General features: G+C 35.1%; 1 protein-coding gene across 1 annotated transcript; it reads right to left on the bottom strand.

Moving 5' to 3' along the window:
• Window positions 1-40,216: 40,216 nt before the first annotated feature.
• LOC131070222 (disease resistance protein Roq1-like) lies at window positions 40,217-40,780 on the bottom strand. The gene has a single exon (XM_058005724.2). The coding sequence runs from the start codon at window positions 40,778-40,780 to the stop codon at window positions 40,217-40,219; it is 564 nt and encodes a 187-aa protein (XP_057861707.2).
• Window positions 40,781-72,089: the final 31,309 nt, after the last annotated feature.

Raw genomic sequence — 72,089 nt, 5'->3', positions numbered from 1 at the left:
CACATAAATACATGAAAAATATTTTTTAATTTTTATTTTACATATTTTTTTATAAATCAATATTTTAAACATATCTCTCACCATTTATAACTAGCAGTTGCAGGGGGGTGCCTACAATAGAACACCGATAGGTGAAAATTAGTTAGTTGTGATTTGAAAAAAACAAAGTGAACATAACATAAAGTATGTAAAGAGTAGGTCTGTAAAATCATCATACAAAATTGTGAAAGGAGATATTTTTGGAGAAAAAAAGAAGTGAAAATTTTATTATATGAAAATGTCAAATTGTACATAACCCAGCCAATGTTTTTAGTTGGTCCCAAAATTTGAATTTAACCACCCACCAACCCCCATGCTGCGGAAGGCAACATGATGTACAGTACCATAGAGAAATTTAAAGGTGTTATTACAATGGTAGCTTGTATGACAATAGTTATTGCTATACAAAATTATAAAAGTAGACAATTTTAGACTGTATAAAACCCAACCAATTTGATGTGTTGGTCCCAAAAAATCAAAATTATCCACCCTCCAACCCCCATGTTGGTATTGCCAGCATGTTATACAACCATTTAAGGTATTTATTTGTGAATTACATAATCCAAATTATCTAATATGTTGGTCCCAAAGCTGAATGAAAGCATTGAGGAGTTTCTGCAATGAGAAAGGCATTTTGATGTAGAAGTGGAGAAAGCCTTGTAATCTCAATGTTGTATTGTATTGTATTGGCATTGTGTTGATCATGCATTTTGTTGTTGGACAGTGTTGTAGACTATATCAAAGTCATCGTTGTGTACCTGTCAGCATTAAAATTGTATTAGAACATTGTAGGTGCATTAAATAATTGAAAGTGGAAAAAGTTGGAGATGAAAAAGAATAGGAAAGGAAGGCACTCAGAGTTGTTGAAAGTGAGGTGGACGATATGTCTGATGAAACTTTGTTGTGGTTGTTAAATTTTCAAAGAAGATGATAAGTGCAAGCAAAAGTTAGCATTACTAAATTGGATAGTCAAACAGATTGAGATAGCCTTGTATCTTGTGTGGTTTAAAACGATCTTTTTTTTATGGCCTACAAGGATGAGAACAAGAGAGAAGTATTAGCAAGACATGAGCTACTGTAATTATAGGAAGTAAACAATAGAAAGAGGGTAACAACAAGCAAGGAGAACAGTGTGAAGTGTGAGTGGAGGTGTTATGCAAACCTGTATTGTTTGAATGTGAACAACAATGAGAAAGACAAGTATGTAAAATTGTAGAAGCAGTGGAGAACGAAAGATAAGCATACTTGAAAAACTTTCTTGTTGCAATGAAACCTTTTACATTTGTTGATGACCCTGCAAGATGCAAGTGTTATGACATGTGGAAATGCATGAAATAAGATATACGATATAAAAAAGTGTATAGACGTTGCGCTTGCAATACCTGTGTTGGACGTTTTTGCAAGTGTTTTGTCTTTATGATCTCAGAAAGCTTAAGCAAATGAGCTTCTTCGTTCTTTCTGGAAATGGTTGATGGACCATATTGCAATTTGCAGTACCTCTCGTAAGTGAAGGCTGGGTGAATTTAGAGATCTTCAATTGATTTTACTCGAGATAGTGTTGTGAATGCGAGACCTTGTTTTTCTGTTTTTCCAATGTTAATTATTGCAAAGTCTATTGTGAGTCCTTGCGATTTGTGGATAGTAATACCCCAAGACATTGTTAGTGGGATCTGTGTGCGATTTCCTCTAGTAATTGGTGGAATGGAAACATATTTTGTATTGGCAGCATCCCATGGTGGTCCAGTGTAATGTTGGAAGAGGACAACAACATATTTTAGTAAATCCGGTTGTTTAGAACCTACATCGTAGACAATCATTTTGATTTGTCCCAAATAACCATTGACAAGACCAATTTCAATCCATAAATTTGCAATGAGCATGACTTGCTGGTCTATAGAAAGAAGAATTTCAAACGGGAGATGCTCATCTTGGTCACTTTGTTTGTCTTTGTGTGTTGCTATGATTGTTGGTGCACGTGCAATGGGTAAGTGCAATTGCTTTAACATTTTAATATTGTGTGAGTTTGAAGCTACATTGGTTGCAAACAAATGTTTTTTTTGGGTCAAAATGCCTGTTTTGGTTGAGAGTCAGGGCATGTGTTGAGCGCATCTGCAAAGTTTCCCAGTCTGATTGCACTGGTGTTGCCTTGCGTACATTTAGCAAAATTTTGTGGAATTGCATCTATGATGGGGAGAGCCCTTGTTGGCGGAAAGAAATATCTAAGGTGATTACATCAATGAAGGAGTGCCATAAAGCAAGTGTTGTTGAGTGGGATGCATACAATGATTTGTCCATAACTGGGGGCAACTGGCCGAGGTCGTTGACCAACACAACTAAGATGTCTGCGAATGGTTCATGTTGTCTAGTGGGAAATGCTTGTCGCAATCTGTTATCAACTTTGATGAGTAATTGTGGGCCAAGGAAACTCATTTCATCAATCAAAATGTACCGTAAATTCTTGCATTTGTCTTGAAACATTAATAAGGAATTCCCTGTTAAAGGACTGTATTCTTGAATAGGTATGCAGAGGGCATCATGGATTGTTGTTGCTTGAACGTTATATGCAGACAAAACTTGTTGGTGCAAGCACAAGCAATGGGTGTACTTTTGGATTTAAACTAATATTTAGCTTATTTTTTGTGAGGTCAATAAGAAATGATTTCCCAGTACCTGTTGTGCCTTGGATGATCAAGCGTAATGGTGAGGCATTCAAATTTTGTGCAACGTGAGAGGTTATAATATCAAGTGCAAGTTGTTGATTTGTTGCAAGTTCAAAAGTATTGGGGTGAATTGAGTGAATATTGCCAAGGGTGGCGACCGACTGACTTTTTTCGGTTGAAATGAATTGAGGAATTATGCTATGAAGGAATTCATTAGGCAGGGATGCACTCCAATTAAAGTGGAGGTCATAATCACGCCTGCCAAGCATTTGAAGGGTAGTCACATCAAAGTTGTTTGAAGCACCCAATTGTGAGAGGACCTTCCACTCGTAAAGTTTTTGATCAGTAGATTGTGGAATATATTCTAAGTGTGGGTCTTCGTCATTTTAAGGAGTGGAATGTTCTTGGATACCATTAACATGCCATCGGATGTAATGAGTGCTATGAAGTTGTTTCCAATTCAGTATAAATTCATCAGCTAATGTTCCTATGTGTAGAGGATTGTTGCGGAAAGACATGTACAAAAAAAATTCACTCCAACAAAAAGATTCAAATGTACTATCATCTTCTACAAAAAAGGATTTGAACTGGGGGAAGACATTACAATGGCTTTTAGTTTTCTTTTTTGCCATTTACCTTTTTTGTGATGTTGGTTGTATGTATATTGTTGGGCTAAATGAAGCAAAGTAACGTTAGATAACTCAGTTGGTCTTTTCATGTAGGAAAAAATGAAAGAAATGGAAGGCTGAGAAGGTTCATCATAGTTTGTTATACGTTAGAAATTTTTTTTGCTAACATTGAGGGTGACAAATTGATGTTTGCAAGAGATCAAGGGGATTTTGAGCAACATATGACAAGTTTCCTGAACACTAATGTCCCTATCAACAATAATGCACATCATAAATCTTTGATATGCTAAGATAATTGTATCTTTTGTATTTTTTGATGCAACAATTCGTTTGATCATGTCAGTATAGCTCTCTAATTTGCGTTCAGTTTTTGATGTGTATTTAGAAATATATTGGAGCACTACCAATTTTGAGCAGACAGGCTAGCAATCAACATTTGCCCTCTATATGGCTAGCATGGTTGGGTTGTGAACATTGAGACAACTGTCATTCCTTGTTGGTTGATAACATGGGCTATTATTATGGTCTATTGTCAATGTTGAATTTTGTTGTACAACCCAAGGTGCTTTGTAATGATATTCGAGAGTTGTGTTCTTCTTTTTCAAGCAAGTAAACTCTAAACACTTTGTATGACACTGAACAATATTCACTAATTCAACATAGTGTGGAAGGATCAAATCTTAAAATGACATTTGTGTTTGATAGGCATGGATCTGAAACATCAGGTGTATATTGCCTATTTGATCGCTCAATTTCACTGCATGGATTCCATGTTGTGATCTATTGGTCAAAGAAGGTTTTAGTTGATTGAATGGTTTCATGATTTGTCCAATCAAGGTTGTCCATATTAGGTGCATTTGGAAACCATAGAATTCCATGTACATGTGTGGACCCTTGGTGTTGCCATTCATACCTGTACCAATGGTCGGTTGCATGCAACAAATTGACAATTACTTCATCACGAAATATCTGGAATCTTAGATTCAAGTATAAAGTAGTTATGTGTGGGTTATTGACAAGATTCTCAATACATTGTTTTCTAGTGGGTTGTAAAATATTTGGAGGACTATTTGAGAACATTTATGCAGGTCGGGACATTTTGTATTAGCTGAGCTTAACGTGAAGAAAAGCATCGGTGGTCCCAATTGTTCTATCATTGTTGTGAGGTCCCTACGATATTTTCTCCAAAATGCATGTGTGTCACATAAGGAAGCAGCATAGCGGATGATGTGGTTAGGAAATTCATTTGAAGGTGTGTTTTGCAAGTGCTCCCTCAGTTCTTGAACATTGCCTCGAAGAGAATCTTCCAAATTTGTCTTTATGAAAACAACAACCGATTGTTGGGAGCGGTGCCTCATTATAAGATTGTAGATATAATATCTGAATCCCACATGTTGACCGAATCTTTGATCATGATATTTAATTAATTCCTAAGCATATTCATGCAAATGTACATGTTTTGCTCTATCTTGAAGTGGCAAAGCCAATCCATTAGGAAACAATATTGGAAATACCATTGGAAGTAAACCTTTTGTATTGTATTCTTTGATAGGCGAGGAACTGATTTGTGGCCAAGGTATCACATTGTTCTCGATAGTATGTTGATGTAGTATTGTCCTAATTACATCTAGTTCAAGCATTGAGGATGGAAGCCATGGAATAAATGAGGAAGTGTTTTCCACTGCATCTTCGTTATGGTCAGTGGAGGCTGCATCGTCATTGTTCTATATAGGTTGTTCTTGAGGAGTCTGAACTCTATGTAATAAATCTGAACCATTAGTACTTGTTTCAGGGAACAACTCTAGTGCAGAAATATCAATGAGCACATCTTTGTAATATTGGTCATGCTAAATTTTGTAATTCAATGCATCCATGACGTGATACCTTTTAACGTAACAGTAATAACTTAGCCCTCCCAAATTAGTTCTATGGACAATAAGGATTTCTAAATCGTGTATTTTTTGTGGCAATGAAATAGCAATTTCTGAAATGTCATGTGGGAAGTTAATTGTGTGGCTTGTATATTTATATTGGCCTCCCCTTGCATGAGTAACTTACAAAATAGGAGCAACCCTTGCTATGATCATTTCTTCTACTTGGGAAAAACGCTTTAAAATAAAAGGTTTCTCACCTGGGTCCATATTGTTTGATGAAAATAAATGGTGAATGCCTCTCTCAGTAGAACACCTCATGCAAATAACAACATGCTCTGCACGTTTAATAATCATGCCCACATAGCTTTCTTTACAAACAAAACATGTTTGTGGGAATCCCAACTTCTCAATCTTTTTTTGGAAGTTAGACAACGTGTGTTGAAACATAGGAGTGTGGAGGATGAGTTCAGGAGCAATGGGAGGTGTTTGGGGAACATTGATTGGCTGAGGTTGATCGGTTGCATTCCCAACAATGTTTGGAAGCCAGTATCGGGTGCTTGTTGCATGCACCATTTCATTTGTCATTTGTTGGAGATATCCACTCTAATCTTTGCATAGTAAATTCTATTTGTTTCCTCCCACTTGACTTTGACAACATCACCTTGTTGTGTGGAAGGTTGAAAGGATATCTAGTAGTTGTAAGAGAACAAAAGTGTATTAGAAGTATAATAATTAAAGAGGGCAGGGATGCAAGCATGTATGACAACACATATACAGTTATAGTGTTTTGATAACACAAATACAATTATAGTGTTTTATATTAATGGAATTGCAAGAAAATCAACGCACATAGATAGACATATAATATATATATATCTATAGTTACATATTTCTATATAGATAAATACGTTTGTATATATGCGCACATGTATATACATATGTATGTAAATATGTATATAATTGTATTGCGACATATATATATATATATATATATATATATATATATGCGTGTATGTGTATATAAAAGTATATAAGCACACATATATGTATTTATGTGGACATATTTAGGTGTATACAAATGTATTTGCTTGCACCATAATTTAATTTGAGTGAGTTGGTTTGTTGTTTAGTGGCGGTGGTGACATGTGTGTCGTGCACGCATCTTGAGGAAAGTAGCAATCCGTAAGTGGAAGCCTTCTATTTTGTTTTTCATTTCTTACAATGTTTTTTGTCTGCAAGTTTTCGTTTCATTAGGGTTCCATTTGGCATTCGTTGAGTGCACACTTTGGCTACAAGACCATTTGTTGAAGGCATTAGAAGAGCTCTAGGTGTGGTTTTTTTACTGTGCACAAACATAATGTTTATGTAATGGTAACCTAGTCTGTAATATATATATATATATATATATATATATATATATATATATATATATATATATATATATATATATATATATATATATATATATATATATATATATATATATATATATATATATATATATATATATATATATATATATATATATATATATATATATGTATGTATGTATGTATATGAATGAAAATATGTGTATAATTGTATAGACAAATATGCACATATATTTAACTAGATGTATATGTATATATAATTATATAACTATGTATATATATTTATTTGGACATACATGTATATATATACATATCTATATATGTTAATTTATATATAGAAATGTACATGTCTATGTTTATATACAAATCTATATATACATATATACATAAATATGTATGTGTATATTAGTTTTCATGTGTAGATTATTTTTTGATATTTTCTATGTGTATGAACATTCAGTACTTATATATGGAGGAAATCGCAAGGAAATCAAATTTATTCTACAAGGAAAGTAACCAACATAAATGAGTATGTATTCGAAGACATTGAAGTTTGGCAGAGGCTGGGGCCTTGTATTGTGCAATGCAGTGAGGAGTGCTGCAACAGATGTTAACCACCTTGTATATTTGCAAGTATATTTACATATATATATTTATCTATATGCAGAGATGCACATTCTTAGTGTTCAATGTGTGAGCACAAACATATATATGTACATGGGTGCATCTATATAAAAACATGCAAGCATAGATGCACATTCTTGTAATTCTTGTTGGAGACATTGAAAGAAAGAAGTTACTTATTTAATAAAGAAGCGGAAGCCTTTTTATATTAGAATATGTAACTCTACATAAACAAATTAATTTAAACTGTAATATGAAGTGCAAAACTAAATTTCAAAAGTTGAAAACAAAGTCAAATGAAGAGAAAGTTTAAAGTGTAGTGTAAGCATCGGAGAAGGAAAGCATTTGCAAAGAAATAAGATATAAAAGAAAGAATAGACTTTGTTATATCTTGTTTTGCAATACATTTATATTTGCAACAATAGAATAAAGACATCATGCAAAGGATAATGGACAAACATTTGGCCAACAGGTTATAAAAGCAGTATATTTTTCTTCATCATTGCATAGAGTGAAACACAATGGAAAACATACTGACATAGAAGGAAGCATTTACACATGTAAGATATATATATATATATATATATAGGTACACCACCATTTAGAGAAAGAAACCATACATATATCCACATACAACATGGAGACATATAAACAAAGGTGCAGACAATGTAGGAATGAAAGGAATAGTGACAAGCTTATACGAACATACAAAGGTACACCTAACTATAGAATTATGTGTAGATATAAGCTTGTTTAGTTAAACACCTATTTTCTCTACACTACTATACCTTCATATGTGTATGTGCACATATGAAACCCTTCTTGTACAAAGGGAAGCCTTTAGCAAGGCATCAAAATAAAAAATATATGCACATATACACATGGAGGCATATAAATAAACTTGTAGATATTTTAGGAATGAAAGGAATACCAACAAGCGTATACAAACGCAAAATGTTATAAGTAACTATACAAGTGTGTGTACATATAAGCTTGTGGGCTTGAAGACCTATTTTGTCTACACCCCTATGCCTACATATGCGTATGTGCACATATTAAACGTTTGTTGCAGTAAGGCAAGCCTTTAGCAAGATATGGAATTTATAAAAGGACACAAACCGTTATAAAGAAGAATCACACATATATGTAGCTACACATATGCAAACAAACAAACAAGTCCATCATTAGAATAAGAATGATTCCAACACTTGGAATGCCTATGATTGTATGTGTACATACGTGTAACTGCACATAGAAAAGATTTTAGTGAATGCATTTGTATATATGTATCTTAGGTGAATGAAAAGACCCCTAAAGTGCAACTAACTATTAACAAACGTCATCAAAACTAAAAATGTTAGGCATTGTCATCAATGCCTTCAAAATTTTAGAAACGTATTGGTTATCTATCATTATAATGATTGTCATAGAATTGTCTATAATGTAGCAGGATTGTATGCATATAAAACATGTAAAAATGCAAAAGAGGAAACATGATAAGTCTTATATGAGAGCAAAGTATTTTAAATAGCCAAGAGGTTTAGTATAGAGCTAAGGTTGTGCGAAGAGGCGAGCAATCTCTGCAAGTAAAGCATTGCACTCAGCTTTATAATCAACCTCGCAGACCTTGTTAATTGCAATCTTCAACTTAGGCTGAGAATTGCATGTGTTGATAGAAATTAATAGAGTGAACATGTAGCAATGCGAAATAACTGTATTAATGAAAGCAAAAGGTGTTTCTGTTGTGCTGACGTCATTTTGGAGCATGCAAAGCTATTTTGCAGTTCTTTTTTATCAAATTTGTTCCTACCTCATCAAAAGCAGTTGCCCAAAGAGTTCATGTTGCATCTTGTAGTTTCATTGGTAAAAGCTAACTGTAATTGCATTTTGCCATGCTCATTTGACATCTAGGACAAAACCATGAATCATCAGCCTGTTGAGTGCATTTTTTTCTGGCAAGGTTTACCATTAACTTTCAATGGACAAGTTGTGTAATAGAAGTCATCATCTGTTACATTCACAAATCTAAGAACAACAACTATAGTGGTTTGAATTGTTTCTGGTCTAGCACTCATGCATTCACGAATCGATGCAATAGTCATCCTATTGTATCTTCCATCAATATGAGTAAAGCCCAAAGAGAAATCATGAGGATGCAATGGAAGAGGTCCTCTTAGCGTGAGGGGTCCTACCTCTAGGAAAGGAGGATTAATATGTAGTGTTGTTGCAGATGTCATATTGACAACCTTCCCATTAAAGTACCCTACACGGCCATTGTGTACAACAAGGATAAGAACAACATTGAGTGTTAACATATTTTTTAAGTCATGGACTCTTTGTTCTGATACTACCCCTCATAGATTGACATCAATTGTGGAACTGGACAAATCATTAATTTTAACAATTCGCTTCTTAGTTTGATTGCCATCCTTTCTATGGATTGTGATGACATCTCCATCATAGAAAACGACACCGATGATGTCAACCAATGTATTATTAGTCAATTGAACCACTTCACTAATTGGGGTGAAAGGGGAGCGTCTCTGAGCAGAATCAACAAGTGGGGTGCAACATTTCAATATTGAAGCATCAGATAAGAAGATCTCTAGATGACTGTTTAATTTATTGTATTTTGTGTTCGCCTCCTTTATGGAGCCCCTTGAAATGACATAGTGAGCACCCACCTCAACACGATCACAATGTACTTGAGCTATTTGATCGAAGCATGTGACCCTAACCTCACAACCCTCGGTGTCAACAATGTCAAAGCTGAAGACTTGCCCATTCTTGGTAGGTGTACTATATGGATGTATTTGGCGTTTGTCGGTGAATTTTCCCTTGATTGTCCATTTGTTTTGGTAGGGATTTAAACTTTTGATATGGCTTATGTTATTAGAGGTTGCGCTTTGTGGAGATGGTAGTGTACCACCAAACTGAAGGGAACATTTAGAGGATGAAGGTGTTTCTTGGCCCAATAATTTTGGTTGTTGTTCTTTGAATAGGTATGCAGGTTTACCAAAGAATTGACAGTTACTTTGTTTGACCTCTAGACTAAGTATTATAATAGTCCTGTAAAATGAAAATAGTTTTGTTTAAGTTTGTGAAGTTTGTTGCAACAAATGATTCAATATCAAAGAAGGATATTATTATAAACATAGTATCTTTCCTACCTTGTGTTCCATACATATCTGCATGTATAACTTGTCAAGAGAACCATAGAACCTATTTTTAGAGTGTCTGAATGTATCAAATCTACATACTTCGGTGACAGAATTGCCAGCTACATGGATGTGCCATCAGACAACACAAATTTTTATCTGTGCGTGTCATCTTTGACACCTTGCATTTTCTAGAATGACAAAACCTGAAGCAATGCTGAAGGAAGGTCATCTCCAACATTGATAGATTGAATTGCACATGGGGTGGGGGCACACTCTTGGGCAAGTGACTACAAAAAGATAATATCAACACTAAAGACTTAACATGAAGGGGCAGTAAGAAATATATATGACCATCCCTTCACATACATTTGAGTTTTTTGGAATGCATGCAATTAAAGAATCTTGAACCATTGAATGCGGCAATGGTATAGAAAAGCATCAATTAAAGAATGCATAACTATATTTTTATCTGCTAGAAAATAGAGAGCATGTATAAATGAAAGACATGCAATAAATTAAATATGTATTACGAATGAGGGATATTATGAAAGTAATGACCACAAAGTTGGGGTTCTGAAAAGGCTGAACGTATCAGCTTACCGAAGAGTCCATTGCAGACTACTGTGAAGATTTAGAGGGAGTTGATGGAGACGACATATTGAAATGAGATCTTTAAAATTGAGAGGAAGGCTCTTCTTAATATTTCGTAAGCAAATGTTTTAATTTTTCTAAAAATTTGAATATTGCATAGGTTGTTTTGAAACAAAGCTATTCACGGATAAAGACATGTGCAAAAATCAATATCTTAGTGATATGGACATAATTTTGTGTGTTTTTAATTAACCACACAAAAGAAGGCATTTCATTTGCAGAGAAGCCAGATGCAAATCGTAAGAGAAGGACGACTTACCTGACTTTTAGCGGAAAAATGATTTCAATTTCACTGTGAGGAAAGGAGTGTTGTTGTCTGGACTGGTATGTTGCCTTGCAGAATAAAGTTGATTTTGACCCTATTAGCAAACGCATTGTAAGGAGGTTGCAAATTTCCTTATTAGAAAATATAGAATGACATAATGGGTTGAGAAAAGAAGCATAAATAAATGTGTGATAAGGAGGGAGTGGTTGTAATTCTAAAGATAACTTATTAACAAGCTAACAAATATCATCAATGCTAGGTGAAGATCGATGGCATAAGATTTGAAACTAAGGGGTACGTAGAAGACATTGTGTTTGCTTCATTAGGGTTATGTTTGGCATTTGCTGATTGCCAAATGCATTAGAGCGGGTAGAGGCAAGCTATTTTGACTGGCTACACAAGTTTTCTTAGTGTAATTTTAACACAATTTGAAATTTTTTCAATGTAAGGGCCTCTATAATTTTCAGCACTCATATTTATCCATTTATGTGTTCATATTTAGCACTTCATATATGTGTTAATATATGTGTTTTCATATTTTTTTATATTACATTCGTATCCTTTTATATAGAGTACAATACTGTGTATTCGTATTTCTCTATAAACAAAGAAAATGTCAACATTCGTTGTAAAACATACAATGGACTAAAAGGAAACCCAAAACAAAGTAAAGTAAACCAAAAGAGAAACAACACAGTGCCGTGTGGATATTTCTTTTATGTTAATTGTAATAGGTACACCGAGACAAAAAAATTCACAGTATCGATTTATGAGTTCTACATATAAGAATGGAGTACGAAAAGTATGAAGATCACTTCAAATATCAAAATATTATCAAAATAAGAACTAAACCCATGAGACAGTGGCTAAACAACTCTAATTAGTATCTACCCATGCAACCCAACCATCTTGATTATCATTCCAACTAAAGATCTTATCTCCTAGTTCAAAAACACCTATTGGATCAATTAACTGTTCAATAGTGGGTATAGGAAGAGGTCGAAGACTGAGTTCATTAATACTATCATCATCATCCCTCATACTCGGAATGGTGGAAACAGGAGTGGTAGCAATAGGAGGAGGGGTTCTGGGCTGTTTGACCATTCTACGTTCCAACTGATCAAGCACCCCTTCTGAGGTTCTCCTTTATCCTCTTGCTCTCTTCCAAAAGCTTCCTCATGACAGTGTTAATGTCCTCTCTTTCTTGGATCCCTCTATTCATTGTAAAATTTTGTTCTATTATTTGTGTCACTATTCTATGGGAACCAACAAGTGAAAATGCATCATTAACATAATTCTCAAATATCATTAAAACAACATGTTACCTTGCATATTAGTAAACACATACTCAATATTCTAGTTTTGTTTTGGGTTGATCGTCCCTTTCTACCTCGAAAAAGGTAAGAATAGAGGAGAAAAAGGCAGCCAATGCCAAAATAAAGCAGAGCATTGTTGAAGAATGCAAGAAGGACAAATTCACTTCCCACGACAACCACCAAACTAAACCCTAATCAACTAAAAACTTGCAGAGCAAAAACAATTCACAGGAAAATGAGGACCGAAAAACAAAAGAGAAGAAAATTATAGAAACCGATTTGATTTAATAAATTACAAATTGGGTTAACATTACAAGAATAGGAAAATTGCAGATGATCCTTTCATTTAATAAATTACAAATTGGGTTAACATTAGAGAAATAAACCTCTTGTAGGTGGTCTAAATAACACACCTCAACCAACTTATTGCATTCAACAAATGCACTCAAAGCCAAAGCTTGCAGTCATGAATTTTAGTGTGTTTTAATTTGTGGGAAAACCTCAACAGAAAAATCGTAGACAATTGAACTCAACCAACGCCAAAAGAAGCCCTAATAAAGAAAGGAAAACAAACAAAAATTGCAAAGGCCCGTTAGATTGAAAAAATTACAAACTATGTTAACATTACACTAAGAAAACCTTCGCACTGATTGAACGCCAAAAAACCCTAATGAAAAAACAGACAGGAAAATTGCAGAGGACTGTTAAATCAAAAAAATTACAAATTGTCTTAACATTAGAGTAACAAAACCTTTCTACGCGGTGAAAATACCTCACCTCAACCCACTCTAATGAATTCAACGACTTGCAGACGCCAAAAAAATACAAATTTTGTTAACATTATAGTAAAAGAACCTTTGTAGGTCGTCAAAATAACTCACCTCCGCATGGTCTAATGCATTCAACACTCAGCGAACACCAAACAAAACCCTAATCAAGCCAAAACTTGTAGAGGTTGCACTTAGCCAACGCCAAATGAAACCCTAATAAACAAAGCAACAACAAACGAAAATTGCAGAGGGCCGTTAGATTGAAAAAATTACAAACTGTGTTAACATTACACTAAGAAAACCTTTGCACTGACCGAACGACGAAAAACCCTAATAAAAAAACAGATAGGAAAATTGCAGAGGACCCTTAAATAAAAAAATTAAACCTTTTTAGGCGGTGAAAAATGTGTTAACATTACAGTAAAAAAACCTTTGTAGGTGGTCAAAATAACTTACCTCCACGCGGTCTAATGCATTCAACACTCAACGAACACCAAACAAAACCCTAATCAAGCGAAAACTTGCAGAGGTTTGCACCGAGCCAACACCCAAGAACCCTAATCAACAAAAAAACCATAATCAAAACACCAAAAAACATGACATTAAACAAACAAAAACCTTTGTACGCGGTCAAAATAGGTCACCTGCAACTGCTCTAATGCATTCACCAAATGCACTTGTAGCCCAAGCCCGCACTCAACGAATGCCAAAAGGGCCAAAACTTGCAAACGGATGCACACACTCACCAAATGCACTGATCGAACGACAAATGGAACCCTAAACAAACCAAAACTTGTAGACCCAAAACATTCGAAATGATAATGGGAAATGAAAACCAAACAAAGCACAACCCATCACTTACCGTTTGCCACTTCCCCGAGATTCGTGTAAGGGACACACGTGAAAATCTAAGCCAAACAACCAAAAAGCCACCTGCCGCTCGCTGGGAAAAGTGACTGGTCACTGGAAAGCAACAGTCGCCGAATTGTCTTACACTTAGGCGGGCAAAAAAACCCCACTAAAAGCCTATCGGCATAATAAAAGATAAGAACGATACTTGTGACTTGTGAGAGAACACAATGTATTTTAATTTATTTTCAAAATTAATATATTATTTTGTTATAAATTTGGCATTTTATTTAAAATTAAGGTAGACAATAAGGAAACTGTAATGATAAAATCCTGGTTCACAGCTGAGCAAGTAATTCAATTACCTATTTAATCTCCTGGAACAAAAATTTTCATCCAAAACTAAAACACCATCGCAAGTGAGCAGATGCTGGTCTAAACAAAATGAAAAATTTCAAATTTACTTCATGACAATATGTTGACTGTAAATTCCAGGAGGAGGGAGCATACCCAAATGGCAGCAGACAATTGAAATGCAAGAGAATGAAAAGCCGGCTCTTCCTCCGCGCCTCATTGCAGTCAAAAAATTTTCTTGTGAGGTTCATCACTTCCACCACTGTGACATGGAAAACTTACCCCAGAACCCCCAAACCGAAAATAATCAGCTTTACAGGAGAAATAGAAGAAGAAGAAGAAGCAAAGCCAAGGGTGGAGCTACACAAGAGCCGTGGGTAACACATCCTTACCAATCTCAGCGTTGTGAAATCCATAGTACGTAAAGCAGGTGTGAAGAAGACAGACATCGTTTTGGAAATTGGGTCAGGCACTGGAAACCTAACCCTTGAGCTTCTTCAGGCGGCCCGAAAAGTTATCGCCGTGGAGATTGATCCTCGGATGATCGAAACCCTGAACAAGCGCATTCATGGCACCGAGATGGCCCAAAGATTACAGGTCAGTTCCCTTTTACTTTTCTCTAAACCCTAAACCCCAAATCTTTGATGAGTGCTTTCAGAGGCTTATTTTTATTGAAAATTGTATATCACGTTGTTGCTGTTATTAAAACGGCTGAATTTTGATTTTCAAAGTTTTTGGATCTTCGTGAGCTGTAGCAGCTTGCGATTTTTCAAAATACAGGGATGGTCTTTAATTTTGAAATTTTATCAAACTGTGAAACAGGTTTTAAGTTATGGATCTCTTGCAATTACAATCCAATGTGTTTTTGCTCACTAGTAGTTATCTATATAAAGAGTTTCATGCTGTGTCTTTGGCATGGACTTGGCAGGACCATTTTGTTAGACTCAGAATCCGTTAAATATGGTAAAGAAACTTAATGAAAATAACCCACTAATTGACTAAAATCACCAAAAACGAGTCCATGCTGTAAATCCTGTTTTTCTCTTATGGGTGCTGCAAAATAGGTATTCAGATGTTTAAATGGGGAGGAGTGGGTAATTCTGCAGCTTTGAGGTTTTTCTTTTTTGTTAGTGAGTTGCAAGTTTTCTAGGACTCACTTGGTTTGAAAGTCGGTGAATGTATAACAATGTTTTCACTAAGTTGACCATGATGTGGTATACACAATTTTAAGCTTTCTCTGAACATGACAGGCTGTAGAAGCAATAATCATTAATAGTTGTTTCCAAATTTTAATTTTATTTCAGGTACTTATTTATTAGCATAATTTTTTCTAATTAACAGATCGTGCAAGGGGACATACTGAAAACAGAGCTGCCTCCCTTTGATATATGCGTGGCAAACATTCCTTACCAGATCTCTTCACCTCTCATTTTCAAGCTTCTGTTGGTAGCACCCAACTTTAGAAATGCTACCCTGATGCTCCAGAAGGAGTTCGCCAGCCGCCTTCCTGCAAAGCCAGGGGATGCTCAATTCAACCGCCTGGCAGTAAATGTCAGTCTTCTGGCTAAGTTAGAGCTCCTGATGCATGTGAGCAAGAAGCACTTTACACCCTGCCCTAAGGTGGACTCGTCGGTTGTGAGAATTGAACCCAAAACTTGTCCTCCCGCATTGAATTTGGGTGAGTGGGATGGATTTACACGGTTGTGCTTTGTGAGAAAGAATAAGACCTTGGGTGCCATCTTCAGGCAAAAAAGCACTGTTTTGCACCTAATGAAAAAAGCTAGCCTGTGGGTTGACAAACATAAAACGCCAAATGACCAGGACAACCAGGAAAGCCCTGCAAACCATAGAAATACTACTTCAGCTATATCTTTGCTTGGGGAGCTGTGCGATGACATAAGTGAGGCAGAAGATATAGACGTGGAGAATGAGATTGAGGGACAGAAGCTTGTTGGCTTCAAAGAGAAGATTGTTAACATTCTCCAAGCAAGTGGTTATGAAGAAAAGAGATCCTGTAAGCTTTCTGAGAACGATCTTTTGAGTCTTCTTTCTTTGTTTCATAATGAGGGTATACGTTTTTCATAGTTCATCACATGACAAACCAAGAAGGCGGTTAGCTAATATTGGTAACATGTTAAAGATAATTTCCTTCAATACTAAATTATGTTCTCATTTTTCATTTACAAGGCGGCACACTCTAAAGGTCTAGACTCTAAACCATATAGAAACATGCTTTAAAATAAGGTATTACAACTTCACAAAGGTTACTTATTCGTTTGCACAAATGGAGCCCTTGTTGATATGATCATTTATATATTTCTGACTAGCCACACAGGTTGTTAACAACATATAGAATATTGTGTGTTATGAATGTTGAAGATAACATGATGGGAATCTGCTTGCTCATAAACTGTTAGTTCAGCAAATACTATCTGTAGTTTACTACCTTTCGGAGTGTGTGTTTCAGGGGTGTGGGGTGAGGATATAGAGGGATACAGTTTGGGAATGGCAACATTTTTTCCATATTTTATGGACAGCTGTTAAAAAATTGTATGAAAAGTAAAATTTGAATTAAAAAGAAGCTAAAAATTGTTTGTAACTTGATCCAAATTCCATGATCCAACCAAAGGTTCACAGCTCTAGGTCCCACATCTTGCGCCTGCTGTCCCTGATGCTTGCACCCCATTAGGGATGTTGTTTCTTGGAAGTCTCTATAGAGAAGGGACATCATTTGAGAGGTCTCCCTTCCGGGAGTGTTCAGGGATGCCTTGCTGGCCTCTGAATGGTTGAGAGAATGTCTAAGCATCTCTTGATCATCCTAGGGCTGTTAAGGCATCCCCGGCGGCCCAAAAAATAACAGTCAAATAAATTGAAAAACACAAGAAATTTTGACAATCAACTCTTTGACATCATTTTGCTATACCAAGCAAAAATGTAGACAAAGTTGTTACTGGTTAGAAATAAGAAATAAATTATAAAACACACAAGCTATTAATGGAAATTGCGGACTGGTTGAATGGAAAACAAACCTATGGTCTCATATTATTGGTTTTTAAAGATTTAAACAAATGCTAGTTAAGAGCCCTGTTCCAGATATGTTAAGTTAATATTAAACTACTGGAGTGTGGGAGCCTGCCTGCTAGTGCCAAGGAGAGATCATTATCCTCCGTTTTCAAGAGGAAATACATTGAACCGAATTTACACAAAGCAAGTTAATTTCATTTGTATTGTAATTAGATTTGTTTCAATATTGTATTTGTTGATGTTTATAATATTAGTAGTTATTTATAAATGTTCACATTTTAAGTTCCTTTTAGGGAATATTTTTAGTCTCTGCATCTTTTTATTTTTAAAATATAGAGAAATAGGTGATCAAACCTTGAGATTTGACGATTAATGATTCAATTGCATAAACTCAAGATTAGAAATAGTAAAATACAAATATGTCAAATAGACATTTAGAATCTATTGGTCCAATGATCATATTGAAATTTGCTTAGGGTTCTATTAGGGTTGGGGGATGTTGATGGGCCCCCATTTTACGTTGTAATGTTTTTTAATTTTTTTAGTTTGTTTTTGACTATTAAAGAAGGGTTGCCTTTGGGGAGGACTTATCATCTTTGTTACAGTCCAAAGATGCCTTTTAGTTTCCTAAGTTATATTGAAGAAAGTACGACATTTCGAGATGCTTTTTAAATTGGGGGAAATCCACAAGGATGTTCTCATTTGATGGAAATTTTTTAGGACACTCCATTACATTTGTTTTCCAAGGGCGTGGAGGGAATGTTTTATTCTCCTCTATCTAACACATCTTTGTGGTATTGAGTTCCAATACTTATATCTTTAGTGTCCATTAAAGTTAAAGAGCCATTCACTAAGGGAAAACAAGTTACGATTCCTTCCCAACTATTCAAACTATACACAACATTCTTTGGAGCTTTCTTTTGGCATGCCCTTTTTTTGAGGTAAAGACATTAGAGAGAGATAGAGAGAGTTGTTCAAAGCCTCTCTCTCTCTCTCTTTGACAACAATTATAAATGGTCTCTACTTTTAGATACTTAAAATTTGATCATATCCTAACATCACACGATTCATCTCGCATGCATCCCTTAAACTAAACACGATCAATAATTAAGCAATCTAATAATCTTACTATTGTTAATTAAATAAATGCCAACCATTTTAATTATTTTTGGATCTGTTAATTCGACACAGTGTCAACCATTTATTTGATTAATTAATCATTTTTGTATTTTCCTCTATAGTCCAAGTCTTAATTAAATACAACTGTTATCTAATTAAAATTTATTATATTCCAATCTTTCAAAAATTAAATAAATATAAATTATTTATTTAATCTTCAAATTCTCTCACAAATCATTAGTTGGCTAAAAATCAATTAGCTAACTAATATATCACTTGCACAATCTTAAGCATCATTGACAAATTTAAGGTTGCACATGCCTCAATGCATGCACAAGGCTCCATAAAATCCTCTCTTCAAATCTTGTCCATCCATTCAGCATAGGAAATCTCCACTATCCAAATTCCTTGAACTACGGACCTCCTCATATGCACCAATCACAAGGTGACTCTTAAAAGCTTTTGATGCATTTGATCCTTTCAATAGTTCCTAGCCTTTGATCTTCCAAATCAATCTTATCGATTGACCCTCCATCTTTCAAATCTACAAATGACTCCTCATAGAGGTAATTTGAAAAAAAAAGGAAGAACTCATGGAATGTAGTGTCATGTTGTCCTACTAAACAATTGCATTCAATTTATCTCTCACTAATCCATGTTGAACACAACTATTTTTGATAAAACAAGGTATTTATGGGTGAGGGATTTTATGTGTTTTTTCATCTTCTTATGCACGTTGTTTTGCACAACCTAGATGTTGTATTTAGATGTGGAATAAGATTTAAATTAGTAGTTTGAGTCCTTTGTTTGTGTTCCATATTTATTTGCACGCATTTTGGCATGCTCAATAAGGCTCGTGTCCCTTTTAACATCTTTTTGTAGCTTTTTGATGTAAGCTGGTAGTTTAGCACATGCGGCTCTAATTTCAACACATCCCTTCATGTTTCAGTGCCTATATTCACCTTTTAGCATGTCTACTGGTGTTTTGGACATTCATTGATCTGACAACTCTAATAAGATTTCCTTGTTTGTTTTGCAAGTTTTTGACCTTTTCTTAAGTTGTTTGTGGAGGGTTTACAATTTCTAACCTACTTTAATGCATTGCTAATCATTTGTGTGTAAATTAACCTTTCTATTTTCAAATTTATTTGTTTGGCCCTTATCGTAGTCTAGTGTATTCATGCATATATTAGCACATCCATTTTCAAATAGGCACATCCAACCTTGGCCCTAAATCTTTTGTTCTATACTATTTTAGACTTGGTATTTCTAGTCTCTAGAGTTAACAAATTACTATTTTTATCATTAGTGCTAACCTTCTCTTTGCATGTTTCTATTTTTTGGACTTTTTGCCAATTTGTACTATTATGTTGTGCAGGTTTCACCTTTAAATGTATCTATGTTATTTTGACATTTGCATCCACAATTCAATTAGTAAACATATAAATCTTTTGGTATTTTTGTGTCTTATAAAATCTACGTTTTGAGATTAGTGTTTCCATTTATTTGTTAGCGCATGCATATTGTTTATAGAATTTTATCATTTTATCAGGTTTTGTGCTTTTAACTTATCATTGTTTACAACTTGTTTGTGCTAACCCAATATTTTTGCAACATTTTGCTAGTCTAAGACACTTTACAAAACTATTAACTTGTTTTATGTAGCTTTTTCATATTCAAGGATTAACCTTTTTATCACTAGTTTAGTTGCACACTTGTATGCTAAGGTGAAACAATTTTTGTGTTCTTTGTTTGTGAGAATTTGTTAGGTGTGTATGCTCTCTTCTTGCATTGAAAAGTGACCTTGGTGATAAAATATGCCTTCTTCTCTTTTGTTTTAATTTATTTTTAAGAAGACAAGTGGTGCATACCCTTCTCTCATATCACAAGGTGATCTTGGAAATAAAAAAACACTTGATCTTCTTTCCTCTTAGTGGGTTTGCCTTTGAATTTCATTATCGAGGGAGATGAATCGAACTCGTGTTCCAATGGGGTATGTAAATTGTTGCAAGAATTGAAACTCACTTCAAAGGAGGGTATCGTGTTTGGTTCAACCTTCTTGTCTATTTTTTAGGGACTAGGTGAAGTGAGAAGGGCTTGAATCCAACCAAACGTTTGTAGGTAAATCTCTCATTCTTGGATTGTTAGATTTGTGTGAATGTTGTCATTGATGTCAAACTTGGTGATTTGATTAGGATTGAATGTGATGTGGCGTGTTGTTATTACATCGAAATCAGTTATGGTGTTACAGATTGAGCAACAATGGAAGATAGGTATGCATGTGATATATGAAGTAGTAAGGTTTATATGATCTACTGGAGTCATTTTCAAAAGATCCTCTTCTCTGAAATCTTGTGTTTTGCTTATCATGGTTTATATCCAGTTTCGGTATCAGTCATATTAGTTGTATTGCTATTCAAATGGTTATATTGCATCATGTTTTATGTTTTGAAATTTGTGGTATCTGCATCTTGGAGTTAGGAGTCACCGTGCTTGGAGTTTGTGATTATGGGTCCGAATCTATGGGTTCGGTAGACCCCTGTTTTGTTCGGGTCATTGAGGCGTATGTTTCGGTGAATTAAGTGTGTAGAAGATCAAATGAAGGCCGACTTTGTTATCATATTTTTGGTCAAGGCTTTATTGGATATCGTGTTGATTGTGTAGTGTATTATTGTGTAAATCATTTGTACTTGGCTGACATATTATATCAGTGTATGAGCTTACTGATATATATGTTTACAGAAGGTGTGTGTGTGGTATCAAGCAGTAAGTATGTACGAATGAAGAAGACGAATGCGAGTGAAAGAGTTGTGAACAAGAGTGCAGTAATAGTGTGTGAGCAATATATAGTGTGAGAAGTGGATTAAGATATATGAGCAAAGGTGTGTCAGAGTGCAAACAATGTTGCAATTATCCTGTACCGAATCTGCTATAAGCAATTGGATTAGTAGAGTAGTGTCACAGTGGTGCAGTTTTCTTTTATTGAACTTGCTGCAAGAAGTTGTGGACAGTTTGGAGAGATCCCTTATCGGATATGCTGCGAGTTTGTGTGAGTTGATATCTGAGCCTACATTGGAATTGACCTCATGCATTAGGAGATGAAATTTTCTCGGTTCACTTACTTTTTATTGCAGTGAGCATTCCGACAGTGAGCCAACCATTTTGTAAACACCATATAACTAGTTATATTATCTTGAGAGTTAACCGTCTCTGTGGCTTTTCCCATTTGGGTTTTCCACGTATAAAATCCGGTGTTCATTTTGTGGTTGTGTTATTTATTGTACCTTTGCTATTTCATGTTGAAGAGATTAATTGTTAAGGTTAATATATCGGAGTGTGGGAATACTGATTCACCTCCCCTCTTAGTATTTCGGTTCATTCAACCATTCAACAATTGGTATCAAAGCTTGGTCCCTTGTCTAAAAACTTAACTGCTTGAGGGAGATCCTTGTTGGTTGAATCATGACACCAATGAGTATGATCGAAGAATATCATTTGGATGAAGAATTGCAGACAACTCTTGAAGATCTAGAAAGTGTGGAATCTGAGAATGAAGAATTGAAAGAAAATATCAGAGAAACAAATGAGTGTGTAGTAAAATTGCGAGGACAGATCAAAAGTTCAAGCTGAGATATAAGGAAGTTAACAATCAATTGAAGTAGGCGAATGAAACTGTTAGAGATTTGATGATGAAGATTGAGGAGAAGAACAAGATAGAAGAATACTTGAATAGTCAATTAAGTTGAAGATCGAGGAATGTGAGAAGCTAGAACAAGAAGTGAACAAGCTGAAGGCACGGAGTAAAGTTCTTGAAAGTAGCAAAATGTTGGAAGACTTGATTAACATGTAGAAAGCTCATTTAGACAAGACCATACTAGGATTTCAGCCCGATGAATGTTCAAATCAGAAAGACAAAGGCAAGGAGGTTAAGATTGAAGTAGAGAAGAAACCTGAAGTTGCAAACAATATCCGGAATTAGAGATCTAATACAAGGAGACCACCGGTTCATCAACCAAATGCACAAAGGTACCCATCATTTAATGGTTATTGTTTTCAATGCAATAAATTTGGTCATAAGACTGCAGACTGTAAAAACATTCAATTGTAATTGTAATTGTAATTGCAGGGTAATTAATAATTCAAGAGAAAGGTTCATTACAATGACTTGATACAGTTATATATCAACAAATACTATTATATAAATTTGAGCTCAATCTCTAGCTTTCCACTTATCACCATACACCACTTATTCCCATACATTTATTCACGTATTACTCATATTTGCACACCTTTCTATATAGATCACATTTAGTGCACTACCTATGATTAGACATTTACTCTATGCAAAAAATGTATTTTTCCATTCAACTAGGTCACTTCTATGAGTGTGGGGTCGACCTCACAAAATCTGCCCTTTTCAAAATAAATAATTTTTTAAAAATCAAATTAAGTTGACTCCCATCCATTTCACCACGAGCCAACTAAACATGCATTTTTCTGAATTGTTACTATGGCTTGGTATTTAATTGTGTTCAATTGCATTCATTTAATCATCAAGAAAACATCACTCACTTTTGCAAATAAACATGCTAGGCATACTTTTATGGGAGCAATAAATTGAATTCAGATTTACATATTCATCTTAGAAGAAACCACACAGCTGAAACTTACCACTTCTAATCTTTTTATTAAATTTCCAAAGATTGTCTTAAGAAAAAATATTTTTAATGATATATTGACAATCCTCTACCACATTTAAAAAAAATATCAATCCACATGATGAAACAGACAAAGGTAAACTCAACAATTCAAAGAATAATTAAAAAATAATACAAAGATTAAATCCATACAACAAAATATACAAATCCCAAAATGTTTAAAAATAAAGAAATGTAATTATCCCCTGATGTATAGTACTAAATTCCTTGAACTAAAAATAAATAAATAGTACTAAATTCCTTGAACTAAAAATAAATAAAAAAGTAACTATCCTGTGATGTATTTGTTGAGATACATGTGTCTCAACCTTGCAATTTCCAGCAAATAGTTCCAAAAGTAGTTAGGAGGTTTCCTATGTGTCGGTGCCTTGGAAAAAGGTATATGAGTTGTCAAAAGACGCCTTATCCATAGTATAATATAGGAGGGCCATTTTTAGAGATTATATGACACATTTCATGTTAATTATGAGGATAAAACATAGGGGATAAGAGTTTGGATGTGATTAACTATTTTTAACCTGGGTTTCTTATCTTAGAAAAACAAATGTCAAGGGAGGGCAACACGTGTCATGGAGGTTTTGCCCATGGTATTGTAAAACCACAAATGGTTTCCAGGTTGTAAAATTCCTATATAATGAGGGCTTGGGGAGGAGTTTGTATGATGGAGTTTTTGTTTGCAAGGTTGGGTGCTAGAAGGATGCTAGTGAAGTCTCTTTGAGCTTGAGTTGAGGTGATGCTCTTGTAAGAACTTGCATTGCAAGTGTATTGTAATCTCTTGTTGATTTGTTAATATATTATGCAGGTTTTAGAGTGTAGGGTTTTCCCCACGATAATCACTGTGTTATGTGTTTATTGTTTTATTTCTACTCTATGTGCTTCTTGTGATCTCTGTAATAGTTAAGTTGAAATTTGCATAATCGTCCTCTCAAGATTAGCATAGGAAGCGTTTCCACGCACCTTTGCTTCCTTACAAGTGGTATCAGAGCCTGACTAGTTTTGGTTCTATTTGTTGGGTACAAGGTTTTTTGAGCTAATCAAGGTTTGAGTGGGAGCTTGTGCAGAGTATTTCATTTATGTATTGCAGGATTGTAAAGATGACAAGCATATCAGGGAGGATTGATGTAGAAAAGTTTTCTGGCACAAACTTTGAAATGTGGAAGCTGAAGATGGAAGATCTGTTGATTGATCGAGATCTATGGGATGCGGTGGATGAGAATAAGTCGAGGCCTGCAGATCCGACTTTAGCTGCACAATATGATGTAATAGATAGAAAAGCTAAAGGTCTCATAAGATTGTGTCTTGCAGACTCAATTCTGATTAATGTCCACGAAGAATCTATTGCGAAAAAGCTAAGTGAGATCTACCAAGCAAAATCACTCGTGAATAAAATTTTCTTGAGGAAGAAATTGTACTCCTTGAGAATGGAAGAAGGTGGACGAATTTCTGAGCATCTGGAAAGTTTTAATATGTTGGTGACTCAGTTGACCTTCGTAGGGGTACCAATGGATGAAGAAGAAAGGTGCCAAATCTTGCTATGTTCGTTGCCAGATTTATGGGATAGTCTCGTGATGGCTATAGGGAGCACTGCAGTTGTCTTGAAGATGGAGGATGTTGTTGGTTCTCTACTTTCAGAGGAGATGAGAAGGAAGGTCTCTCTGAATGCCAAAGGTGCTTTGAGTGTTCGAGGAAGACCAAAAGAAAGAGGCAAGAATGAAAAGCAAAATGGCCGTTCTAAGTCCAATAATAAGGGGAGATCAAAATCTCCTGGTAAGTCCAAGGCAATTTTTTGGAATTGTGGAAAGCCCAGACATTTCCGAAAGGACTGTAAAGAAGAAAAGAAGAAAAAGAAGAAGAAGCAAGATTCTGATTCTGAATCCGAGAAGGAAGATGGAGATGCTTTTATTGCAGCCTTGGCCACTCGTGCAGGTGACAATGCATGATTGATAGACTCAGGTGTATCTTTCCACATGACTCCTATTAGAAACTGGTTAAGTAAGTATGAAAAATTTAATGGTGGTAAGGTGTATTTGGGTGATAACTCCTTTCTTGATATTGTTGGTCGTGGAAGTGTTCATGTTAAATTTTCTGATGGTAGAACTAGAAGATTTGATGGTGTCTTGCATATCCCGGGACTAGCAAGAAATTTGTTATATGTTAGCAAACTAATAGATGTAGGTGTGCATGTACAGTTTTCTGAAGCAGGTATGAAAATGGTGAGAGGTGCTATGGTGATAGCAAGAGGAAGCAAAATGGGTACATTGTACCAACTTGATGCATGCATAGTTGATTGCAATAGCACTTCTAATAAGACTGTGATAAAGACTATGTTGGAAAAGGAGAGGGTGTCTCTTTCAACAGATGGTCATGGTTTTTGGGTACCCAAGGGTGCTCTGTCTACCGAATCAAAGTTGCTTGCAGAGAAGACCATGTTGTGGCACCAGCGACTCGGTCACATAGGTGAGAAGGGTCTATGGACTTTGAAAAATGAGAACCTTGTTAATGGGTTGAATGATTGCAATCTTGAATTTGTTTTTTGTGAACATTGTATTTATGGAAAACAAAATCGCATTCAGTTTTACTCCAGTTCTTCTAAGTCTTCAAGTGTTTTGGATCTAATCCATTCGGATGTATTTGGTCTAGTTGATGTTTCTTCTGTTGGTAAATCAGTTTATTATATTTCTTTCATTGATGATTTCAGTAGAAGAACATGGGTTTATTTTCTTAAGAGTAAAGTTGAAGTTTTCAGTCGTTACAAAGAATTTAAAGCAATGGTTGAGTTGCAGACTGGAAAGAAGATAAAATGTTTAAGGACATATAATGGCGATGAATATTGTTCCAATGATTTTGACACATTTTGTAAAGATTGTGGTATTAAGAGACATAAGACAACTCCGTATTCTCCACATGTGCACCCTTTAGGACCTATTAGGACCACATATGACCAAATGTTGTCGCAAGGGGTCATATGTGGTCCTAAGGGGTCACACATGTGTTCTAACACATGTGTGACCCCTTAGGACCAGTTAAGGCCCCTTGCGACACATGTGCACCCCTTAGGACCTATTAGGACCACAAAAGACCAAATGTTGTCGCAAGGGGTCACACATCTGTTCTAACACATGCGTGACCCCTTAGGACCACTTAAGGCCCTTTGCGACACATGTGCACCCCTTAGGAGCTATTAGGACCACAAAAGACCAAATGTGGTCTCAAGGGGTCATATGTGGTCTTAAGGGGTCACGCATGTGTTAGAACACATGTGTGACCCCTTAGGACCATTTAAGGCCCCTTGCGACACATGTGCACCCCTTAGGAGCTATTAGGATCACAAAAGACCAAATGTTGTTGCAAGGGGTCATATGTGGTCCTAAGGGGTCACACACGTGTTCTAACACATTTGTGACCCCTTAGGACCACTTAAGGCCCCTTGCGACGCATGTGCACCCCTTAGGACCACATAGGACCAAATGATGTCGCAAGGGGTCATATGTGGTCCTAAGGGTTCACGCATGTGTTCTAACACATGTGTGACCCCTTAGGACCACTTAAGGCCCCTTGCGACACATGTGCACCCCTTAGGACTTATTAGGACCACATAGGACCAAATGTTGTCACAAGGGGTCATATGTGGTCCTAAGTGGTCACACGTGTTCTAACACATGCTTGACTCCTTAGGACCACTTAAGGCCCCTTGCTACACATGTCCACCCCTTAGGACCTATTAGGACCACAAAAGACCAAATGTTGTCGCAAGGGGTCATATGTGGTCCTAAGGGGTCACGCATGTGTTAGAACAGATACGTGACCCCTTAGGACCACTTAAGGCCCCTTGCGACACATGTGCACCCCTTAGGACCTATTAGGACCACAAAAGACCAAATATTGTTGCAAGGGGTCATATGTGGTCCACGCTTGGAGGAAATCATTGTGTTCATGCAAGGGCCACCTTTTTTCTATTATGAGAATGATGATTTTGCACCGAAGGATATTTGGAAGACAATTTCCGGAAATTTCTATGGTGTGGAACCAGAGTTGGTGGACTCGAAAAGTGTGTACACTTTTCAACGTCTTAGAAGACCAAGAGGCTATGTACACAATCTCCCAATAGAAGGGCGATTTTGAAAGCATAATTCTCTGGTCTTCTGGAAGTTGGAAAGTACTTCGACGAGTCCACCAACTCTGGTTCCACACCATAGAAATTTTTGGATATTGTCTTCCAAATATCCTTCGGTGCAAAAGCATCATTCTCATAATAGAAAAAAGGTGGCCCTTGCATGAACACATTGATTTCCTCCATGTGTGGCCCAATAGGTTTCCCCGTCCAACTCCAAAAATAGTTAGTCGGGCTCCAGACATAAATTAGAGACCACATCACACACTCGAGACATTGTTTGTTTGTATTGCATACTCTCTATACATGTATTTATCACCCTTTAACAATTTCCTCTGCTTTTCTCCAATTGCTCTCTTCTAGGCAGCTAATGAGCTTGTTTCCACGTCATTCAAGATAATGCAGACCTGCTTGATTTCTTTTACGAAATTTACTTGCACCCCAAGTACGACCTATTAGGACCACATAAGACCAAATTAGGACCTATTAATTAATTTGTACATATATGCAAAATTGTGAATTAATTGTAAATTCATTTTACTTAATTGTAAATTAATTTGACTTAACTTGGGGTCATAATTTGACTTAATTTGACTAATTTTCAAATTAATTATTGTATATGCAAATATATGTAATTATAAATTAGACATATATATTGAAATTTAAAATTAAATTTATAGTTGTTTAAATTTCTTTTGTGCATAGATCTCTAGAAATTTATCTTAAATTTGTCTTTATATCTAGAAAATTTTAACTCAAGTATGCATTTATGACGTTTAAATTTCTGTAAAATCTATATATCTAATTTCTTTAATTTACATGTTTTTAAATATGTTTAAAATGATTTAAATGTATGTATACGTTTTTAATTAAATTGTTTAATGTGTACTATATACATGCACATGTATATATATAGTTCTACATTATCCACTAAACATCATGTCTGGCGAGCCTGGATCACATAACACGAGTACTTCTGAGCCTAGTGTTCATCCTCGTGGGAGTGAGCAGACGTCCCATAGGTCCGCAACAACTCCACATGAGAGACAACAACTCTACAATTAGACTGCTGAGGCACTCCAACATGCCTTAGATAATTTAAATATCACTTTGGAAAACATGCGTGATCACACAAATAAACAAAGGGATGAGACTATTAGACATGAGCTAGTGCTTATGATTGACCTCGTCGACAATTATAATCCATATGACGAGGTCAACACAGAGGAATTCTATAGATCCCTGTCACGCAGTGTACGTGGTACTGTGAAATGGGACACAGTGAATGATAGGGTTTCCACAGCTGATGTGAAAACCACGTTTCCTCATTATCAGGGCTTTGGTAGGGTTAAAGACTATATGCCTACCAGGTGCACGGATGCACTAGTAGCACCATTTATCTATCCTAGATGGTTAGCCACTCATCATAGGTGGCCCCAAAAGGATGAGTTGCCCCTTTATTTTTGCAAACAATTGTTTGCAGTTTCATTTGTTGGATGATGTTGATTACACCGATTTTCTGAAACATGCGGGGCAAGGGAAGGGCAGATTTTCAGATAAGTTTAGACGACCAGGTGCACCCCCGCTCGTTAATAAACGGGCATTGATTGGTCCAAACCTTGTGGTTCTTCCCAAGAGTGCGGACCTAGCACATGCTGCATATAGTGTGCCAGATGACACTCGACAATCCATATTTTCCAGTATTGTTACTATAGCCACACAGGTGGATGAGATGACATCAGATTGGGTGGGTAGATATTTGTTGCACTCTCATACTAGCATTCATGATGCATCAGCGAGTGATGATCCATATGTTCGAGTAGACATACCATCGCCGATGAATGTTGCACGCATGCATGACATAGATCCTTTACGACAGATGAGGGCATGCTTATCCAGTGATCTCTTGGATGCATATCAGGTCGTTGCTATGGATCATGGGATCCCACTATAAGATGCCCCATCATTTGTTAGGCGTGCACTTGGCAGATTGGTTGCATCTAGCCGTGGTTGTGAGCATACAGATTCTCAGCCTACTGCTATTGTACATCATACTACCTTGCCCCAGCATACAACAGTTGGTCAGGATACACCTCCTCCTGTTTATACATCAGTTGATCGAGCCACAATACCTGATACTGGATTTTCGGGGATGTTCACTACCATGCTTATGGAGCCAGACAGTGAGGGGGATCATGTTGCAGTGGGCTCCTTGCATGATTCTGACATCAACAGGATTGGACGAGCCTTACATGTTGCAGGAGAGGTATGAATTATATAATATATAATTTACTAATTTTAATTTAGATATTTTATATAGCTACTTTATTGTACACATGAACTGCATGGATTATATATATATATATTGGATTGTATTTTTTGAACTATATAGGGTATCACGTTAGGGTCGATGTATGAAGATTTAGATGCTGCCACTGACCTAGTTGTTCATCAGGAGACATAGGTATATATAAAGTTTAAATTATTTTTTATTTATTTTTAAGTTCTATTTAAATGGATATCTAGGTGTTGATTAAATAATTTCTTGAGCGATTTAAATTATATATATATATATATATATATATATATATATATATATATCCAACAAAATTTGTGCATGTTGTCTAGGATGAACGAGCTTTGCGCAGGATGAGCCATTCATCTTGCAAACGTTCTAGAGTCCAGCATGCGCACGATGGAGGTGTTAGAGACCCCAAGGTATGTTTATCTACAACCTCGTGTACATGTACATGTTCAAGTAGATTAGATTTAAATAATAATGAATGTTTAAATATTGTACATGTTCAAGTTCATGTGTTATTTATATTGCAGGCGTAGGGGGCGATGTTTGAGGATTTGCACATTGCCACCGACCTTGTTCATCATGAGACACAGGTACATACATTATAACTTTAAATTAATTGAATCTTAAATATTTAAGTTCTATTTTTAAAGGGTTAGTTTGCAAGTTATGAATATATGTGTACACGTGTATATCTAACAAAATTTCAACATTGCAGGATGCACCACTATCATGCAGGTTGAGCTCCTCATCACATAGATGTCCTAGATTCCTGCATGCACATGGTGGTGATGTTAGAGACTCTTCACAGGTATGTTTTGTCTACGTATAAATTCTCATAATCTATGTTACTTAAAAAAAATTACTTTAGTACATTCAAATTAAATGTTTAATGTATGATTTTATGTGTGCATACTGTATTGCAGGCGCATGAAATGGGACATGCTTTAGGATAGGGCCCTGAGTGATCCATTCTTTATATATATGCGTGTGTGTGTGCGTGTGTGTGTGTGTGTGTGTGTGCGCGCATGTGCACACATTTTATAGACATTTCATATATATTTGTACAAGTGTACTAGACATTTCATACATGTGTATTGTACACATTTCATATGCGTATTTGTACTAGATATTTATTTTCCACATTTCATGTGTGTGTGTGTGTATGTGTTAGATAGATGTACACTTCATAGACATATATGTGTATGTGCTAGATAGATCTACATTTCATACTACTTTGCACATTTATATATAGATAGATTACATTTTTGAAAGTTAAGTGTTTAATGATAGAATCTCTAAGTCATTTGAATTTAGTTAAGTGTTCTAGTTAATTGTTCATGTGTATGTGAAAGTTAAGTGTTTATGTCTATTTTAACTTTGTTCTTTGTTAAACAAATTTAGTCGTTAAAATTTAATTTAGTTGTTCATTTTAGTTAAGTGTTTATGTACATGTTTAATGAACTTACTTCAAAAATTTAATATCCCCTTAAGACCACTTAGAACACCTTAGGACAACATAATTAGATGAATCCAAACAACATAATTAAATGAAACAATATATGTGTAAATATAAATGAAATGAATGTACATAGATGAATAAAATGAATCCATACATGTGTAAAAATATAAAAGAATCAATCCCCTTAAATATCCCCTTATATCCCCTTAAGACCACTTAGAACACCTTAGGACACCATAATTAGATGAATCCAAACAACATAATTAAATGAAGCAATATATGTGTTTAAATATAAATGAAATGAATGTACATAGATGAATAAAACGAATCCATGCATGTGTAAAAATATAAAAGAATCAATCCCTTTAAATCCCCTTAAGACCACTTAGAACACCTTAGGACAACATAATTAGATGAATCCAAACAACATAATTAAATGAAACAATATATATGTTTAAATATAAATGAAATGAATGTACATAGATGAATAAAATGAATCCATGCATGTGTAAAAATATAAAAGAATCAACCCCCTTAAATATCTCCTTAAATCCCCTTAAGATCACTTAGAACACCTTAGGACAACATAATTAGATGAATCCAAACAACATAATTAAATGAAACAATATATGTGTAAATATAAATGAAATGAATGTACATAGATGAATAAAACGAATCCATGCATGTGTAAAAATATAAAGGAATCAATCCCCTTAAATACCTCCTTAAATCCCCTTAAGACCACTTAGAATACCTTAGGACAACATAATTAGATGAATCCAAACAACATAATTAAATGAAACAATATATGTGTTTAAATAAAAATGAAATGAATGTACATAGATGAATAAAACGAATCCATGCATGTGTAAAAATATAAAAGAAGCAATCCCCTTAAATACCCCCTTAAATCCCTTTAAGACCACTTAAAACATCTTAGGACAACATAATTAAATGAAACAATAAATGTGTAAATATAAATGAAATGAATGTACATAGATTAATAAAACGAATCCATGCATGTGTAAAAATATAAAAGAATCAATGACGCAAATATCCCCTTAAATGCCCTTAAGACCACTTAAAACACCTTAGATCAACATAATTAGATGAATCCAAACAACCTAATTAAATGAAAAAATATGTGTAAATATAAACGAAATGAATACATAGATGAATAAAATATGTAAAATCAACGTATAAAACGTAAATTTCCACAAGTTATCCAAATTGCTACACATGTCTAGAAATATCTAAATATATATGAGTTTATCAAAATACTTGACCTATCTAATATATTTTATTTGTTCAAACATGACAAGTGAACTTAAAGCTCGTGGTACAAATAATCTAGATCCTCCCTATCTTTTATAATTTCTATTTTTTTTTCATGATCTTCAATAGGTAACCTCCACTTTTGGTTGCCACGTCCTCTTTTTGGCAATGTCTCCAACTACAATCTTGTCGCTATTACTAAGTGACTGTAGTGTAGAACTTTTTGGCCAGGCATATAATCAATGAAGGTTACACCATTTGTATCTATCTTTATTTGTTGATAATAGGTGCCTTCAACAACAACTAAACCAGTGGGATATTGTTGCCCATCATCATCACTAACTGATTTCAATAACTTTCATTTTGGTTGTGGGCATCTCAGTAGATAATAATCTACATTTTCAGTATTGTTAGGATCAACAATCACCTGTGAAAATAGACCATGCATGTATATATATTACAAACAATATTAGTTCATTACACATTTTTAAACTTATGAAGAATTTAAAAATTTGTACATGTACATATATGTAATTTACAAACTATGCATACACGCACCTGTAACAACTAAATCAGAAATACGTTCATAATCAATTGAATATAGAGGATCATGAATATCAATAATGTCACTATCTTCGTAAGGAGGCATTGTGATAAAATATTTCATATCCCACTGCAAAACATATCCATTAGCAATATTTTGACAATGAGTATCTCTGTTGTTTGCAATGCAATCAACACAAAAGCATGATTTTCCTCTTCCAAGAATAACACGAGGCTTGCTAAATCTTGTAGTCGTGACTTGAAAACTTCTAATACCATTAATTGATTGACAATTATAAGGATTTGATCGATCAATATCTGATAATACATACAAAAATTATTTAGTCAATTTTAGTTCATTTCACACACACACACATATATATACACTTGAATTTTAAAAATAATTCAAGAACACCAAGAATGTTTAAGAATATATATATATATATATATATATACCTTTAACTTCCCAAAAATAACGCTTGTTGTAAGTTGTATCACGACTAGCAAAATGATTTTTGCACCATTCAATAATATCATTAGAATTACGTATGGTGTTAATCTATGAAGATAATTTACCTGCAAGTTCATGTTGGCGAAGTGCATGCTCCATCATGCTCTCCTTTTCCATGTCCACTCTCAAAGTTCTTCCACAAAAACTTTATGCTACGTCGAGCACATTGTAGGGATAACCAGTTAAAAGCTTTTGCAGACTTAAATTGCCTTGACATGAATAACATATATATTAAATATATATATTTAAACTTTTGACCTATTATATACAATCAAATCACACACACACACACACACACACACACACATATATAACAACTTAAATAATCAATTTCAAATCTAACGTACTTATCGACACATCCATCTGACCAAATCCAATGTTGTGTACATTCTATCCCATGATCTCTAATATCTTCAAAAAACATTCCAAAACAATGTGCTACATAGCTCCTATCATGACACATATCATCATTGATATAGAAATGGACCTCTTTGATGATAATGCGTTCATTTTCAATACTCTCTATACCATCCACATGAAATTGTGCATGTCTATAGAAAACTTGTACAAATATTGCAACTTGATCAGAATGATAATATTGACTTTGAATTTCTGTGTGAGGACTAAATGTATAGTTCTCGGAGAAATCTACAATTGAAAGAATACAACCTGGTGGAAAACAATTCTTTGAATCACGAAACTGTTTAGCCTGCCATCTTGCACCATGACACCGTTGGATATGTGGATATATCATATTACGAAATCTATCTATAAACTGAATGTAGGGCAATTCACTCTTTTTCAACATAATTTTTTTGGATTCAGTTCCTGACTTACTTTGGTATGTCTCATATTCAAATCTCTTTCATATAACTAGTGCATGAATATCAATATTCTCAGTTTGCAACACAAACTTACTAAAAAATCCACAATCATTGCATTCACCTTTTATACATTGTATTTTGAACTCATCGGAATCTTCTAATTTATCACATAAAATAAACTTCACAAATTGTGTTGTACTTGTAGGAATGACTAGATTTGGATTAATTGTTGCCATGAACTTCTTATATGATTGCAAGTGTAGATGAAATTCAACATAATTTCGACAACAAAAAGTTTCATGTACCTTATTTATGCGTACAGAGCAAGGACGAAATCTCTCAAACATCCTTTGGCAAATCTTTACATCTGAAAATTCTTGCTTGAATGCTTCAAACAATTCACTTTGTGTTGTATCTAAGAAATGTTTTGGATGTGTTATATTTTTACCATCTTCATCTATCATCTGTATTGTATCCCTTCTATTGGAAGAAACACGAGATTGGTTGGTCCTATAATCAATGACCTATTTTTTTACATCTTCAGAAATTATGTCTTTTCTAGGAACCCTACAGATATTTACCCAATTCTTTTTGATGTTTTCATCCAACATATTTCTCTTCCTAATGTATCTTTGAACAGTTCTTTTAGATACATTCATTAATTGAGAAATTGCATTAACTTGTTTTTTACGAATCAATTCCTTACTAGTAATCATAGTCATCAATGCTCTACGCGCAACACTTAAATCAACACCTTGACTTGTGTTCTCAATACAATTCAATGCTTCTTGTAAATTTTCAATTATAGTTTTTTTTACTAATGTATCACTAGAACTTTTCTTATTACCAACACCCAACAAGTCCAAAACAGGTTTCATTTTCCTTTTCCTAAATAACTTAGCAAATAATTGTGCTCTTCCAACTAATGACTTATTTTTAAAATAATCATCCCACAAATTCTTACAATGCAATTTTAATGTGCTTTCAGGTATCATATCTTTAGATGAAATTTCATTGAAAAGACTATCTTCATCCATTTCCATCAAATTTTTCATACCAGAAAAAAAAAATCATCTCGTACGTGAGTAGATGTTTCTTGAACATCATCAGGTTGATCTTGAACAACAACAAATTGTTGTTGACTACGTTTTGTACGACCTTTCATCTTATCTTCCCTTTTACGATCATACAACCTTGATCTAGTCGTCTTATTCTCCATTGCAAAAAATATTTAGATCTTCAAAATTTTGTGCTTTGAACCTAAAAACAAAACATTCAAATATGCATATCTTCAAAATTTAGTGCTTTGAACTAAAAATGTTATATATCTAATAACTTTTCGTCGGTTCTTAACCAAAAAAATGTCATTAGTGAAATGTATAAATAATTTTGCATTCTTAAACTTAACATGTGTAAATTTCGTCCATTTAGATCATTTGACTTGAAGTCCAATTTTTATAATTTAGAGAATGAAAAAATAAGGCTCAAGAAATTTAGGAGCATTGATATAAAGTAAAATTTTTTAAGTATACTTCAATTAGATACATTTGACTATATGCAATGTACATATGAACGTGATTTAATAACATTAGTTGCTTGAAATCACTTAGCTAATATATATAGAGAATTTGAGTCAAGTATTAGGAAATAAAATATAATATAATTTTCAGTACTAAATAGTGTTGGACATATGACCAAGAAATGGTTATCGTCGTATCGTAGTGACTAAAGAATATGGTTAATCTAAAAAATATTTAATTTTCAAAAAAACATCTAATATTGTAAATTAAGCATGATTGAAAAAATAATTTCAAATAACCTACTTAGAAAGGGTAGATGCCTTCTGAAAAAAATTCAAAATATTTGCCCCTTTACAAAATTAGAAATATTTGCCCTTTTATAGTCTTCCTACTCGCTCCAAAATGCCACTTTATTTGAAAAAAAAAGGATTGTTTGCAAAAATAACTCTTATTATTTTCGCACTTGATTGATTTGGTATTTTTAATGCAAAATATAATTCTTTTTTATATGTGGTTCAAGTGACCGGTCGCGTCCGCCCTCATAGTTCCGACCGGAACTATTTTTGAATTGTTTTGGTCAGAACCCTTCCGACCGGAATGTTTTCCAGCTGGAAAGGCTTATGTGGAATGCCAAGTGGCAGCCACATCAACAAAAATGATGATTTTCTCAAACTTGTCACTTCAACAACAAAATTCAATAGGTAAATTAAATTTATTAAAAAAATTAAAAAAACCCTTTTTTAGAGATCGAAGTCATGATTCTACTCATATAATTTTTTTAATGTTTTGATTACATTTAATATATAAAAAATTAAAAATACTACAACTAGGTATTCTTTTGTTCGATATGAGTCTGCTTTGAAAACTAAAATAAAATCAAATCACTTCAAAAAAATTGAAAAAAACATGGTTCACTAGAAAAGAGAGTCTTCTCCAAAAGGGTATTTTAAATTTTTGGATTATCATAAATTGAATAGACAAATTGTGGTGGGAGACAAAAACTGTCAAATTCTGGTGTATTCGATTTCCAAATGCTATTACAAAGAAAATATACATCAGTTTTTTTTAGTTTTTTTTCATGAACTATATAAATATGTGATCTATAACTGATATCAAAATGAGAAAAAAAAAAGTTGATTTATATTTACTTTTGAGGTGGGAACCAAACCCCCTGTTTTTTCAGCATTTTTCAACAATAAAAAAATGGACTTTAAAGCAAAAAAAAAAATTTAAGTTATTGACAAAAAAATCTCAAAAAATAGTAGACTTAAATTTCAACAAGTTTTACACATTTCATCAGTTTACATCATCTTCAAATTTGAAATACAAATGACACCTTTATGGCGAAGAAATTGAAAAGTTATTATTGTGTTAGCCTTTTCCTTTGTAAAAGTGTGACACAAGTTTGTACTTTTACCCCTATAATAATAATATATAATTGAGAAGAAAACTATTCTTATTGACCTTTATATTTGTCCTAAACTTATCATTAAAAAACATAAAATCAAAACGAAAATTCATATAAATTCAAATCACGCTATATAGACATTCATGTTAGATCAAACAAAAATATATAACATATTTATTATTATTTACATTTAATTTTTAAAAATTAAAAATAATTAGAAAAAATATTCACCATTTACGTGTTTGACAATTTAATAAATAAAACTTAATTTTATTATTTTAAAACAACAATTATATTTCCACCTGCTAAAAAAATAATAATAATAATAAATAAAATATATAATCTACATATTAATTTTCCACAACACAAGTAACTTGCAATAAATTTGTGTGCCTCCCAATTACTCCAGAAGTTCCAGTAATTGGTAAAAGGCCTCCTCAACTCTTCCTCTGGTAAAAGGCCTCCTCAACTCTTCCTCTTTTGCCCCACACTACCTTTGCTTTGGTCCATGGAAAGTATGGGCCAAATTCACCTTCTGAATAACATATATTTATCACTCTCCTCTCCTCCTCATTTTCCTCCACATAACACAACATCCTCGCCTCTGAACCCCTCACATATGGAATCTTGTCTAGATCGGATGGTCTCTCCGCTTCAGTGACCGCAAGATCAGGAAACTCCAAAGAGTTTATAATTGCCTCAACACAAATCACACTTCCACTTATCCGTACGAACCCTGGAAATGCCTGCAAAATGTATTGTTTACAAAATATTCAGTCCTAAATATGAACATTTACCTAATCAGAAAAAAAAATTGAATTCTTAAAATTTTTTTTGAATACAAGGTTTAACAATTGATATGGTCTCACATTTGAGCTCTACCTCTTCCGATCGTTCCACCTTCTCCAAACTTTGTATACTTGGCACCCTCCAGTGGGTCTCTGCTGTCAGTATCTTCAATGACTTGGTGTGTTCCTAACCTTGTATTTTCTCGACTTTGGGGCAATCCAACATTACAAATTTGTTTAGGGAAGCCAAATTTGCAAAGCTTGGGAATTCTTCTATCTGTAGATAGTCAAGTATTACCAGTTCCTCAAGTTTTATGAGACAACCAATACACCTGATGTTCTTCAACAAAATGCAAGAGGATATTAATAGAATCTTAAGGGACACTGGTAGAGCCTCTATCTCCACTAACTTATGGTTCATTTTAACCTCAAAATTTTCTAGGTGTATCAGATGCTTGAAAGAATCAGGCAATATCTCCAACTCCTTGCAATAGGCAATATTTATATCCCGCAAGTTAATTAAATTTGCAAAACTAGAAGGTAGTGAAGATAGCTTTTTACATTGTGATAAATCTAGAATTTTCAAGTGTGTAACTGATTGAAAGAATCAGGCAACAATTTCAACTTTTTACAAAAGGCAAGATTTATATTCGTCAAGTTTGATAAATTGCCAAAACCAACAATTAGTGAAAATAACATTTCACAACTTAATAAGTTTAGAACTTCCAGGTGTATGAGATGACTGAAAGATTCAGGCAACATACTCAACTTCTTGCAATACCCAGGATTTATATTTCTTAAGGTTGTTAAATTGCCAAAACTAGCGGGTAGCGAAGATAGTACTGGAGAGTGTAATTGCAAACACTCCAGAGATTGGAGGCCACACAACACTTCTGACAAACTGATACCATGAAAGTCAACGACAACCTTTTTCAAATGCTGAAGATGTCTTATTGAGCTTGGAAGCCATTCCAATTTTCTGCAACCCTTTGAAATAAGCTCTCGCAATTGCAAAGGAGGTTGCAGAGAATCATAATTATTTTCAATTCAATTCAGAAAAGCATTAACTATAAGTAAGTTTTGTTCTGTTCAATTCAGAAAAACATGAACTATAAATAAGTTTTTTCCAGTTCAATTTAGAAAAGCATGCACTATCAATAAGTTTTGAAGGAATCTTCTGGAACGATGAAAGCAAAATACTTACATCTACATTGTCCTGCCACAATTATTCCAACTCATCAACTCCATGAAGCTCTAAAACCCTTATATTTTTTAATGTAAGCCATGATGGAAGATTTCTTAGAAGAAAACCTTCCCAGTGAAGCCATACAAGTTATTCTGATAATGATGCAAATTCTTCCGTAAACTCATTTCTTTTCACAAAAAGAATTTGTAATTCATTTGAAAATCTAAGGCGTTTAGATTGTCTGCTTGAGTTTATCATTAACAACCGATGCGTGTATTGTTTGAATGCCACAAAAGTATCTGTAGGTTGTATTCCTCGAATTTGCTTTCTTTTCTGAATAAAAAAAATCAGACATACAGAGTGTTTCAATCAAACTCACTGAAATCAGAGGCAGACAAAAGGAGAAGAATTATAACCAGTTCTTAACACCTACTTAATCAATGATTAAAGAAAACATGCAATATGCATCTAACAAAACATAGAATAGGAGAGCAAATATCAGTCTTACCGTGGAATCTTTCTTCAGATTATCAATTTGTTGTTGACACAAAGACAATATGTTGACTATCTACTTGAAATCTCTCTTCCCATATCTCTAAGGTGGTCTTGCATTCTTATTCTCTTTTCGCTGTCGACCAGTTCCAGTTCCACAAGACACTTATTCACGAGTGTTTCTAACAATGTAGACCACTCCAACGCAATCCATCCCACACTGCTATAGCCTTGTTTTTCTCTACTCCAATAAAAAACAAGCTACATCCAAGAACATCTCTCTCTTCTTCATCCAACGCATAGTAGCTCACTTGTAGTCTTTGTTTGATTTCGCCAGACACTATTCTTAAGATTTTATTTAACTTGGATTTCTAGTAATCTTTTGACTCTCTGCCATATAAATCTTCACCCAAGACCTTGAGTGACAGAGGCAAACCATTGCAAGTCTTTAAAAAGCCTTCAACCAGAGTTTCAAATTCAGCGAGTGGAGAGGGTTGCCGAAAAGCATGCCAACATAATAGCTTCTCGACATGTGGCTTCTCAAGTGTTGGCATGTTATAAATGCAGGAGTGGGAGAGACCCCATGATTTAAGGACACATAATTCCCGGGTTGTTATAATGACCATACTTTTGGATCCAAGGTTGTCCTTATTTGGCAATAAAGCATGCAGGTGGTCAATGTGATCCACATCATCCAAAACTATGAGCACCTGATGAGCGCTCAAACGATTTGCAAGAACCACCTTGCCTTCATCTCCATTATCGAACGGAAAATGATGGACACCAAGGTCAGCCAGAAGCTTTTTCTTCTTCTCACACAAAAAGTTTCTTGAGGTTGCATCTCGCACATCAAACACAAAACTGCATCTCTTGAAGGAGGAAAAATTCCCGTTGTACAACTCTTTGTCCAATGTGGTTTTACCACTACCTCCCATGCCCACGATGTTGGAAGTGGAAAACACTCTGAGAGGGGGGTGAATCAGAGTGTGACAAAATTTTAACGAGTTATACTTTTATGGACCTTGACAATTTTAATTCACAATGTGAACAGATGGCTGAGACTTAACACTTTGAAGGAGTACATTAATGCAGCATAAAGTATACCATTGAACCAACTAAAACATCTGATTCAGACCTTGTTTAACAAAATGGTATTAAAAATATTACACAAACTTGAAACATTAAAAATACTTTCAATATTGCATTACATATATCCAACTAAACAGAGTATGAGATAAAGAGGACTAGAATATGATGTATCAGAGCATACACTAGTAAACAGAATGAAACACGACAATGCAACATAACACAATATTTTGCATGAGTGGAAAACCCTCTTGGGGTAGAAAAACCACTCGGAAGATCCCTTATATTAATTCAAAAAGAGCACCAACTCAGTTCACATGTTTTAGAAACCACAAGGCCTCAAGGAGCACCAACCCCTCTTCTTATCAATGTATATTTCAACTCGAGCTACAACCACTGGTGATTTTATGCATGGACTTTATTCTTGCAGTCACAAAACCATCAGGGATTGGAGCGAGAATATTTTTATCAGTCTGTACATATGAAAATTTTGCAATAATATTCTTCAACACTATCCAATCTCTGAAAATATAGTTTCAAATCAATAAAATCTCATATACTCTGAACAGTATGATTTCAAATCAACAAACCCTGAACAATACGATTTCAAATCAAATAAAACCTCAAATACTCTGTACTGTATGATTTCAAATCAATAAACACTGAATAATATGGTTTCAATTCAATGAAGCCTCATATACTCTGTAACAAAAACAGAGTATTGATTCTCAAGAAACCCTCGGCTGGTTCTGTTAAACTACGGCACTGTTTAACGCTTCCACTTTGTTCACACTCAAAACACGGCACTGTATTTCTCTGTTTTAATGTTAGAACTTTGTTCACACTCAAACTATGGCACTGTGTTTCTCCGTTTTTCTTCTCACAGACTGATTTGTCAATCTGTTTTTATGCACACCCAGAAAGAATCCCGTTTTCATCTTAAATAACCTGTTAACTTACAAGATTTGTAAACTGAAAAACAAATAACTGATTCTAACTGTGCAACGGAAACAGTAGAAACGGAAGACATTTTAATTTCCCAGTCATGAAAAACAAAAATAAAGCACAACCACTTCCTTATTTTTATTTTGCATAACTAAAAAATTCGAACCAAGGTAAACAGAATCTCTTAAATCATGTGTTTCAAGAACCATACCTGTTAAACGCAAACTGAACAAATAAACTAACCAGTCAACTGTTAATCTTTTGAATGAAACCATTGTTCGCACCATTCTCTGTAACTGATTCGAGCTCTGTAGCTCCAGCGGCACTGTGACTCACACGGCGTTAGGGTTTGACGGACTCCAAACCAAAACAAATGAAACGCCAAATGCAACTTCCAAGAAAAACATTAACTTGTTCGATACAATAAGTATCATGAGGAATATGCCCTTTAAACCGTAGCAATTTTAAACCAAAAATGTCATTAACATAAATGCAAAGTCAGAGCTATCGTGTCACCAACATGGCTCCAAAGAACATGTTTTAAAAACACTTAACACGTCAGCCAAGTCAGTATGTCCGTGTATGCCAACACATCACCTTTTTTCTTTCTTGTCATCGAGGACAAAAGTACCAAAGAGCAACACACGATCCCCCTAATTTTTACTTTCTCTTCTCTTACACTTGATTCAAAACCTTGTACCAGTTCATCCAATTCAACTGGACGCTCAACAACCCATAACGATACTTTTTTCATGATTTGGAAGGAACTATTCACAATATTCTTCAAAACTGAGGCCTCATCCCTTTACATTTTTAACCAAAAACAGAAATCAAAACCAAAACAAAACACTCTATTGTTGCTTGAGTACTAATGTCACATAGAACCAATGGGTGAAATGTAACACTTGTCTATTGAAGAAATTGAGAAAATAATGCATACTTGTTATTGTTGATCGTGTAGCCCTGTAGGAACGAACTTTTGTAGAGTTCCCTTTTCCACATATCAAGATTTTCTTGTCTATATTTGCCCTTCTTTTCATGCTCTGAAAATGCATTGGCATATTTTCCTCTGCCTTGCTCAATCCATCTGAGATCAGAGGGGTCAACACGATAGAAAATCAAAATTATTTTAGCACCAGATTTGAGCATGAAAGACAACTCATCCAAACACCATGGGGATTGGGTGTAGTTGGGAGAAAAAATAGCAATGTGAAGGGCAACACTAGCTATGGCTCGTTGTAGTTCAGCTGGAATAAAATCACCAGCCTCAAGTATTTCCAGTTCTAGGAAAATGTGGAATCCCATGGAATGAAGTTTGTGATAGATGGTAGTGGCTAAAGTGTATTTAACATCATGTCCACAATGATTAATAAAGATGTCCCATGGCTCAGTAGATTTAGGTGCAGAATAATAAGGTGCAAACTCATCAAAAGCGTTTTCTAATTCTAGTTGAGTTTGATTTGCATGGTTGTGGAAGAGGAAGAGGAAGAGGAAGCCATGTCCATTGAATTGAGGTGGGCAAGAACAAAGAGAGAAGAAAGAAAGACAAATGGGATTCTAATTTCGGACAAATGAATGGTTTCAAGGCAAAATAAAACAAAATAATACAACCTGATCAAGACGTGATAGAGACCCACTTACTAGTGACCTCGTCAATTGGCAGACATAGTTCGACGACACAATATTTTATAAATTATCGATTAGCCATGTTTACAATAAAGATAGTGGGGCGATGTCTCCGAGGGATCAACTGCTGAATTGCCTGTAGTTACAGCGTAAACTATTACTTCTCCACACTATTTGTTACAAGGTGACAAAAATGAGGGAGAATGTAGATAGATACGTCTATATATTGCTATTATTATTATTATTATTTATTTAAAGGATTTAAAGGTTTTTAATATAATAATTCAAAGTTATCTAATTTGAAAATAATTATGATTGGTTTAACTTAATGTGTCTGATTATAAAATAATCTTATCAATAATTCTATTATTCTTTTCCAAATTATATGTGATAAAATTAAATTATAACAACCATCTAAATTTTTTAAAATCAATCGTAGATCGAGGTGTAGTTCTACAGCTAACATGGAAAGGGTGAAGAAGATTGTTTATAGCACTAGATCTTCCACCTTTTTACAATGGAGCCTTAATCAAAATAGCACATGTTGAGGCACTCCATTTCTTTCTTAATATTTTCCTCTTCTTTAATTATGGCAAGAAAAGAGTAATCAACAAAATGATCGTTAATAAGTTGTGAATCATCACCTAAAAGGGAGATACCATGAACTATTTTTTCTAAGAAAAGGTATTGCCAAGGAGATAATCAAACCCTTTAGAAACCAAAGAATAGAGAGATGGTGCTAAAAAAAATCACTTTTGAAAGGAATGAATGGTCTAAATATCCTATAATAGGTGTCGATGATGATTAAACAAGAATAGCATAAGATCTACCATTTGATCACCTACAATTTTTTATTTTTTTCATTCATAATAACTACCAACTTAATCAACCAAGCATCTTCCATCTAAATTAGAAGTGGATTTTAAAACATCTTCATTCAACATAGAGATGACAACTCAACATCATAACTTATATGCTTACACTCAAAAGTGTTAAGCTCTCACTATCAGAGTCATCCCTAGAGCCAGACCTAAACCTTAAGGGTTCATTTGTGATGGCCCTATCTAAGTCTCCCCTTGGGGAAATTAGAGGATTTATACACTAGAGTTAGAGAGAGTTTGTTCTCTCCTCTTGAAAGAGATCTCTTATCTTACATTCAAATCATGATTATGCAAATCATGATTATGCATTAAGTATAAGCTATTGACTTAGTCTAATTATAATAGTGTGAAAATAATTTATCATCAATCATTGGTTCTATACTAAAGGTTAGTCTACAAACACACAAATTCACATAGGGGTCGTATTGTTTTACAATACTAGGTTCACATGTAATGACTATCTCAAGCATTCCTTACATGTACACACAAGGTAAATAGATCATACACATTACAAGTATAAAAGTGAAGCTCATACACATGACACATACACCACAATTATTTTCTCATGTGTACATCACAAGTACAATGGTGAATAGCTCAAGTATATCTCACTTACACAATTTTAATAATCCACACAATACATCACATGCTCACAAGAACAATTGGTAAAGTGGAAATGGATGCAACCTTTTGCATGCTGATGATATGATGAATCAATAAGGATCCAAACAACTACTAAGAGGGGGGTGAATTAGTAGATAGAAAAATGACTAAACTTTCACCAAACTCAAAAGCAATCTCACAAGTCAATCACTGAACTAATTGGTTCAAACACTGAGCTACAAACTGATAGAAAACTGACTAAACTTTCACCAAACTCAAAAGCAATCTCACAAGTCAATCACTGAACTAATTGGTTCAAACACTGAGCTACAATCTGCAATAGCACTGACAATTTACTGGTTTGATTGGCATATCAAAATAACAATATAACAACTTTGAAACTCCCAAACCATTTAACCAAAACATCAAATCATTTTACTAACAATAGTAAAAGCACATTTCAGATTATTGTCGGTCATCTTAACATATCTAAGTGGATTTAACAGTTAAGCAAATTAACCATATCAAACATAACCACAAAAATCATTCACCACTTGACACAATGATTTTTGACGTGGAAATTCAAATGGGAAAAACCACGGTGGGGATGAATACCCACAATATTCTGAACTCTTTTGAAGTTCGCCCTGTTAGGAGCCAAGCCTATTAGAACTTTACAAAATGTCCTGTTAAGAACAAATCCTGTTAAGAACAAATCCTGTTAGGGAGCACTTGGTTAAGGGATTGACTATAATGCCCTATTAGAAGCAGTACCCTTTTAGGAGTAACCTCGATAGAGGATTTGAAATCCAAGCTAATGGATCGCCTGGTTAGAGGATTTAGAAAATACCAAGCCTGTTAAAGCTTACCCGGTTAAGGGATTTAACTATTGTAATTGTTAGAGAACAACAGGGGTTTGTTGATATGGTAAATAGAACTACTCTGCTTGATTGGATCCTTTTCATGCACCTATCTGCCTTCACACATACTACATATACTCCTTCTGGTTCGACAATCAATCACACTGACACTTAACCAAAATTTCCAACATTACAACAAAATAACTCATCGACCTTATAAACAAAACAATAGGTCAGTAACACATGACAAACCTAAGATCTCACAGAGATTACAAACAAATCGATTCAAGTATGATCATTAGATTACATAGAAATCAACAACACATTGTACAAGATAACCTCAACCGCTCCTTGATCACCGCTTCATCGATTCTTGTAACTCATCACACGGTTTCCACTTCATGCAATGTATTCGCTCATTCCCAAGATAAAACCATTATCTATGAGTGCCAAAAACCACTTGAAACTCATCACATACAACATGCATACGTGGCATAATCACTACCGATCATCATTTGATAATAAATCAATATAACTGATTCACCAAGATCCATCAGTTAGGGTTTGACACATCAACAGGTAGGGTTATCGGTTGATCTCACTTCTTCTAAAGTAATACCGGTTTCCTTCACTTGCTCACCTACCGATTCCAAACCAACATCATAACAACATCATTACCGGTTGCAATTGACATCAATGACAACACAATAGTTCATCAATGCAATATTCAATCAAATGCCAACAATCTCCCCCTTTGGCATTGATGGCAATACAAATATCAATACCCTTGATTGTGATGATTGAGAGTAATGCACATACATAGGTATAGGAATCTTGGTTTACATTTTACCATGTACTCTCCTTTAACCGAGTTTCCATGTCTTCAGCTAGTAACTGGCTATAGTTCTTCTTTTTATCAATCATACAATTCTTCTCCCCATAATCATATAGTTCTTCTCTCCCTTTGATAACAATGCCAAAGTGAAAGTAAAACATGCAGTGTCATACTTCATTGTTCTGCATCAACGATCTGTAGCTTGATGCTCCCCCCTATGGAGTATCTCCACTTTACACTAATCCTGCTTCAAGATTCTTCTATTAGCTCTGGGAGTGATGTCTTCCACATCTGTTCAATTAACCTCATGTAGGGGCACAACCCCTAGTTGACCTCTAAGATACTCAAAAGTAGTCTTAGTCAGAGTTTTAGTAAAGATATCCACTAGCCGCTCCTTAGTAGATACATGCTCCAATAACACATCTTTACTCTGCACTTTCTCCCTTAAGAAATGATATTTCAGCTCAATATGCTTGGTTCTAGCATGCAACATCGAGTTCTTTGAAATATTTATTGCACTGGTGTTATCACATAAAATCTTTACCGGTTTTGTGATCTTCAACTTGAATCCTTCCAGAATGTGTTTCATCCAAATTGCTTGGGTACAATTCATATACGCTGCAACATATTCAACTTTAGTAGTAAACTGTGATATACAACTATGCTTCTTGCTGCTACAAGATACAAGTCTTCCTCCAAGAAAGAATGCACCACCGGTTGTGCTCTTCCTATCATCAACATTTCCTTCCCAGTCTACATCTGTATAAACCTTCAAATTAAAGTTACCTGCATATGGATACCATAATCCATAATCAATAGTACCTTTCAAATATCTGAATATCTTTTTAGTTGCAATGATGTGTGTCTCCTTTGTTTTTTTCTGAAATCTGGCAACTAATCCAACTACATGAGCAATATTCGGTCTGTTGTGAACAACATAATACAGTTTCTCTATCATTTATTTGTACTCCTTTTCATCAATGGATGCGGCATCATCCTCCTTAGATAGTTTACAACCTATAACCATTGGTGTCCCAACTGGCTTACAATCACTCATTCCAAATGTCTTCAATACCTCTTTCACATATTTGGACTGTGTGATAAAAATACCACTCTTCATTTGTTGAATTTGCAAACCTATGAAGAATTTTATCTCTCTTACTAGAGACATTTCAAATTCACTTTTCATCTCATTTGCAAAGTCATCACTCATGTCATCATTGCCTCCAAAAATGATATCATCCACAAACACTTCACTAACCAGTATCTTATCTCCTTCAGTCTTGAGATATATATCGATGTCTTCACTGGTTCTCTGGAAACCTATCTTCATTAAGTGTGAATGTAGTCTTTCATACCATGCTCTTGGTGCTTGCTTCAAACCATACAGTGCCTTGTGTAGTTTACACACCATATCCTTTGTATCAATCAAAGCATAACCATTTGGTTGTTCAATGTATACTTCCTCTTCTAGTATTCCATTTAGAAATGCTGACTTCACATCCATTGAAAAACTTTGAATCCCCTATATGCTGCAAATGCAAGTAGAGTCCTAACACCTTCCAATCTAGCAACTGGTGCAAATGTCTCGCCATAGTCTTCTCCTTATTCCTGTGCATAACCTTTGCATACCAATCTTGCCTTGTTTCTGACTACTACTCCATCTTCATTTAGTTTATTCTTGAATACCCATTTAGTACCTATCACATTTTTGTTCATCGATCTAGGTACTAGGGTCCATGTATTATTCTTCTCAATCTAGTTAAGCTCCTCTTCCATAGCTTTGGTCTAGTGATCATCTCCAAAGGCTTCCTTAGCAGTTCTAGGCTCAATAGTGGAGACCATGCAATAATTCTCTCTAATTCTTCTGGTTAACACTCCAACATCTTTATCTCCAATAATCTGGTTAGGATTATGATTGAGTCTCACATACCTTGGAATAACATGATCATTATCTGCAAGTTCTTCTTCCTCACTATCTTCATCTTCTTCTAATTCTACTTGTTCTAGTTGAACTGGTACTACAACATTTACTTCACCAACTTCTTGCTTCACCGGTTCTAGTTCTAAAATTAGAATGTAAGCTTCATCTTTCTTCTTCTCCTCACTGGTTTCTCCTAAAACTTCATGACACTCATCCACTCGGACATCAGTACTTTCAATGATTCTCTTTGTCTGGTTGTTGTAACATTTGTAGGCTTTACTCTTGGTGTAGTAACCAAGAAATATACCTTCATCACTCTTAGCATCAAACTTACCAACATAGTCACCTCTCTTGATAAAACATTTACTGCCAAAAATCTTAAAATAACTGACATTAGGTGATCTACCATACCAGTAATCATAAGGAGATTTATCCTTACCTCTCTTTACCAATATCTGGTTCATAGTGTATACAGTTGTGCTGATAGCTTCTCTCCAGAAATTTTTTGCTACACCTCCTTGTATTAGCATCGTTCTAGCAACTTCAACAACTGATTGATTGTTCCTCTTTGCAATACCATTCTACTGTGGTGTCCTAGGTGTAGAAAGCTGCCTCTTAATTCCATTGTCTTCACAATATCTAGTAAATTCCTCTGAAGTAAATTCACCTTCTTGATCAATTCTCAGATACTTTATCTTCTTACTACTTTCCTTTTCAGCTAAGGCCCTGAATGCCTTAAACTTACTAAAGGCTTTTGTTTTGTCCTTCAAGAATGTGACCCACATCATTCTTGAGAAATCATCAGTGATGATCATAAAATATATATCACCTTGAATACTTTTAGTCCTTATTGGTCCATAGAGGTCTGTATGAACTAAATCTAACAAATGTTCTACTAAGAAATATTTTCTCTTAAAAGTTGAGGATGTCATCTTCCCTAACTAACATTTCTTACACGGAGAATTCACCAGTTTGTCGAACTGAGGCAAACCTCTTACTGACTTGGAATTACCGACTTTGACAATGTTATCAAACTTTATATGACAAAATATCTGATGCCAAAGCCAACTATCATCTACTTTAGCAATTAAACAATTGTTGACTTTAGGATTCAGGTGAAACAGGTTACCTTTTGTCTACTTTCCAGTTGCAATGAATTCACCTTTGCTCCCATAGATTTTGAAGATTCCATTCTTAAATTCCAATGGATAACCTTTGTCATTGAGTTGAGCTACACTCAAAATATTGTTCTTTAACCCTTCAACCCAGTAGACATCATCTGCATTGCCCTTTCCATTAAGAGAAATTGTTCCCTTTCCTTTTACCATGTAGGGTGAGTCATTTCCAAATCTCACAAATCCTCCGTCAAATTCCTTCAAAGTAAGAAATTTACTCCAGTCACCGGTCATGTGGTGTGAACAACCACTATCTATGATCCAATCATCAGAACTATCCATGCGAGAAACTAATGCCTTCTGATCAAATGTCTCCTCTTTAATGGAAACAAAGACAATGTCTTCATTAGCATCTCCCTCATATTCCTCAACAGTGATTCTACCATCAAGTACGATGAGGCAATCTCTTGTCTTTTCATTTGTACTTCTCACGCTTATTCTCATTGTCACCATTAGGATAGTTAGTAGCAATATGTCTAATATTGTTACATGCAAAACACTTCAAAGGTAATTTACCTCTTTACTTACCGGTACCTCTGGGTAACCACTTAGCCAACAATTCTTCAAGCTCGATCAAACTATCTTCATCATCAACTTCTCTATTGGATCTAGACTCATAACATTGACTAACATCTCTGCTTTTCCTCATAGGTGGATTAGAGACTGAAGCTTTGAATGCAGACTCTGATTTCTGAGCACTACCATCATAACCATTTAATTCAAATGCAGTAAGTTTACCAATGATGGAGTCAAGAGTTACCTTTGTTTTATCAATAGACTTTAGCTTTTGAATGGTTGCAACTTGGATAGCATAGACTTGTAGAAGGGTTCTCAACACCTTACTAACCACTGTGGCATCTTCCATTTTACCACCAACACTTTTGATCTCACTGACTATCTCCTTGATCCTCTAACCATATTGTTGACTATTCTCACCTTCAACCATCTGCATGTCATCAAATTTACCTCTCAGACTCTCTTCTTTGGCACTCTTCACATGCTCATCACCGCTATAGATCTCCTCAATTTTCTTCCATACATCATAAGTAGTCTATAGACCATGGACATCAACATACTCTAAATTAGACAAAGAACTGATAATGGCCACCAATGCTTGATTATTCTCTTGTTGCTCTTTCTTTTGATCATCAAACAGAGTCCCACTAGGCGCAATGTATTGTGTAACAACATGTTCCCAGTATTGGATTCCTAGACTCTTGATATATATTTTCATCCTATCACTCCATATTCTATAGTTTTCCCTATTAAACTTCGAACCTTCTTTCTTCATCATGTTCTTCTAGATCTTTACCTCAAGTTGTTAGGCTTAGACACTAGAGGACTTGAAATGCTCTGATACCAATTGATGATATGATGAATTAATAAAGATCCAGACAATTACTGAGGGGGGGGGGGGGTGAATTAGTAGATAGAAATTTGGCTAAACTTTCACCAAACTAAAAAACAATCTCACAAGTCAATCACTGAACTAATGGGTTCAAACACTGAGCTACAAATTGCAATAGCACTAGCAATTTACCGGTTTGACTGGCATATCAAAATAATAGTATAACAGCTCTGAAACTCCCAAACCATTTAACCAAAACATCAAATCATCTAATAAAAGCACACTTCAGATTACTAGCGGTCATCTTAACATATCTAAGTCGATTTAACAGTTAAGAAAATTAACCATATCAAACATAACCACAAAAACCATTCACCACTTGACACAATGATTTTTGACGTGGAAACCCAAATGGGAAAAACCATGGTGGGGATGAATACCCACAAGTATTCTGAACTCTTTTGAATCTGTTAGGAGCCAAGCCTGTTAGAACTTTACAAAATGTCATGTTAAGAACAGATCCTGTTAGGGACCAATCGGCTAAGGGATTGACTATAATGCTCTGTTAGAAGAAATACCCTGTTAGGAGTAACCTTGATAGAGGATTTGAAATCCAAGCTAATGGATCACTTGGTTAGAGGATTTAGAAAACACTAAGCCTATTAAAGCTTACCCGGTTAAGGGATTTAACTATTGTAATTGTTAGCAAACAATAGGGGTTTGTTGATTTGGTAAATAGAACTACTCTGCTTGATCGGATCCTTTTCATGCTCCTATCTGCCTTCACACATACTGCAGATACTCCTTCTGGTTCGACAATCAATCACACTAACACTTAACCAAAATTGCCAACATTACAACAAAACAACTCATCGACCTTATAAACAAAACAATAGGTCGGTAACACATCACAAACCTAAGATCTCATAGAGGTTACAAATAAATGGTTCAAGTATGACCGTTACATTACATAGCAATCAACAAAACATTGTACAAGACAATCTAGACCACTCCTTGATTACCGCTTCATCGATTCATGTAACTCATCATGCAATTTCCACTTCCTGCAATGTATTTGCTCATTCCCAAGATAAAATTGTTATGTCTGAGCACCAAAAACCACTTGAAACTCATCACATACAACATGTATACGTGGCATAATTATTACCCATCAATCTTTTGATAATAAATCAATATAATTGATTCACCAAGCTCCATCGGTTAGGATTTGGCACATCAACAAGTAGGGTTACCGGTTGATCTCACTGCTTCTAAAGTAATACCGATTTCCTTCACTTGCTCACCTACCGGTTGCAAACCAACATCATAACAACATCATTACCAGTTACAATTAACATCAATGATAACACAATAGTTCATCAATACAATCTTTAATCAAATGCCAACACATGCTTCACCCCACTACATAATTCACAATCATATTTAAGCTTGTAAGAAGATCTCACTTGAAGAAAGAATGTTGGTGTATCATGTGTATCATGTGTATCTTGTTGAATATCCAGGCAACTAAGAGGGGGGGTGAATTAGTTGGCAATTAAAATCTTCTTTAAACTTTATTGACAGATCCAAAACAACTAACAAAATTAATTAAGACAAATAAACATGAAAGCATATGCACAAAATAAGTCAAACACAATGAACACCAAAATTTACGTGGAAAAACCAAGCAGGGAAAATCCACAGAGAATGCTAAGTCTTAATATGAAAACATGAGTTAAGGTGACACCAGTTAAGGTCATTTTTACAAGGATGGCTCACTTCCAAAATGCTCATTGCAGGAGGGATCACTGCCTAGAAAGGCTCATTGCTGGAGGGCTCACGACCTAGAAAAGCTCATTTTCGAAGAAAGAAAGATAGAAAAGATAATCCACCACTGAAACACAATCTGCACTACCAGAACTGCTTCCGGTAAATATTCACAACACACTTCACACATCAACTGGATTCTTCATTTTAGTCTCACATATCTTCTACACAATTAGCCATTCACAAAAATGCCACACTAATTCATCCAGATCATACACATACATATACTATCTCAGGAAAAACATAATCTGCTAACTAAAATAGGGGTATGTGCACAAAGATGGTGGTTAGAAAAGTGGACACCGCCTAAAAAAAACATGAAAAAACAAGCAGTGCGTACGCGGTATTAAAATTTGAAATCACTGCGTACGCACTTAGGTCCATTGTCGCTGAGCCTAGAGCAAAGATACTGTGTATGCGACGTTTTTAGGAAAGTGACCGCATACGCTGTGTTTTTAGGAAAGTGACCACATACACAATGTTTTTAGGAAAGTGACCATGTACGCAGTACCTGTCAATTTAAAAAAACAAACAAAACGACTGGGTCTTATTTTCCCCGTGACCACAACATTTTTTTCTTCATTTTCCCCATGAAACCGCGAATGGGCTGCCACATTTCTCCACTAAACACTATGGATCAAGGTTAGTTTTTCTTAATTTTTGTTTTTCTTTCTCGTTTATTCAATTTTTTTTACGTTTTGAATTTAATTTCGTTTATTTTGATTAGTTTTTTTAATTTTTTGTTTCAAAAACCAATTTCTAATAATCCACAACAACAACAACAAGATGCACCTCCTGAAAACCCCGAACAAAACCCACAAGATACACCTCCAGCTCCTCCTTTTGACCATACGCCTGATACACAGGAGCAATTGATTAATCAGTTAGGGCAAAACACGTCTAAAATAAATAGATTGATTAATAAATTGAAAACATCTGAGCTTGAGCATCATAATTACCTCGCCACTAGTCTAGATACATCAACTAGTGGTACCACAATCGTTTCCACACAAATTACAAAATGGGGAAAATTTAGGGATATGTGTCATGAATACTATGCTAATGGGTTATCATATGAGGGAGTGAAAAACAAAAATATTAGTAAATAACAAATATGTGCCCTTTTTGTTGATCCTAAAACTGGTCAGTCATTACCTCTTAATGCAAAGAGGTTTCCCATACATTGGTGTACCAATGTGCAGATGAAGAAACTTTTTTGGCAGAGGTGGTGGATGGTCTTTGATGATCCACCTTGTAATAATTATGAGGTGCCATTGTATTTTTTAGGAAAAGTATAGTGTGAGTTTGTCCTCAATGTGCGACCAAACTATTTTGATATGAGAGAGTTCCATGATAGATGTGGCGGCTTTGCCCAAGATAGACCTGGAGCCCATAGGCGATTAGCCCAAGAGAGTCATCACCTCCTAACACCCAAACCCAAGGTGCATCAAGTTGTCCCAATAGAGCTAAAAGATTCAATGGAGCTAAAGACTGTTCAGGCGGCCACAACATTCACTGGTGCCATCATCCAACATGGAACACAATTAACACACCCTCTTGTATTGGATAATGAGCCATTAGTTGCTCTAGGTGGTGACAAAGAGCCCATTCAACATATGTGTGTCAGTTGCTCGAGGATATGCACAGGGACGAATGATGAGGTTGTTGCAGATGGATCCACATCTCATTCGTGCATGATTTGCGGGAGTAGATGTCAGACCCACATGGCTGAGGATGTGGCGCTGACAAACGAGTTGATGGACATGTTGTTTGGCCATCTGCCACAGACATAGGTGTGTTGATTTAAATTCATAGCATTTTATTTATCAGACACTTTAAATTTGTAATTACATAAATAAATTTTTATTTATACATTGATTTAAGTTGATACAAATAATATGCATTTCAGGATGCAGTAGTGGTATCCCATACTCCTCCCGTAGTTACTACAATTGCAACTTCGATGCTTGAGGTAGAAATTTTGTAACATGTTAAAATAGAATAATACACTTAGAATTCAAAAAAAATACAAGATATACTAACTATCTTTAATGCTTAGTCTAATTTTTGGTTTGTAGGTGTTGACAGGGGACCAAATGTCCTATATTTATGTCATCATGCTCTCAGAGATCGATTTTGGCCTACAAGGCTATACGGTATCATATTTTGTACATCCTTTTTTTATGTATTGTTTTGATGGAATATGCAAGTCATTTCATTTTAGATTTTTAAAATTATGTTTAATATATTATATGTACTAATATCTCATGTTAATTTAGTTTTTTAGGGTACCCCCTCCACGTCTAGGCCTCGTCCTAAGAAAAATAATTCCTCGAAGACGCCAAAACATGGGAAGAAGGTAATTGAACACATTTTTAGTTGTACAATTGTTTGAAAGTGTTAAAATTTTCTTAGTTGGGATTTGTAGATTGATTAGTGTTTTTTGTCTATTTTACATGTACAACGGTCATTGAGCTATGTGGATTTGTTAAATGCACCTAATTCGCCCGTGGATCGAGAGAGGGCGGAGGTATGTATCTCTACTTTATTTTATTGATTTCATGATTATATGCACCTGTACATGTGAACTTGTGATAAACTATAATCTTATAATTTTTTCATACAGGAAATATTCATAGTTGCTTCATCAATGGCGATCCCTCCTCTGTGCACTAGAGAAGCATCTCAGGATCTGGTACACTTTTGTTTGATATATTACATTAATTGTTTTTAACCTACAATACTTATCATTATATTAATTATATTTAATTTTTTGATCATTTTTTGTATAGGTAATAGCGACAATTTCTCCATCGATGGTGAGCCATCCTCAGTCCATTGGAGAAGCATCTCAGGTACCAGTATGTCATTGTTCTTTGTATTATAGCTTTTAAGTGTTTTTGATGTATTTATGTTAGTACATTGTATTAATTGTACATTTAATCTACAATAGCCCCCTTCGACGTTTGGCGATAACGTGGATCCTTTTAAGTTTGTCTTCAAGAAAACTCCTAAGACTGACAAGGAGATGAAAGCGAAGAGATTAGATCCGTTATCAGCCGATGAGGTAATCTACATTTCAATTGCAAAGAAATTATGGTTAAATGCATAGCTATGTTGTTAATTGTGAACTATTTTCAACAAAAGAATTCTAACTTGGTTTTTGAATTGTGGCTTTGCAGCCATCTACAACGTTGTGTACTGCATCGAAGAGGCTCGAATTTGATGATCCACCACAAGTTGAGGATCATATTGTGTTAGTTGTGGTCATAGAATGACCAATACGTGTAGATATATTCTACATTTTTATTGTATATCGATTTGGACATGGCATATGCCACATTTTTGTAATATTTGTATTGACTTGGTAGACATGCCATATATATATATATATATATATATATATATATATATATATATATATATATATATATATATATATATATATATATATATATATATATATATATATATATATATATGTTGATATTCGATTCAATAAATGTGTACTGAGTTCATTATTGTGTATTCGTTGTAATTTGTGGCTGCCCTTTTATAAAGTTAATTGATCATTTGCCTATGTAATCAACAATATGAATATAAACAATAAAAAACAACGATATAAAACATTGCAATCATGGAATATGGTTTGATAAAAAATTTAAAATGTTGAATTAACCCTACAAAACTCCTTGTATTCAGTTCATTATTGTGTATTTGTTGTATTTGGTGGCTGCCCTTCTATAAATTTAAATGAATATTTGCCTTGTAATCAACAATATGAATATAAACAACAATATGTGTGTGGTGCAAGAACACCCTCATGCTCACAATGGTCAAATGTTGGTTCTCGTGTTTGGGGTCATTTGGATCAAAGATGTAAAAATTGCTCAATTGTTGTCAAAGTTGCTCAATTGTTGTCAAAGTTGCTCAATTATCGTCAAAGTTGTCAAAGTTGTCAAAGTTTGTCTTCATTTGGATAAAAGATGTAAAAGTTCCTTAGTTGTTGTCAAAGTTTCTCACTTGTTGTCAAAGTTGCAGGATAGGCTAGAATTGATTTTGTTCGTCATGTGCACAAACCGACGTCATGAGTGCGTCTGTGTGGGCAGGATTACGCTAGGCATGCTCCTCTCGTGCATCCTAAAGCATCGGAACGTTGAGAGTCATACCCTACCCGCACGATCTCTCAAGTGCCCTGAGTCCAAAAAAATGTCAAACTTTGACGAATTATTTCTTCCAATGCAGGACACATATGATCGATCCGTTTGAACTTGTGGGGTCACGTGAGGCTCCTCTACAATTGCCTATCTTGTTTTCTGACGACTCAGAGCCATTTTCAATTGGTAGCATTTTTTGTTTGTTGTAAAAACTGTCAATTGCATGCAATGCAAAGTTGCCAAATAGGCTAGAATTGATTCGATTCGTCCTGTGCACAAACCAACGTCACGAGAATGTCCGGGTGGGAAAGTTTATGCTAGAAATGCTCCTCTCGTGCATCCCAAAGTGTCAGAACATTGAGTCATACCCTACCGGTGCGATCTCTCAAGTGCCCTAAGTCCAAAAAATTGTCAAACTTTGATAGAATCTTTCTTCCAATCCAGGACACATATGATTGATCTGTTTGAACCTATAGGGTCACGTGAGGCTCCTCTACAATGGCCTATCTTAGTTTCTGACGAATCAGAGCCATTTTTAATTGGTAGCATTTTTTTGCCTGCTGCAAAAATCGTTAGTTGCATGCAATGCAAAGTTGCAAGATAGGCTAGAATTTACTATGTTCATCCCATGCACAAACCAACGTCACGAACATGCCTAGGTGGGTAGGTTTATGCTAGGCATGCTCCTCTCATGCATCCCAAAGTGTCAGAACGTCAAGAGCCATACCCTACCGACGCGATCTCTCAAGTGCCCTGAGTCCAAAATATTGTCAAACTTTGAACCTGTGGGTTCGCATGAGGCTCCTCTACAATGGCCTATCTCAGTTTCTGACAACTCGGATCCATTTTTCAATTGGTAGCCTTTTATCGCTTGCTACAAAAACCGTCAGTTGCATGCAATGCAAAGTTGCAAGATAGGGTAGAATTGATTCAGTTTGTCTTGTGCATAAACCAACATCACGAACATGTCTGGGTGGGCAGGTTTACGCTAGGAATTCTGCTCTCGTGCATCCCAAAGCACCGAAATGTCAAGAGTCATACCCTACCAGTGCAATCTCTCAAGTGCCCTGAGTCCAAAAAATTGTCAAACTTTGACAAACTGTTTCTTCTAATTCGGGACACATATGATCAATATTTTTTAAACCTATGGGGTCGCGTGAGGCTCCTCTACAATGGCTTATCTCATCTTCTGACTACTCGGAGCCATTTTCAATTGGTAGCATTTTTCGCTTATTGCAAAAAGCGTCAGTTGCATGCAATGCAAAGTTGCAAGATAGGCTAGAATTGATTTTGTTCATCTTGTGCACAAACCGACATCACGAACGCATCTGGATGGGTATTTTTACACTAGAAATTCTCGTCTCATTCATCCCAAAGCACCATAACATCGAGAGCCATACCCTACTGGTGCGATCTCTCAAGTGCCCTAAGACCAAAAAAATGTCAAACTTTGACAGACTGTTTCTTCCAATCCAAGACACATATGATCGATCCGTTTGAACCTGTGGGGTCTTGTGGGGCTCCTCTACAATTACCTATCTTGGTTTCTAATGAATCAAAGCCATTTTCAATTGGTAGAATTTTTTTGCTTGCTGCAAAAACCATCAGTTAGATGCAATGCAAAGTTGCAAGATAGGCTAGAATTGATTTCGTTCATCCTGTGCACAAACCAACATCACAAACGCATTTGGGTGGGTAGGTTTATGCTAGGCATGCTCCTCTTGTGCATCCCAAAGCACCCGAATGTCAAGAGCCATACCCTACTAGCGTGATCTCTCAAGTGCCCTGAGTCCAAAAATTTGTCAAACTTTGACAGACTGTTTCTTCCAATCTATGACACATATGATAGATCTGTTTGAACTTGTGGTGTCGCGCGAAGCTCCTCTACAATGGCCTATCTTAGTTTCTGATGACTTGGAGCCATTTTCAATTGGTAGCATTTTTTTGCTTGCTACAAAAACTGATAGTTGCATGCAATGGAAAGTTGCAAGATAGGCTAGAATTGATTTAGTTCATCCTGTACACAAACCAACGTCACGAACGCGTCTGGGTGGGTAGTTTTACACTAGGCATGCTCCTCCTGTGCCTCCCAATGCGCTAGAACATCAAGATCATACCCTACCGACACGATGTAGAAGCTGCTTGACAACTTTTTTGACATTTTTTTTGACAATAATGACATTTTTTGCTCAGATTGTATCTAGACTCAATCTATAACTCCTATGACCCGATAATGACTCAAATAATTCTCCATAATTATACAAGAATCAAGAATGCTCATGATTGACCTTATCAATAATGGTCATGATTGACCTTATCACATCATATAAACTCAAAACATAGACACAAAAATAGTCACAAAACATTGTCACATATTATTCAAAAATTTGCCTCTAAATATGGTCAAATCAGGTCTTTGCCATTTGAATATACAAAAAAATGTCTTACAAATCATCTCATGGACTTTTATATAAAATTTGGCATTACAATATGTGCGATTCAGCTCATCGGCAATTTAATATACAAAATTTGGCATCTAAATATGTACAAATCAGCTCATTGCCATTTAAATATACAAAATTATGCCCCTAAACATGTACAAATAAGCTCACGGGCATTTATATGTACCAAAAATGAATATAGAACAATTAGTCGACGATATAGACAAAATTCTCAAAATCATTATACTTTGAACCATAGAATCAATCAAGTGAGCCTTCAGGATTGACTCTAACATGTATTGTGTCAAGTATTGCCTTGTGGTCAGATTCACAAACTTTCCATAAAATCTTGTTATGAGGTCTACCACGATACTTCATCAAATGAATTTTTGTTACAACTACAAGGTTAGAGGAATGAAGAATATGTCTGTGTGTTTCAAAGTCCTTGAACAACCAAACATCATAATTCTTGATAGGGTATCTCCTAAGCCATGTTCGTGTCACGACAACAGGCCCTATTGGGTACTTAATACCCTCTCTGTCAATGATTGTGATTGTCAATTTTCTTTTAGGCTCAACACAACAACAAAAATAGTAATATGTTCCTTCTTCAGTGTTCTCTTCTGCAACAACTGCATACACATGACCTACATTTTATAAAGTTGCAGTGGGGCCTTCAACGACCTCAAAAACTTTTTTTGTGGTTGTTGAGGCTATTGGGCAACTAAAACTATGTCTAAGTACTACGTACATAGTCTATTAATAACCGTGTACATGTTGTTAGTCCCTAAAATGTTTGCAAGACCAATGGTATTTTTTTTGCACCCTGTATGCACTTAGAACTCATAAATACCATGTACGTGCTCCTAGGCCTTAAAAATATTGTGGCAAGGCAATGAACTAATAGGATCAGTGCCCCATACATTCTATTTATAGTAAATAAAATGTGAGGGAGAGAGAGAGAGAGAGAGAGAGAGAGAGAGAGAGAGAGAGAGAGAGAGAGAGAGAGCAATCAATTAAATTATATCCTATCAAATATATCAAACTGCATAAGCTAATAAGATAGTTCAATGCAATGGAATTGATTTCCTTGGTATGGTATAAATTGCTGCCCAAACCATGAGTTTGGAAACCACTTTGTATTCTAATAATTATAGGGGAGGAAATTAGGAAGAAAAAATGTGCATTACCAAAGATTGCCCAAAACCCACCACAGGAGGAGTGTGGTGGAGGGATGATGCACAATGGGTTTTGTACACCAATTCAAATGATAAGTCTATCAAGGAAAGCATAGCCTCTCGATCTCAAACTGTGGACCTTGGGATTATTAGGTCTACTATTCATCCAAATGGTGACCACTACATGGCAGACCTAATTGCAATACAACAATATAAATTAAGGGAGATAAAGCGGGTAGGGAGAGAGAAAGAGTGGGGAGGGAGAAGAAGAGAGAGAGGGATGGGGTATTAAGGAAGGGAGAAGGGGAGAGAGGGAGAGAGAGGTAGAGGGAGGGAGAGAGAGAGAGAGAGGGCCAGAGAGAAAGATAGAGCAATCAATTAAATTGTATCCTATCAAATCAATCTTACTGCATTAGCTAATAAGATAGTTAAATGCAACCCAGACCATAAGTTTGGAAACCACTTTGTATTCTAAAAATTGCAAGGGAGAAAATTAGGAAGAAAAAATGTGCATTACCAAAGATTGCCCAAAGCCCACCACAGGAGGAGTGTGGTGGAGGGATGATGCACAATGGGTTTTGTACACTGAGTCAAATGCTAAGTCTATCAAGGAAATCATAGCTTCTCGATCTCAAACTGTGGACCTTGGGATTATTAGGTCTAGTGTTCATCCAAATGATGACCACTACATGGTAGACCTAATTGCAATACAACAATATAAAGTAAGGGAGATAAAGGGGGTAGGGTGAGAGAAAGAGTGGGGAAGGAGAGAAGAAGAGAGAGAGGGATGGGGTATGGAGGAAGGGAGGAAGGGAGAAGGGGAGAGAGGGAGAGAGAGGTAGAGGGAGAGAGAGGGAGAGGGAGAGGAAGAGAGAGAGAGAGAGAGAGAGAGAGAGAGAGAGAGAGGGGGGGGGGAGGCATAGAGAGACAGAGAGAGGGAGAGGGAGAGAAAGAAAAAAATAGAGGCACCTTGTACGCGCTTGAGAGGGGGAGAGAAGGAGAGAATACGCATTCATACACACATATGCGAGTACCATACATACACATACATACACACATATACAAGTACCATATGAGATAATACACATACATACATACCATAGGTACCCCATACGCGCTTTAGACTGTTTAGGCTTGGAAATAGGCCTGGATGGAAAAGCGACAGGTTGGAAGTTTGATTTCCCTCCATTTCCCTCCTTTTTGACATGTTTTATTTTATCAACTTGGTTTCTTGACTTTGTCATGATCATTAGGTTTATACTTCATCAAGTGGGTATTTCTAAAATTGCCACCATATTTTTACCCATCTTCTGAGCTTTCTAACCATATAATTTTTAAAAAATTTGAACAACAATAACATATTATTATTGAATTTCTTTTACCAGTGTCTCCATAGTTCTCATAGACATACGTGTACCATTTTTTTAATAAATTTTGATCCACTTATCAAAATTTAAAAAACTATATATTATTGTAGTGCACTTGATTCTTTACAATTTAAAAACAAAAATTATTTATTTTTTTAGTGCAAGTTATGCTTCGCGCACGAACTGGTACCTAATTTTCAAGATGTGTTGGATTGGAAAAATCATAAAAAAAAATACTCAAAAAAAAATTACAAAAAAATAGACAACTATTAATGCTCACTCTTAACTATCTTTCTGCCAAAGGAATTGTCAAAATACTAAATATAACTATTACTTTTTCTATGCGCGCATCAGACACTATGTTATGTTTTTTAGAAAAAATCAGGGTATGTTTTTCATGCACGAAGGATTTGACCCCCTTAATCTTATCTAGTTTTGTGAAAAATTTTAGTAGTTTGGAAACTAGATTCAGAGTACTACAATATTTGTTCTTTGATTATCTTCATATCTTGAGTGGATGACCTTCAAATTTTGCCTCCAAGTTCAGGTTCACCTGATTTTAGAAAAAAAGTGTCCACTTATACCCCCCTTTTTTACCACCATCTTTGTGCACTTACCCGTAGGTCAATACTAAACATTCTAGTGGTGGGAAGGAATGAGAAATAGACCACACCATAACATTCTTCATCGAACACATCAACATGTTATATACATTACCAATGTCGGACCCAAAATATTATGCACACGCTACACAAATACCGTTACACAACCTTGACTCCCAGATGAAGTCGGACCTAAGAATAGCACTGAGTAACATCAACAACACATCTATCAAAGAGCCAAATCTTCCTGGAAATCATCAAATGACCATCAATATCACAAACATACCTATCTTCCACTGCTGCTCAATATACCACATCCAGACCACAAGATTTGACATCAATGACAACCTATAATATAATACCAATAATTCCCCCTTTGTCATTGATGAAAATATCCAACAAGATGATAAACACATCAATATATATCATACTCTCACTCTCCCCCTTTAAAAACAATGAGAAAGGTGAGAAAAACTCCCCCTATGAAATTCACTCCTACTTCCCTTAAGAGGAAGCACCCAAGCATCAATCCAAATAAGAATATGCAAGCTGCTCACTAAACCAATGCACATCAAATGCACATTAAGTTGAACTGGGAATGGGTAATACCCCTAAGTTCTATCGAAGATACTCAAAATTATCCTTGTTCAATTCCTTAGTGAAGATATCTGCAATCTGCTCCTTTGTAGGTACATATTCAAGTCTTACTTCACTATCCAACACTTTTTCCCTCAAGAAGTGGTACTGAATAGATATATGCTTTGTTCTGGAATGTTGTACCAGAATATTTGAAATATTTATTGAACTAGTATTTTCACACATGATTGAGATAGGCTCATCAAACATTACACCAATGTCCTTCAGAGTCTACTTCATCCATAAAATCTGTGTGCAACATGAAGATGTTGCAATGTATTATTCTTTAGTTGTAGATAGAGACATATAGTCTTGATTCTTACTCCACCAAGCAACCAACCAGGAGCCAAGAAAGAATGCTTCTCCACCTGAACTTTTCCTGTCTTGAACACTTCCAGCCCTATTTGCATTTGTATAATCTATCAAGGTAAAATCTGTGTTCCTGGGATACCACAAACCAAACTTTTATGTGCCTTTCAAATATCTAAAAATCCTTTTTACTTCCACAACATGTGATTCTTTAGATTCTTGTTGAAATTTGGCTGCCAAGAAAACTGCATACATAATATCCGGCCTGGTAGCAGTCAAATATAACAGTCCTCCAATCATTGACCTGTACTGACTTCCATCTACCTTAGGAGATTTATCATCTTTGGTTAACTTGCATTTAGTAGTCATAGGTGTACACACCAGTTTGGAGTTCTCCAACCTAAACTTCTTTAACAACTCCTTGATATACTTAGGCTAAGAAATAAAAATCCCTTTATCATTATGATTAACTTGTAAACCAAGGAATAAATTTAACTCATGAATCATGGACATCTCAAATTCCTTCTACATCTCATTAGCAAATCTTCTACATGTACCTTCATTTCCTCCAAAGATTATGTCATCAATATATACTACAACAATTAGGATTTTACCTAAGTCATTGAAATATAAATTGTTGTCAATCAGACCCTTCTGAAATCCTTGAACAATCAGGTACTTGTCTAGCCTCCCATACGAAGCTCTAGGAGCTTGTTTCAATCCATATAGGGCCTTCTTTAATCTGCAAACAATGTTAGAATCATCTTCCGGTTGTTCAATATAAACTGCTTTCAACTCTCCATTCAAGAATATTGATATCACATCCATCTGATAAACCTTAAAATCATTAAATGTTGCAAATGCCAAGAACATCTTGATTGCCTCCAACCGAGTAACTGAGGCATAAGTCTCATCAAAATTAATGCCTTCAATCTAAGTATAACCTTTGCAAACCAACCTTGATTTGTTTCTTACAACCTTTCTATCTTCATCCATTTTATTCCAGAATACCCACTTAGTTCCAATCACATTCTTGTCTTTCAGTCTATTAACTAATTCCCATTTCCGATTTTGGTCAATCTGATCTAGCTCTTCTCTCATTTTCTTTGTCCAATTCTAATCATTTCAAGCTTCTTCTATTATTTTTGGATCAGTTTCAGATAGTAAACACAACAAAACTTGTTCTTGAGTTGTTTTGCTTCTTGTCTCCAATAATTTGGTCTTTTGAATGATTCTTTTAAATGTATCTTAAGATTTTGGATGTAGATGTCGGAGCATCTTGAACATTCTTTTCTTCACTTCTAGTTTCCTCTTCCTTTTTCCTGTCATTGAACTTATCAGATTCATATCCAGTATTATCTCTGAGTCTTTTGAAGTACTTTCATCAACTTTCACATTTGCACTTTCAACAATCTTATTCAACCTTTTGTTGTAACACTGGTATGCCTTTCTCCTTGTTGAATAGTCTAAGAATATGGCTTCATCTTCTTTGTTGTCAATTTTTCCAAGATTATCCTCATGTCTCTGGATATAGCACTTGCTTCCAAATACTTTGAAATATTTAATTGTTGGATTTCTACCATGCCAAAGTTTATAGGATGTCTTCCTATATTTCTTCTGGTATAGAATTTTGTTAAGAGTGTACGTTGTTGTGTGAATTGCTTCTCTCTAGTAGACTTTTGGTAATCCTGCTCCTTTCATCATAGTTCTAGATTCCTCTTGTATAGTTCGATTCATTCTTTCCACTGGGTAAAAGCACAATGTTGTGTCAAACTTTTATAAAGGAAGTGGCCAACACAACTATAATTGTTTAACTTCGACAACACAAAAATGACATTTCTAAATTGAATTTCAAAATGATGTAAACTAATCAGATATAGAAATATTAATTAAATTTATGTCTGTTATTTTTTAAAAAAATTTAAAAATTGACATTTTTTATATATTCAAAGACAATTTTTTTTATTGTTGAAAATCAAGGGTTCTAGTCGGCATCACCAAACAAAATGAAAATGAACTTATTTTTTGTTGATTTTAATTTTCCAAATAGAGGACATATATATGCAGTGTTAAAAAAAAATTTGATGTATATTTTTCTCATAATAATATTTTTAAGTCCAACATAGCTAAATTTGGTAGTTTTCATTCGGTGTCACATTTTTCCTACTAAATTTATGATTATCAAAAAAAAATATACCATTTTGTAGAAGATTCACTCATCTAGTGAAAAATACATTTAAATTTTTTTTTTTAATATCATGTATTATTTATTTTTTAAATTTCTAATTAGCTTCTTTTTTAACTTAAAAAACCTACTCACAATGTTTAATTAATAAAAAATATTAAAATGAATCAAAATAATAAAAAAATTATATGTCTAGATTCGTAACTTCGATCTCTACAAAAGGGAATTTTTTTTATTTTTGTAAAAAAATATTCCGCCTGAAGAAAAATTGAGCAGAAGTGAAAAGTTTTAGAAATCTAGACAAAATAGGTGATTTGACTGCCACATAAAGTCTACCACATAGGGGAGTCCAGCCGAACTATTTTGAATTTTTTTGAAAAATTCTAAGCTCAAGCACTCACAAAAAGCACCTAAATGGTGCCAAGAGTCTAGTTGAACTGAGTTTGGCCAAACTCTACTTGGCCAAACTCCTAGCACCATTTAGGAGTCATGCCAATGACACAGGGCACCACATGGTAGGGTAGTAGTCCGGTCGGATTGAGTTCAGTCCTACTACCCCTAGTTAGCCCTAAGTGTGACACAACTTCATGCTTTTTCCCCACTACACCATGCTTTTGTGGTGTCTAGGGGGCAGATAACTCTCTTTTAATGTCATGTTTCTCACAAAAATCTCGAACTCATCGGAAATAAATTCTCCTCCTTCGTCAGACTTCAAACACTTGATTCTCCTGTCAACCTCATTCTCAACTTTTGCCTTGAATATCTTGAATTTCTCTAATGCCTCAAACTTTTCTCTTAAAAATGCAACCAAAGTCATTCTAGAATAATCATCAATCAATAACATGAAAAATAGGTCTCACCTTGCAAACTCCTTGTTCTGGTCAAACCACATAGATTTGTGTGTACCGAATCCAGTAATCCAGTGGATGAATATTCTTTTCCTCTAAATGTGCTCTTTGTTTGCTTTCCTAGTTGACAATCCAAGTGCAAATGTTGTTATATGGTTTGGTCAATCTCAGTAAATCTCTTACTGCACTCTTTGAATTGATCTACACTAGATTATCAAAGTAGATATGACACATCCTCTGATTCCATAGACAACTATTATCAAGTTGAGATAACAAGTAGTGTCTTGTAGCTCCTTCCAGGTGATACATATTTCCATTTGTCCTTCTCCAGCCACATTAACCATTTTGGACTCCTTCCAAATCTCACATCCATTGTCTTGAAAAACAACATTATATCCATTTTCGCACATATGTCCAACACTCAAAAGATTATGATGCAAACCCTTCACATAGTAGGAATTGTCAGTGTTATATTTTCCCTCAAAAGTAATCGAACCGATCCCAACAATTTGTGTTGTCTGATCATCTCTGAACCTAACAAAACCTCCATCATATTTTTCAAGCATTATGAACTTACTCTTATCACAAGTCATATGATTTGAGCATCTACTATCAATCAACCATTCATTCTTATCTCTTCTAGCATGAAATCTAGTAGCAACAGTCTTAGAAATATCAAACCTAGATGCATTCTTTTCTACAAGAAATAAACAATCACCTTCTTCATAATTTGATTCATCATGTGAAATTCCAACATCATCCTTAATATAATAGGCTTTCTTATTGAACTTTCCTTTATTTTTTCTAAACTTTTGTATTGTTCCTTTTTCCAGACATCTAGTAGCTATGTGACCAATCTTTCCACATCTAAAATACTTAAAGGGTAGCATACCTTTTTACTTGTTGGTTCCTTTCTTCAATTTCCTCACAAAGTTTTATTCCATCTCATCTACATTGTCGTCATCATTTGGGGTTCCTCCGAGTTCTCTAATTTTATTCACTGCACTACAACCTTATGAAAATAGCCTACTATATCTTCTCCTTCTTCTATCTTCAAGTTTTTATACCTTTTCTTAGCTGTCAACCTCTTTTTCAACTTAACTCTCTCATTTCCATCAGAGATTTCTTTTATCTTTTAACAAACCTAATAAGCAGTATTCAAGGAAATAACTTTTGTCAATTCAATTTTTGATAATGCATTGAAGATAGCATACCTTGCGTTTTCATTTTCTTCATAGGATTGAATCTCATCTAGAGTAGTAAGACCATTTTCTAGTTGTACATACTTATTCTCCCCTACCTTCCAAGCATTGTAACCCAAAGAAACCAAATAACCTCTCATCTTTACTTTCCAGAAACTATAATCAGATCCTTCAAAGATAGGGATAGATAATTTACGTTTTATGTCATTGGAGTAAGAACTAAAAATTGGTAATTTGTATAAGCTTTTAAAATATTAAGTATAACTTTTGTTGATTAAATCATGCCTCAAACTCCTTTAAGTTGTTGTTGTGTTTGTTTCATATTATGCTTGCAATGAATCTTAGCATTTTAGTTGTTTCATTTATTGAATCATCAAGCTTTTGAATTATGCATATAATGTAAGGTTTTTTGTGCTTTGAGTGTTTAGAATCTTAAATATTTGGCGCATCACCTTAGTTAGTTTATTTTCATCATTTTATTCTCCTTTACCCATTTCAAATGAAGAGTCAACTTGTAAAATCACGGAGGTTGTTTAGTGATGCACAATAGGTCCCCTACTCAATGAACTTCCTATAAGGTTATTGTCTTGAAAGAAATTTTAGGCATTAATAGTTCTTTTTTTGGCACATCTGATGGGACCAAAAAAATTAAAACCATAAGTAGGTATATGAGCCATAGACCTGTTACTAGATCTCAAACCATTGTGAATCCTAGCTTGTTGGTACCACCACTGGTAACTAAAAGCAAGAAGACCACAAGGATGTATTCAAGCCCAGATCCAAGCTCTAGTGCAAATGGTGATCCCTCCTCCCCATAATTTTGTGACATGGAATAGTGCAAGCCCTCTTATTCTGTTGGTTCCTCTTACACGGTGGGATCCATTCCAGCCTCTGCCCTAAAGGCTTTGCCCAAATTCACAAGGGAAGATTCCAAGGCCCCTACAAAATAGCTACAAGATGCAGTTGATGTTTGTGTTGTGCATAATGTCACGCAACAAAATATGGCATTAAGACTACTTGTGGCTTCTTTCAACGAAAAAGCACAAGATTGGTATTGCTCCTTGTAAAGTGGAAAATTCGGGGCTTAGCAAATTCACCACATAAAAGGGAGAAATCACTAAGCCAATTTTCACTTTGAGGACTTTAAATTCAAAAGAGGGGGATGAATCTACTAGATCCAATCCTAAAATGATACAAGGACTGAATACTAAGTAGATTGATTGTGTTTGGAATACAATTGACCCTCTTTTGTAAGTTGACTAGTTGAATTAAGACTAAGTGCTGGAAATAAAGATAAATTTGAGAAAACAACGAGCTCCAAATTCGGGATTTCATCGTGCACCTGGATCTGAGAAGTTTGAGATGATTCAAAGCTGCTCTACAAAATCTACTAAAAGTTGCAGGAACAATGTGTCCAGACCAAGTCGCCCTCCTATCGATCTTCCAAACTTTTTACGTGTCGAAAAGGGTATCTTCGTCTCTGCAAATAAAGATTAACTCTAGAAGAACAACTGCATACCTTCTTACTGCACATAGAAGGAAAGGGAAATGTGTTGGGAATAGGGGTTTACCTTTAGGTCAAACCTAGGTTTTGGAATTACCCAAGTGGTTGAAATAATGTAATTGAAATTACTAAAAGTAGGAATCCTCCTCTTTGAGCGGATGTTGAATTCACTAAAAATGAAATGATTATACCTCCTTGTGAAGTTTTTCTTGCCTCAAAATGGAATTATGATTTCATGAATTAGAATGATGGTCTCCTCTTCAATACTTGAAATCTTGACTCTATTTTTGCTCCAAAGCTTGAAGGAAGACTGAAAATGCTCAATTGCTCTTGAATGCTTGAAGACCTCTTGTGTGTGCATCATAGATTGTCAAATGAGAAGGGAAATCCCTCTTATATACTTGCTCGTAGGATTAACTGATTAATTTTTTCACTTGAGCCGACATAGAGGGGATTTTCCCACTTCAAATTTGAGATAGGTCAGGGAGAGGGGCCCAAGATATGTCCCCATTAAGGGGGACCAAGGGACCATGCCCCAGTCCTGCCCTATTTGGGACAGGATCAAGGTGGTAGCTAGGTGCATCACTGAGTTGAATGAAGTTTTTGATATGTGTGAGCATAATCAAGTCTCTGATCAGGCCGAGGGGTGCAAACACTAAAGCGAAGACCCAAATGTAGTTGAAAATTGCAAGGGGTACAATTTTAGGATGTTACACTCCTTACAACCTAATTTAGTTGTAGACTGGGACCATCTCAAAGATTTATTCTTTGAGTGTTTCACAGAGAAATGAGACCATTCTTTGCTATTGCAGTAGCTAATAACCATCAAACGGGCTCCATAAGAAGTAATAATTGATTTCAACACTAGATTTCACAAGACCTGGCAAATAATTCCAGTGACTGCTTAGCTTGCAAATGATATGGCCTTTTCTTTTGTTTAAAAGCCTTTAACTTTGACATATATGTCATGATTCAATCTCTTGGAGGAAATACCTTACTAGATGCCTATAGCTTGGAAATTAGAGCTAAGAATAGTCTAATTAATGTCAGAAAGCTTCCACCCAGGCTGCATATGCCTATTTTCCCTAAGTTGTCAACTCCAGTGCAAGATCAAGCTTCTCCTAGTTCATCGACACCTCCTCAATCCATGTATGTATATCCTAATACTCAACAGAGTAGCATTGTGGCTACACCTACAAGGCCTACCTTCCAAAATTATCAAAGTGGGAGATCTTCGTACCAACAAAACTAGTTCCAAGGAGGTGTGAAGATGATACCCCAAGCTCAGCCTAACAACCAGATTGTGCCCATCCCTACACCTTTGTAAACCATTTGAGCCAAAACAAGGAGTAAGTTGCGAGTAAAAATAACCTTATGGATGACACTAATTACTGGTGTTTTCCTCATAATGAAGCACATATGCCCCAAAATTTCCCATGCGAAAACCTAAATCGGAAGATGGTAGAGGAGAATAGTCCAAGAAACTTTGGATTCAGGAGTGTACACATATTCTTCCCTGGGTATGGATAATGTGGTGCTTACTATGCAAATGCAAGGGATGTCTTTGGAACAAGAGGTAGAGATCACCCCTAATCACGTGCTCTTTTCATGGATGGAAGGAGAGGAAGAGGTGTTTGCTAATGATGCTTCAGATTCAAAATCTCCTCAAGGGTAGTCAATTTAGAACACTCACTCAAAGCGTAGACTTACAGGGGAACCTGTGGTATAGTAACCTAAGGTTATTATAGATAAATAAACCTTAGAATTGACCAGTAGTGATTCCACCTGTTTAGAAGCCTAAAGTGACTTCGCCCTACAGGCCTAAGGGGAAAAGCATGGAGTTGTGTCATACTTTGGGCCAACTAAGGGTAGTCCGGCTGGACTCAATCAGACCGGACTACCCTCGGGCTGCGTGGTGCCACGTGGTGCATGTGTGGCACCAAAATGGCGTCGGGAGTCCCGCCAAACTCAGTTTGGTCGGAATCCCCTTCGTTCAAATGCTTCCATTAAAAAAACTTAATTTTTTTAAAATGTTATAACTAAGGTTAGTCCGACCGGACTAGCCTATGTGTCATGTGATGTGGCACAAAAATGGTGAAAAGTCTGTATTTCTCAAACTTCTCACTTCTACTCAATTTTTCTTCAAGTAGAATATTTTTTTACAAAAATCTAAAAATGCCCTTTTTGTAGAGCTCGAAGTCACGAATCCGGTCATATAGTTTTTTTACTATAGTTTTTAATATTTTTAATTAATTAAACATTGCGAGTAGGTTTTTAATGTTAAAAAGAGGCTAATTAGAATTAAAAAATAAATATTGAATGAAATTAAAAAAAATTAAAAATTATTTTACACTAGATGAGAGAATCTTCTCGAAAAGGGTTTTTTTTCTGGATAATGATAAATTTAGTAGTTAAAAGGTGACACCAGATGAAAAATTGTCAAATTTATCTATGTTGGACTTCAAAATTTTATAGCGAGAAAAATATACATCAAAATTTAATTTATTTATTTTAACACTGCATATATATGTTCTCTATTTGGAAATGAAAATCCAAAAAAATAAGTCCATTTTCATTTTTTTTGGTGGCGTTGACTAGAACCCCTGATTTTCAGCATTTTTCAGCAATGAAAAATTTGTCTTTGAATTTATAAAAAAAAATATCAATTTTTTTCCTAAAAAATTTAAAAAATAACAGACATAAAT

This window comes from Cryptomeria japonica, chromosome 2 (genome assembly GCF_030272615.1).
Source record: "Cryptomeria japonica chromosome 2, Sugi_1.0, whole genome shotgun sequence".
NCBI classification, from domain to species: Eukaryota; Viridiplantae; Streptophyta; class Pinopsida; order Cupressales; family Cupressaceae; genus Cryptomeria; species Cryptomeria japonica.
Note: the sequence above shows the minus strand (reverse complement) of the source record. Positions and strands in the feature narration are given on the sequence as shown.

Coding starts and splice junctions, on each gene's coding strand:
- LOC131070222 (XM_058005724.2), bottom strand. CDS start 40,780: ATGGGAGGTAGTGGTAAAACCACATTGGACAAAGAGTTGTACAACGGG.